The sequence below is a fragment of the Oncorhynchus gorbuscha genome, linkage group LG13 (assembly GCF_021184085.1).
Source record: "Oncorhynchus gorbuscha isolate QuinsamMale2020 ecotype Even-year linkage group LG13, OgorEven_v1.0, whole genome shotgun sequence".
NCBI classification, from domain to species: domain Eukaryota; kingdom Metazoa; phylum Chordata; class Actinopteri; order Salmoniformes; family Salmonidae; genus Oncorhynchus; species Oncorhynchus gorbuscha.
This window is the reverse complement of record NC_060185.1, coordinates 58,114,611-58,178,263: the sequence shown is the minus strand read 5'-3', so window position 1 is coordinate 58,178,263 and position 63,653 is coordinate 58,114,611. Positions and strand designations below refer to the sequence as shown.

Below are 63,653 nucleotides of genomic sequence, written 5' to 3'. Positions count from 1 at the left end.
TGGCCTGGATTCAGACATGGCTAGCACATCAGGGTTGGCAGAGTGTGCTAAAGCAGTGCATATAGCAAACTTAGGGAGGAGGCTTCTGATGTTACCATGCATGAACCCAAGGCTTTACGGTTGCAGAAGCCAACAAATTAAAGCGCCTGGGGGGACTCGGGGTCTGGGTTAACCTCTACATCACCAGAGGAACAGAGAAGGAGTAGGATGAGGGTACGACTAAAGGCTATAAGAACTGGTTGTCTAGTGCGTTGGGAACAGAGAATAAAAGGAGAGGATGTCTGGGCGTGGTAGGATAGATTCAGGGCATATTGTACAGAAAGGGGTAAGATAGGGTAGGGTGCGAGTACAGTGGGGTAAACCTAGGCATTGAGTGACGATGAGAGAGGTTGCATCTCTGGAGGAGCCAGTTAAGCTGGGTGCGGTATCTGCATGTGTGGGGGGTGAGACCTTGATGAAAACCTTCTCCACAGTGCTCAGGACCTCAGATTGAGGCAAAGGTTCACCTTCCGACAGGACAATGGCCCTAAGCACACAGCCAAGACAACGCAGGAGAGGCTTTGGGACAAGTCTCTGAATGTCCTTGACTGGCCCAGCCAGAGTCCGGACTTGAACCAGATCGAACATCTCTGGAGAGACCTGAAAATAGGTGTGCAGTGACGCTCACCATCCAACCTGACAGAACTTGAGAGGATCTGCTTGTAGAGTCATACCCAAGAAAACTCGATGCCGTAGTCGCTGCCAAAGGTGCTTCAACAAAGTACTGAGTAAAGGGTCTGAATACTTATGTAAATGTGATATTTCAGGGTTTAAAATGTGCAGTTTTTGCTTTTGCCGTTGTTAAGATAAAAAAAAAATGGAAACAGAATACGTCACATATCAGTTTGCTAAAAATTGTGATGGATATTTTATACTTGTGCTTTTCTAATAACTCATTTCTGTTTTCTATTGATGTTCTGTTCTAATAAACCATTTCTGTGTTCATGCAAGTGAGTGAATTTGGCAGTACACCCAGACCTTGTTTGAAAACAAAAGATGTCTCAGCTTAGAGAGAAGAAGCCTCATGAGGTATTGGTCGGTCACATGAATGAAGCAAACGTTAATTACTTAGGAATGATGAATAAGCTAAATCATGCAAATATGACTTATCTACAGTATACAAGGGAAATAACGGGACTGCCCCGTTAGAGCTCCTGATTGACATGTGTAATGTTGCATTGAGTTGGTTGGAATCTCTCCAGCACACTGATAAACAATGATTAATTTAAGATTGATTTCGAGTGACCATGTGTAAGAATTTTCACAACAATTTGGCGTTAACAAACAGGATGATTGATTCTACCTGCGGAGCTTTCCAGTGGGGGTCTGCGAGGAAATCCGGTGGCGCATTTTATGAAGCATGAGGGAAATTCCCATCTGACCAAAAGACGACAAGACCTGCACAGAACATACCCTTATAGTGATCTGCCCAGGAGGAGACACATCGTCCACAAACAATTGAGGGACAGCAACTGATTTCAGTAAGTCAATTTAAATGAACCTGTATAAATATATATATATATATTACATATTACATATTACATATTATATATTATTCATATAAAGGTACCCATAGAGATTGCTATTCACTAGTTTATGAGAAGATTAGAGTGAGTTCATAACGGGACCATGGAAAGCCCCGCTGACAGCTGTCTGTAGGCATTTATAAGAAATGTCTATGTAGTGTGCAGCCACTACAAATAACACAATATATTTTTGAATATGTGGTGTTATTAAACATGTGCAGGAGATGCATATGGTGCATAGCAAGTAACAACAAGAGAATCGTTGAAGATGCACATGGGTAATAAGGGAAATTACGGAGTGGGTTTTAGAATTGTACTAAATGAATGTGGATGTGAAAGTTGTGTGATATGACATATTAAACTGATTGAAATTTGGATTTAAAAAATTATTGAAATGATTACTATTAAGATTGGAACTGTAATAATAATAATGAAATTTAAATAACATGACAGATTGAAGTTCAGCTATAACGTACTGAGTGAATGAGAGCTGTCAGGGGACTAGCTCCAGTGTGAATATGGAGTGAATGTGAGCTGATTTTCCAGTTCTGTGTGAGCTGAGTTTTCCAGTTCCGTATGAACTGATCTATTACGTTATCTACATTATCTACAGGTAGAGTATAACATGTCACAGAAATCTCATTCGCGATAACATGTCTCAGAGCATGCCTCGATTTGTAATGAGGATAACATGTTTATATTACATGCCTCGTTAGTAACGAGGATAACATATCTCTGAAAGAAACATGAACAATGTCTTGTGATTACATGAGGATAACATGTCTCATCAGTGAAGTTTGATGTATAATGTTATTATGTATGTGAGATGAAAGGAGAGAGAACTATTTCCGAATATGCTGTTAAATAGAACAACTAGTGTAAATATCTAAACCCCAGTATGAATAGAACACTAGTCTAAAGGAGGAATTTGTGATGTAACACAAATGTATGATGGGTTACTAGAGATAAAGTAACATTATACTGAGTATAATGGGTTACTATGATGATCTGATGAATTAAGAATTGAACAATAATAATCATATACAACTTCCACACCAACACATAGATGTGCGTAAGTTGTGTAAAAAGTATTCTGAGAAATGTTCAGAGTGGTTCCTTCATGGATCATTTGAGGTATGGTACGGTTAAAGAATCGTACAGGACTTGATTTACCCCTAACCAATAAAACTATACACGCTTATGAGATGTTCTCCACCCTGGAAATACATTTTGAAATAAGCCCATACCCTGTTAAATAGAACCAATTTAGGTAGAGACTGATTATGGACAGAGCTTGCCATCTACAGGGGACTGAAAGACAGTGCAACCCAGTCAACTACATATTAATCCCTCCAAAGCATTACATATGAATCTTAAAATATTAGACATGTAATAAATATTGAAACAGAAAGTGTAAATAAATATAGAGTAACTTTTGAATTTGTACTTATTATGGATCCCCATTAGCTGCTGCCATGACAGCATTCACTCTTCCTGGGGTCTAAAATTAAAGCAGTTTATACAATTTGATAAACATTTACAATACATTCAGACTGTGTGCCCTCAGACCCCTACTCCACCACTACCACATATATACAGTACACAATCCATGTGTACGTGTGTGTATAGTGCGTATGCGCCTATGTTTGTGTTGCTTCACAGTCCCCGCTTTTCCATAAGGTATTTTTTAAATCAAATTTTACTGCTTGCATGAGTTCCTCGATTCCATGTAGTCATGGTTCTATTTAGTACTCTGCGCCTTCCATAGTCTGTTCTGGACTTGGGGACTGTGAAGAGACCTCTTGTGAAGGTATACTAAGATGAAAACAATGCCTTCCAGTACGGAGAAAGTTATCATGTTTGTTTTGTTTTAAACCTTGCAATAGGGGTAAAGGCAGAACATTGTTTGATAGTGGTTGAGAATGTTGTTTTTCTGCTGGAAAGAGTAGAAGGGTTTTAATTGAAGGAAACAGATTATGGAGATTATTGAAAGTAACAAACTGAATGGTAAGTGGCTTTCAGATAGCAATCTTTTAATGCAATATTTTAGTCATTTGAATAAGTAAAACAGAGGGATGGAATATTGAGACTTAAGTTAGAGGCTGCTCACTCTTCAAGGCCAGGTCCTCTGCTCACGTGTTTAAGTCATCTGTTAATTGTGATTTAAATAACTTCCTGTGGAAAAATAGATAGCTGCCAGTACACACTGAACTCAAACAGGCTGTAAGAGACACAGTGGAAAGAATTGTGACAGAGGTGAATAATTGAATGTGACACGTTTTTTTCAATTTATTTCTCAATTCTATAGTTTTTTTTTAGACACGTTTATCAATGATTCTGTCAATGATTCTGTGTTTATCATGTTTATCAATAATCAATGATTCTGTCCTGAGGCAGGTGCCTTTCAGCCCTTTGAAAGGCTTCCTGAGGCAGGTGCACTAGGAGAGCAGTTAAAAGTGCCCGGATACAGCTGCTAAGGGAAGTTCCAGATTAAGCAAGGCCTGGCCATTTTGTTTGTGTTTACCCTACATTGTTGTCACACACACACCAGCACCCACACACAATCCACCTGTTATGAATATTTGTTAGTGGTGTTAATACTGATTTATTGTGTGGGGTCTTTTTATTTGGTTTTAGAAAGGATGCTGAAATGTTGCTATTGTCAGAGTTTTGGCTGCACACATGTAAATTCTCTTGAATTTGTTGTCCTTAAGCCATTTTGCCACAACTTTGGAAGTATGCTTTGTGTCATTGTCCATTTGGAAGACCCATTTGCGACCAAGTTTTAACTTCATGACTGATGTCTTGAGATGTTTCTTCAATATATCCAGATAATTTTCCTCCTCATGATGCCATCTATTATGTGAAGTGCACCAGGCCCTCCTGCAGCAACACACCCCCACAACATGATGTTGCCACCACCGTGCGTCATGGTTGGGATGGTGTTCTTTGGCTTGCAAGGCTCTCCCTTTTTCCTCCAAACATAACGATGGTCATTATGGCCAAACAGTTCTATTTTTGTTTCATCAGACCAGAGGACATTTCTCCAGAAAGTACGAACTTGTCCCCATGTGCAGTTGCAAACCATAGTCTGGCTTTTCTTATGGCGGTTTTGAAGCAGTGGCTTCTTCCTTGCTGAGCGGGCTTTCAGGTTATGTCAAATAGGACTAATTTTACTGTGGATAATATAGAGCGCGTCTCCTTCCTGAGCGGTATGACGGCTGCGTGGTCCCATGGTGTTTATATTTGCGTACTATTATTTATACAGATAAACGTGGTACCTTCAGCCGTTTGGAAATTGCTCCCAATGATGAAGCAGACTTGTGGAGGTCTACAATTGTTTTTTTGAGATCTTGGCAAATTTCTTTTGATTTTCCCATGATGTAAAGCATAGAGACACTGAGTTTGAAGGTAGGTGTTACGAATCCCTTTTGGCCCGACAGTCTAGGGGGGATGGTAATGAGACCCGTAACATAAGTCATGCAAATTATTATTGTGACAAAGTAAAAGTGTGAACGAAATAACCACGACAACCGAAATCTACCGTCAAACTCCAGGTTTATTTATAAACACACGGTAATGGGGGGAGCAGGAAAAGGGGCTGAGCTGGACCCAAGGAAAGAAACAATAAGTATTCAAAAACACCCCTAAGCTAGACTAGCCTACTTTAACAACAGCTAACTAACTAACCAAAAATACAGTGGGTGGTCCGCCCAGTTCTAACTAGTGTATTTAACAAAGTTCACCTACGGGTAGTGTATGCCCATGGGCGATTTGTCATGGTTTCCCCCTTTTCCCACCAGCAACAAACAAACACCATAACCAAAAACAATACTCACAGGTGATGACAAAGTGCTATGAGGTGCTTAAACAAAAGAGAGGTTAAGACACAAAGCGAGAGTGAAACACAGAGACCTACAGACATGGCATTTACAGAGAGATTGAGCTCCAGAACAAACAAATGATGGGGTTTTTAAACCATGGGGAAGGAACTGAGATAGGTTAGTAAATAGGAGGAGGTGTGTCTTCTGATTGATGATTGATTGTTGACTGATTGGGGAGTGATGATTTTCACCTGTGAGGGGAGAAGGAGAGAAAAGAAACACACACACAGGATACACACACACACACACAGGATAACTGTATCCGTAACAGTAGGCCTTGAAATACATCCACAGGTACACCTCTAATTGACTCAAATGATGTCAATTAGCCTATCAGAAGCTTATAAAGCCATGACATCATTTTCTGGAATTTTCCGAGCTGTTTTAAGGCACAGTCAATTTAGTGTATGTAAACTCCTGACCCACTGGAATTGTGATACATTGAATTATAAGTGAAATAATCTGTCTGTAAACAATTGTTGGACAAATTTACTTGTGTCATGCACAAAGTAGATGTCCTAACCGACTTGCCAAACTATAGTTTGTTAACAAGAAATTTGGGGAGTAGTTGAAAAACGAGTTTTAATGACTCCAACCTAAGCGTATTTTATCTACCGACTTCAACTGTATATATCGTTCATAACATATATATATATTCCATTGCTATGGCAGCGAACATTCCGCCACCAAATCCCATGGTTCTCACAGGGGACTGGAATACTAATTGGGACAACTTCAGGGATGAATTCGAGGACTATGCGCTGGCGACCGGTCTACATGAGAAACCCAACGAGGTACAAGAGGCAACTCTGAGGAGTTTAATGGGCAGCGAATGCAGGCATATCTACCGGCACAATCTCACCCTCACAACACGTCAACAGTGTGATGCAAAGGCTATATTGGATGCATTGGAGAATTACTTCAAACCCGCCAGAAACGTAATTTATGAGCGGTTCGTTTTCGGAAGCTGTAAACAGGAAGAGGGTGAGTCAGTACACAACTTTGTAACCCGTTTGAGAGAGAAATCCGCCACTTGTGAATACGGGGGATTGAAAGATGAATTGATTCGTGTCAAAATAGTGCTGGGAATTGCAAATGACGATACACGCCGGCGTCTACTGAGAGAGAGAGACTTAACATTAGTAACTGCCATTGAAATGTGCCGCACTGCTGAAGCCACTGACATGAGAATGAGAGCAATGGAAATCGAAACTCCACGCTCCGACGTTGATACCGTTCACGCTGTTGCTAGGCAGACATTCAGACTAAACCAATCGAGGCAGAGCAATTCACCACGAACGGTGAACACAGAGAGCCCCGTAGCATGTAAATACTGTGGGAATACACACACACGTGGCAAAGAGCACTGCCCTGCCTACGGAAAACCATGCAGAGCTTGTGGAACTAATAATCATTTTGCAAAAGTGTGTCTCAAAAGCAAAAGAAGGGTGAGTGAGGGCAAGATTCACTGTGTTGATGATGTCATTCAATGTTCAGAGCTGAAAAGTGAAAGTGACATTTACATGCATGAATCCATTGGGGCTGTACACTCAAGAGTGAAGAAATGGTTTGTGACACTACGATTACACAACAAGCAACAACAATGTCAACTGGATTCTGGTGCTACATGCAACGTAATGAGCTACAAAGACAAAATCAATCTGGCACCTGACACACATCTATTGCCCAGCGATACTAGACTAAAGCTCTACTCAGGAGAGCTAATGAGCTCTATGGGCACCTTTGAGACCGAATGTGTTATTCATGACTACCTTCTGGACCCCCTGGGGTCGGAAACGCTGGCTCAAGCTCCCGTTTGGTGTCTCGGTGGCGCCTGAGATATACCAACGTAAGCAGCACGAGTTACTGGCTGGGCTCAAGGGCATTGAACCCATCGCAGATGATGTCCTGATCGTAGGCTGTGGTGACACAGACGAAGAAGCAGTACGTGACCACGATGTGAAGCTCCTGGCACTGATGGAGTGCTGCCGATCAGTTAAGCTTCGCCTTGGCCTGAAGAAGCTAAAGTTCAAGGTGAAAGACGTCCACTTCCATGGCCACATTCTCTCGGCAAAAGGCCTGAAGCCGGACCCAGACAAGGTCAGAGCGATCCTCGACATGCCAAACCCGTCTGATGCAAAAGGAGTACAGCATCTCATCGGCTTTGCAAACTATCTTGCAAAGTTCATGCCACACCTATCAGCAGTCTGTGAGCCTCTGCGCCGGTTTCTGGACAAAGACACACCATGGCACTGGCTACCCAAGCACGAGGCCGCAGTGCAGGAGATGAAATCTCTGGCTTCATCCATGCCAGTGTTGCGCTACTACGACGTCATGAAGCCTGTCACAATCCAGAGCGACTCCAGCCAAAGGGGACTTGGATGCTGCCTTATGCAGGAAGGCCAGCCCGTTGCGTTTGCCTCGAGAGCGCTCACCCCCACCGAACAAAACTATGCACAAATTGAGAAAGAGTGCCTCAGCATCGTCTTCTCCTGCCAGCGATTCCATCACTACTTATATGGGCGAGACCTGGTCATCGCTGAAACTGACCACAAACCACTCATTGCCATATTCAGTAAGCCTCTACTCAACGCGCCCAAGAGGCTTCAAAGCATGCTCCTGACTCTGCAAAACTACAGCCTGAAGGTCATTTACAAGCCAGGACCAGAGATGTACATCAGCGACACACTGAGCAGGGCAACAACACAATGTACAGGCAGAGGCACTGTCTATCAGCGGCAGGCTATCTGTTCGCTACAGCAGGAACAACAAGATGTTCAACAGATCAATCAGGCAGACTACCTAAACGTCACAGATCACCGCCTAGCTCAGATAAGGCAACACACTGACAAGGACGAATGCCTACAGTCACTGAAGTCCATGGCTCTCGCAGGTTGGCCATACCTGAAAGAGGAAACACCTTTCACAGTGAGAGAATACTGGACCTTTCGAGATGAGATCAGCGTGCAAAATGGCGTCTTGTTCAGAGGTCAGAAGGTCATTATTCCCAAATCACTACGTCCAGAGATGCTTACCCGCATACACTCCAGTCACGTTGGAGGTGATGCATGCTACCGCCAGGCTCGTGAAACATTATACTGGCCAAACATGCAAGCAGAAATTAAAGACTTTGTCAGCAACTGTACCACATGCAACGAGTACGCTCATGAACAGCAAAAGGAAACCATGATGTCACACGAACTGCCCACAAGGGCCTGGCAAATCGTCAGCATGGACTTATTCAGCCACAGACAAAAGGACTATCTTCTCATCGTTGATCACTACTCTGACTTTTGGGAAATTGAACTGCTCCCTGACTTGTCTGCAGAGACGGTCATAAAGCGCTGCAAGGCGCAGTTTGCAAGGCAAGGTCAGCCTGACAAGGTAATCACGGACAATGGCCCACAATTCACTGCACAGTTCAAGCGTTTCGCCTCAGAATGGGAGTTTGACCACGTGACCTCTTCTCCAAGACACCCAAAAGCAAATGGCAAGGCAGAATCAGCTGTCAAGATTGCAAAAAACCTGTTAAGCAGGGCCTTGCGCGACAGCAACGACCCATGGAAAGCGATCTTACAGTGGAGGAACAGACCCACTGAATACATGGACAGCAGCCCAGCACAACGCCTTCTGTCCAGACGTCTGAAGACTACCATCCCCGTAGCTAACAAGCTATTTGAGCCCTGCGTCATGGTTGGCGTCACGGACAAACTGCGTCACAGAAAGCAGCTCGCTAAGTGCTTCTACGACCGGACTGCTCGGGACCTACCAGAGCTGGAGGTGGGTGAAACAATAAGGATGAAACCGCTGCCGGGAGACCACACAGGACTTTGGAGGCTGGGCACATGCCTGCAGAGAGTTGCACCACGTTCTTACCTGGTGGATGTTGGTGGCTCCCTCTATCGTCGCAATCGGGTGGATCTGCACGTAGCAGAGCAGACAAACCAGAACACGCCATACACTCACCTAGATGAGCTGGATCACAGTCCAGGCCTAAGGGTAAGGGGTGCAGAATTGAGACATGGGCCAACTGAAGGTGAGGCTTCTACCCCACCAAGCTCTCCAGCTCGTGCCCCTAATCCTACCCCTGTCAGAGCCAATACTTACTCATGGGTGGGTCGGCTGTGCAAGCCACCGGACAGGCTTACTCTGTAAACAAGGGACTGTTAACTTGCCCTCGGTTAATTAAAATCTATATTTGTTCTTAAATAATTAAATTGAAATTAAAAAAGGAAGATGACAACTGAAGTAAAAAAGAAAATGTAATGCTTTTTCTATTGTTATGACTTGCCCTCTATTGTTAAGAATGTAATGTTATGCCTTTATGTTTGCACTTTCTATTGAAAAGGATGATGTTACGGAGTCTAGTTGATAGGTAATCGACTAGCCAGACTGTTCCCCGGGACTCCAGTTGTTGCTATGCATACAATGCACAAACAAGGCTATTGAACCTGACATTGGTGTCTGTCGTTATTCCTTTATGTAACATATCATACTGAAACAGTTCATAGGGAATCGCCACTACAAAAGTAAGAACTAACTCTTGTTGGAAATTGGAGTAATGGATCATTGCATGCAGATGTAGGATTATTGGAATCATTCCTACTAATGACAACGAACAAGGATTGTGGAAAACATTTCCCAGATAAATTTAGCCACTACATTTAGTCAAAATACTCTGTTGGAAAATACTTTGTTGGAATTGGAAAACTGGATTACCTGGAAAGACGCGTAACCAAGTAACCAAGGAACAAAGGACTCGGCATAGAAAAGACGTGCTTGGGTATGTAAAGTAGCCTAACAAGCGCACAATCTTTTGGATTGATTAATGGGTGCATTTGAGTGTATTGCTATACTTATTTGCACAAAGGGATGAATGCATAGAATCCGATTTCCAATCTCCGCTGCCTAATTCATTGAAGTGTGACGATTAATGATATAGTGACACTGTTAATGAAGCACAGTTTATCGGAGCAATTATTGATCTATGTTCATGGTTGCATATCGAAATATATATTATTGTGATTGCCTATTGAAGGACTATGGCTGAAAATGATTTTACCACTGCAGATAGCTTTGTGAATGGGGGCGATATGGCGCATCTTTTATCAGAAAAGGCCTTGAAGAAGGCCTTCCCAAAAGCGTAAATCCAGAATGGGTAAACTGGGAAACCTGACTTGCAAAATGAACATTATTACTGATCTAATATGACTAAAAATAAGAATATTGAAGTTGTAAAAAACCCACAAAAAAACATGATCCAGTTCAATGAAATGTTGAATGGATTCAAATAATTTATTGATTCCTATCGTCACATGATACCTGAGGATGAAAGAAAAAATGATATGTTAAATTGGTATGAACCCAAATGGCAGCATATTAAGGCTTTTCTTCTTTTGTGTCCAGTGCAGCCCAAGCACCAGAGAAAGATGATGTTAAACCTAATGACAGAGTGTCCCAAACCTCCAGCCGCAGGTCTAACGGGAGTTCACGCTCAGGTGTATCCTCCACATCCTCAGCCTGCATTCATTCGAGCAGAGGCTGAAAGAGCAGCATTAATTACAAAGGCTGCTGCTCTCAAGTTCAAACACCAGGATAAGGAGGAGGAATTAAACCAACAAAAGATAGAACTGAGGAAAAGAATGGAGCTGCAAACTGAAATAGCAGCTGCCTCAGAAAAACTCACGGTTTTGGCATCTACAGGGAAGAAATAAAGGCGAACTCAACAACAATAGATGGCATTACATTTACATTACATTTAAGTCATTTAGCAGACGCTCTTATCCAGAGCGACTTACAAATTGGTGCATTCACCTTATGACATCCAGTGGAACAGCCACTTTACAATAGTGCATCTAAATATTTTAAGGGGGGGGAGGGGGTGAGAAGGATTACTTTATCCTATCCTAGGTATTCCTTAAAGAGGTGGGGTTTCAGGTGTCTCCGGAAGGTGGTGATTGACTCCGCTGTCCTGGCGTCGTGAGGGAGTTTGTTCCACCATTGGGGAGCCAGAGCAGCGAACAGTTTTGACTGGGCTGAGCGGGAACTGTACTTCCTCAGTGGTAGGGAAGCGAGCAGGCCAGAGGTGGATGAACGCAGTGCCCTTACTTGGGTGTAGGGCCTGATCAGAGCCTGGAGGTACTGAGGTGCCGTTCCCCTCACAGCTCCGTAGGCAAGCACCATGGTCTTGTAATGGATGCGAGCTTCAACTGGAAGCCAGTGGAGAGAGCGGAGGAGCGGGGTGACGTGAGAGAACTTGGGAAGGTTGAACACTAGACGGGCTGCGGCGTTCTGGATGAGTTGTAGGGGTTTAATGGCACAGGCAGGGAGCCCAGCCAACAGCGAGTTGCAGTAATCCAGACGGGAGATGACAAGTGCCTGGATTAGGACCTGCGCCGCTTCCTGTGTGAGGCAGGGTCGTACTCTGCGGATGTTGTAGAGCATGAACCTACAGGAACGGGCCACCGCCTTGATGTTAGTTGAGAACGACAGGGTGTTGTCCAGGATCACGCCAAGGTTCTTAGCGCTCTGGGAGGAGGACACAATGGAGTTGTCAACCGTGATGGCGAGATCATGGAACGGGCAGTCCTTCCCCGGGAGGAAGAGCAGCTCCGTCTTGCCGAAGTTCAGCTTGAGGTGGTGATCCGTCATCCACACTGATATGTCTGCCAGACATGCAGAGATGCGATTCGCCACCTGGTCATCAGAAGGGGGAAAGGAGAAGATTAGTTGTGTGTCATCTGCATAGCAATGATAGGAGAGACCATGTGAGGTTATGACAGAGCCAAGTGACTTGGTGTATAGCGAGAATAGGAGAGGGCCTAGAACAGAGCCCTGGGGGACACCAGTGGTGAGAGCGCGTGGTGAGGAGACAGATTCTCGCCACGCCACCTGGTAGGAGCGACCTGTCAGGTAGGACGCAATCCAAGCGTGGGCCGCGCCGGAGATGCCCAACTCGGAGAGGGTGGAGAGGAGGATCTGATGGTTCACAGTATCGAAGGCAGCCGATAGGTCTAGAAGGATGAGAGCAGAGGAGAGAGAGTTAGCTTTAGCGGTGCGGAGCGCCTCCGTGATACAGAGAAGAGCAGTCTCAGTTGAATGACTAGTCTTTAAACCTGACTGATTTGGATCAAGAAGGTCATTCTGAGAGAGATAACGGGAGAGCTGACCAAGGACGGCACGTTCAAGAGTTTTGGAGAGAAAAGAAACAAGGGATACTGGTCTGTAGTTGTTGACATCGGAGGGATCGAGTGTAGGTTTTTTCAGAAGGGGTGCAACTCTCGCTCTCTTGAAGACGGAAGGGACGTAGCCAGTGGTCAGGGATAAGTTGATGAGCGAGGTGAGGTAAGGGAGAAGGTCTCCGGAAATGGTCTGGAGAAGAGAGGAGGGGATAGGGTCGAGCGGGCAGGTTGTTGGGCGGCCGGCCGTCACAAGACGCGAGATTTCATCTGGAGAGAGAGGGGAGAAAGAGGTCAGAGCACAGGGTAGGGCAGTGTGAGCAGAACCAGCGGTGTCGTTTGACTTAGCAAACGAGGATCGGATGTCGTCGACCTTCTTTTCAAAATGGTTGACGAAGTCATCTGCAGAGAGGGAGGGGGGAGGAGGATTCAGGAGGAAGGAGAAGGTGGCAAAGAGCTTCCTAGGGTTAGAGGCAGATGCTTGGAATTTAGAGTGGTAGAAAGTGGCTTTAGCAGCAGAGACAGAGGAGGAAAATGTAGAGAGGAGGGAGTGAAAGGATGCCAGGTCCGCAGGGAGGCGAGTTTTCCTCCATTTCCGCTCGGCTGCCCGGAGCCCTGTTCTGTGAGCTCGCAATGAGTCGTCAAGCCACGGAGCGGGAGGGGAGGACCGAGCCGGCCTGGAAGATAGGGGACATAGAGAGTCAAAGGATGCAGAAAGGGAGGAGAGGAGGGTTGAGGAGGCAGAATCAGGAGATAGGTTGGAGAAGGTTTGAGCAGAGGGAAGAGATGATAGGATGGAAGAGGAGAGAGTAGCGGGGGAGAGAGAGCGAAGGTTGGGACGGTGCGATACCATCCGAGTAGGGGCAGTGTGGGAAGTGTTGGATGAGAGCGAGAGGGAAAAGGATACAAGGTAGTGGTCGGAGACTTGGAGGAGAGTTGCAATGAGGTTAGTGGAAGAACAGCATCTAGTAAAGATGAGGTCGAGCGTATTGCCTGCCTTGTGAGTAGGGGGGGGAAGGTGAGAGGGTGAGGTCAAAAGAGGAGAGGAGTGGAAAGAAGGAGGCAGAGAGGAATGAGTCAAAGGTAGACGTGGGGAGGTTAAAGTCGCCCAGAACTGTGAGAGGTGAGCCGTCCTCAGGAAAGGAGCTTATCAAGGCATCAAGCTCATTGATGAACTCTCCGAGGGGACCTGGAGGGCGATAAATGATAAGGATGTTAAGCTTGAAAGGGCTGGTAACTGTGACAGCATGAAATTCAAAGGAGGCGATAGACAGATGGGTAAGGGGAGAAAGGGAGAATGACCACTTGGGAGAGATGAGGATCCCGATGCCACCACCCCGCTGACCAGAAGCTCTCGGGGTGTGCGAGAACACGTGGGCGGACGAAGAGAGAGCAGTAGGAGTAGCAGTGTTATCTGTGGTGATCCATGTTTCTGTCAGTGCCAAGAAGTCGAGGGACTGGAGGGAGGCATAGGCTGAGATGAACTCTGCCTTGTTGGCTGCAGATCGGCAGTTCCAGAGGCTACCGGAGACCTGGAACTCAACGTGGGTCGTGCGCGCTGGGACCACCAGATTAGGGTGGCAGCGGCCACGCGGTGTGAAGCGTTTGTATGGTCTGTGCAGAGAGGAGAGAACAGGGATAGACAGACACATAGTTGACAGGCTACAGAAGAGGCTACGCTAATGCAAGGAGATTGGAATGACAAGTGGACTACACGTCTCGAATGTTCAAAAAGTTAAGCTTACGTAGCAAGAATCTTATTGACTAAAATGATTAAAATGATACAGTACTGCTGAAGTAGGCTAGCTGGCAGTGGCTGCATTGTTGACTTTGTAGGCTAGCTGGCAGTGGCTGCGTTGTTGACAATACACTAATCAAGTCGTTCCGTTGAGTGTAATAGTTTCTACAGTGCTGCTATTCGGGGGCTAGCTGGCTAGCTAGCAGTGTTGATTACGTTACGTTGCGTTAAAAGAACGACAATAGCTGGCTAGCTAACCTAGAAAATCGCTCTAGACTACACAATTATCTTTAATACACAGACGGCTATGTAGCTAGCTATGTAGCTAGCTACGATCAAACAAATCAAACCGTTGTGCTGTAATGAAATGAAATGAAAAATGTGAAAATGACTATTTTGAGCAAATGGCAGAGAGATACAGGATCTCAGACCTTGAATTCCACACAGGGCAGGGGGAACTTCAGTCAGACATCCGACAAGTGTGCGTCCTAAATAAGTACCCCAATTCATTGAGCATATTGACATTCAATCAGCCCAGGCTCACAGTGTTTCAGCTCAATCACAACAGTCAGGACACAGTGTGATTCAGACAGCAGCTCACGGAGAGCATACTGCCGCACAAGACTCTAACCCAAGTCTGCAGGCCAATACAGGACAAGGCCCATCTGTGTTGACCAACTCACGTAGAGGGCCACGGGGAGAACAGGCAAGACTTCCAAATTCACAGGACGGTGCTCAGGACATTTCACAGGAAAACCCTCTCATCACCATTCTTCAAAGACAGAATTAAGTTACTGCTATGTTAGTTTAACAGAAACATCATTCCTTTCTGCCACCCAGAGACATTACTGTTTTTGATTGTGACATTTTACAGTACAGGTCCTTCCTTCAGTCATTTGAACAAGGTATAGAGAATAGAGCCCAAACTAGCCAAGACAAACTGCACTTCCTCAAACAATACACCAGAGGGCAGGCTTGAGAGCTAGTTAAGAGCTGCCAACATATGGCTCCAGATAGGGGCTATCAGAAAGCCAAGAGCTTATTAAAGGAGAACTACAGTAATGAATACAAGATTACCAATGCATACATGGAGAAGGCCTTTAGCTGTCCTAGCATCAAATCCGAAGACCCCAAGGCATTACAGGCTTATGCGTTATACCTTAGAGGTTGTTGTAATGCAATGGAAGACATGGATGAGATGGATCTGGCCTCCAGTTTAAAGAACATCATCCTGAAACTACCCTAAAAGCTCAGGTAGAGGCAGAGGTCGGTTGCGTTTGAGTTACAGGAGCAGTGCCATGGCAGATGTGCTAGACTCCTGGATCTCAAGTGAGAATAGCCACACATGCGGTGTTCGGTGACATTCAAGAACCTACAGAATCCAGAAGCAAGACTCAAAGGCCACAGTCAAGGCTCCTTCACACGTCTATTTACAAATCCACAGTGGGTAGCTTTGCCATTAGCATGTCATCACCACAGCAAACACCCCAAACCCAATATATCAGATGTCTGTTCTGTAATGGCAAACACAAATTGGAGCTGTGTCCACAACTTAGGAAAATGAGTCACAAGAAGAAGATTGGTTTCCTAAATGAAAAGTGCATTTATTTTGGTTGCTTGTGTCGGCACATGTCAAGAGGTTGCAACAGACCTCTCAAATGCAGTGTATATAACCAAACTCACCCAAGTGTGCTTCATATTGATCAGAAGAACAGCAGAGCAGTCATCAGAAGCGCCAGTGAGCAGTGCATACTGGGTGACCAAGAATGTGTACTTGCTATTGTACCAGTAAAGGACAAGCACAGTAAAGGCAACAGGGTTATCCAGACATATGCCTTCCTAGACCAAGGAAGCACAGCCACATTCTGCACAGAGAGACTGATGACACAGCTTGGCATCACAGGAAGAGGAGCTAACAAGGTGTTGAAGACCATAAATCAAGTGAAAGGAAAGTCGATGCACACTCATGTTATCAGAGGATTGGACATTTCTGAATTGAAGAAAAACTTAATCAAATTACCTGAAGTCGAAACTCAGAACAACATGCAAGTGAGTACGGAAAAACATCCCCACAGCGAAAGACCTGTCCAAGTGGCCTTATCTGAGTAATGTAAAGAGTTTAGAAAATAATGCAGAAGTAGTGACGTTGATAGGAACCAATGCTCCCAAGCTCATGGAACCATGGGAGGTGGTTAACACCATGGGAGGTGGTTAACAGCTGGGAAAATTGACCATGTGCTGTGAGGACCCTCCCGGGGTGGGTTGTCGATGGTCCCCTTAGAAGCCATAATAATGAGGACAAGGGTCACTGTCCTACTGTTACAGCTAACAGAATCTCAGTTTCAAATCGGGAAGAGATGTTGATAAGTCAATACAACACAGATGTCAACGAGAAGTCCTACAAGGAGACACAGGAATTGTCAGTGGAAGACAAAAGGTTTATGAAGATAATGAATGATTCTGTCAAGTTACAGGAGGGCCATTACAGCCTGAGGTTACCTTTCAGGAAGGATGATGTCACCTTACCCGACAACCGCCATGTGGCTGAACAGTGCCTCGCAAACTTGAAATGCAAGTTCAAGAGAAACAAACATTTTCATAACGAATATAAAGGTTTCCTCTCTGATGTCATTGATAAGGGGTATGCTGAGAGTGCCAGAAGAGCAACTAGAGCGTACGGATGGTCAAGTGTGGTATATTCCACACCATGGAGGTAGATCACCCAAAGAAGGGGACAATCAGAGTCGTTTTTGACTGTGCTGCTACATACAAGAGCATATCACTGAACTCAGAGCTTCTTCAAGGCCCAGATCTGACTAACAGTCTTGTAGGTGGGCTCACACGATTCCGCCAGGATCCTGTAGCAATGTCTGACGTACAAGCAATGTTTCACCAGGTAAAGGTATCACACAGTGATGTTGACATCCTGAGGTTCCTGTGGTGGCCTGGAGGTGACACTAACCTCTCACCTGTTGAGTATCGCAGGACTGTACATCTGTCTGGAGCTGCCTCATCACCGAGCTGTGCGAGCTACGCATGAAAGAAGACTGCAAAGGAATGTTGTCATCCGGAGGTGGTTGACACAATGATAAAGCATTTTGATGTTGATGACTGCCTGAAATCACTGTCCACTGAAGAGGAGGCAGTGCAACTTGCCAAGGATATCACGGCTACTTGTCATGAAGGAGGGTCCCATCTCTCCAAGTGGGTGAGCAATAGTCGAACTGTACTAGCCTCCATCTCAGAAGTTGACAGAGCTAAAGAGGTGAAACAGTTGAATTTGGACAGAGACACATTTCCCGTTGAAGTGATTAGAGATCTTTAAAAAAAGAAGCAATTTTAAGATTGAAAGATGTATTAAGCCAACTAACTTGGATCCACTCTCAGATGCCAGTGAGCTGGGTTATGGAACAGTAAGCTATGTGAGACTGATTTATCAAAGGGGTGATGTTCATGTGTCTCTTGTCATGGGGAAGGCCAGAATTGCACCTTTTGAAGCAGATAACCATCACTCGCATGTAGCTGGCTGCTGCAGTACTGAGTGTAAAGGTGGACAAGATGCTGCGTACAGAGCTACAGCTGAAGCTGGATGACTGTGTTCTGGACAGATAGTCCGTCAGTGCTCAGGTACATACCCAATGAGAATCCAAGGTTTCAAACATTTGTGGCCAATAGGATCTCTGTTATCAGAGAGAATACATCCGTATCACAGTGGAGCTATGTGGATACTAGGCAACATCCTGCTGATGATGGCTCAAGAGGACTGAGTGGAAACAAGTTTCTGGAGTGCAAAAGGTGGATCCATGGCCCAATGTTTTTATGGAAACCAGAAGTGCCGTGGCCGCTGGAACACATGAATTCAGTTTCCCTCACATTTGATGACCCTGAGATTAGAAATACTGTTGTTGTGTGCAGTGCTACTGTCATTCAGACTGAAAATTCCACCAACAAGCTGTTATCTTATTTCTCAACTTGGATGAAGTTGAAGACTGCAGTGGCTTGGTTCTTGAAAGTGAAAAAAGTGTTACTTCATTGGTTCTGAGAGAGAACCCAGAGAAGCTCTACTTGCTTTAAACCAAGGCAAGATCAAAGATGCTCTACTTCAGGAAGGAATACAGTGGAGTTTCAATCTCCCTGGGGAGTGCCACCATGGAGGAGTCTGGGAAAGGCTCGTTCGGATGATTCACCAGGTGCTCCATTCTGTCCTGTTTACAACAGACCCTAGATGAGGAGGGATTGCACACCATGCTGTGTGAAGTGGAGGCTATTCTAAACAGCTGCCCAATCACCATGTTAACCTAGATCTAGAAGCTCTAACCCTAAATCACATTTTACTGTTCAAGTCAAAGCCTGTCCTAACCCCTGGAATCTTAAAAAAATAAAACATTTTAAAAACCTGTACATCAGACGGCGTTGGAAGCAAGTCCAGTACATGGCCGACTTATTTAGGAAGAGATGGACACAGGAGTACCTGTCACTCCTACAGAAAAGACAGAAGACATAGAAAGGTTCAGCACTTTTGTGAAGCATCACAGCACAGTCGAAAGATACATGGCAAATAGAAATCCAAAATGAATGGTGTTAAGAGATAGATGGGAGAGGTTGAATGGAGCTGAAGGGTGGGACTAATAACAAGATAACCGATGTAAAACATACGGGGTCTGTAAAATTTATATGGGTTCAGAAATGTTGCGAAATAGCACAGTTACAAATATAAATCCAACTGGATGGACATCGGAAATAGAGGAAGGACTAAAAACAAACAAAATATAACTATTGAAAAATAGATTGTCTATAAGATGTATATACTGAAGGTAGAAGCCTAAGTGTTACTGTTTATTAGTTTACTCCAATTGGGGGAAGAGTGGTAGGGTTTGTGGAAAATAATAAAGGTATACACACAAAAAAGTATGTATATCTATATAGGTATATGTATGGATATGGATATATACATATTTACCAAAAAAAGACATGGGGGATTGGAAATGATGCAGACTATTACATTGATGGAAGCAACAATCTTTCTGCAATATTAAGCTGATCAACCCTTAAATAAAAAAATACATTAAAAAAAGACTTAAGTGGGGTAAAATTAAATGCAGCTTTAGTGAAGGAGACCCCACGGCACCACGTAGTGCAAGGATACTTGGAAATGTTCTTGAGACCAAGCCTGATTCCAATGAGTTAGTACGTGTAGTACGCCTGAAGACAAGAACCAACATGCTAGAAAGACCAATTCCCAAGAAATATACTCCAAGAAGGTGCATTATAAGAAGGGTCCTTCAAGTTAAGCTTTCACACCAAGTCATATTGGGGCCGGCGTGGAGTTGCTAATTGGCAGCGATGCACCACAGGCCATCAACCCTGTTGATGACTACAGTGTTGGAGATGGACCCCACATCGCTGTAACCCAATTGGTAAGGGTCTCTTGACAGTCCCATAGGAGGTGGTGACAACCCAGGACAGATTGACTGCCCTGCTGTTACTACCCACCCCATCTACATAAGAGACACGCAGGAATGACAAACTGGGTGCTACAGGATGCTGCCTTAGACGACCCATCAATCTACAACAGAGATTACCATATTATAGGCTGAGCGCTAGCAACCTCTGGCCCTGAAAATCATCCCTCCATGAAGACACATGCACACATACATTGTTGGCTCCTTTTCTTTTGCATTTGTATAATTGTTTCTTTCCTAAGTCAGAGAATAATTTGGGGTCGGTGTTGTAGGAGCCATTTTGGCCTGTTTATGAGTTGTGTATATGTTGTCTGTCACTGGTTATTTTTACTTGTTTTGTACACTAGAGGGCACGATATGTTGGGGTCATGGGTCACTGGTCTCATGTGCAAAAAGGTAGCACAGGTGAGAGGAGAGGGCATACAGTTCTTACCGTATCACATATATAGCTTATGGAATGCATCTCTCTGCACCTTTTGCATAGGAATGTGTGTTTTGGAGCTATTTATATACGCAATAAAAGGGAACTTCACTCCAAAAGAGTAATGTCTGGAAAGCTGACTTTTGTGGATGGGTAATGGACCGCGCTCTCCTGTGGCAGTGGCAGTTCATAGGGAATCGCCACGACACACGGTGTGCAAAGCTCTTAGGAGACTCACAGCTGTCATTGTTGTCAATGGTGACTCTAACATGTATTCACTTAGGGGTGTGAATACTTTATAATTTTCAATACGTTTGTCAAAATAAAACAAAAACGTGTTTTCACTTTGTCGTTACGGGATATTGTGTGTACACGGGTGAGAAGAAAATCAATTGAATCTGTTTTGAATTCAGGCTGTAACGCAACATGTGGAAAAAGTCGAGGGGTATGAATACTTTCAAAAGGCACTGTATTTACTGTTAACCAGGCAGACAGGCATCGAGGCATTCAGTTACTGTTCTATTGAACGTTATCATGGGGAAAACGAGTGACCTAAGAGACTTTGAGTGTGGTATGATCGTCGGTGCCAGGCGTGCTGGATACAGTTTCTCAAAAACGGCATACCCTCCCTGGGTTTACCAAGAATGGTGTGACAAAGAAAAAACATCCAGTCGGCAGCAGTCATGTGGCCGAAAACAGCTCGTTGATGAGGGGTCGAAGGAAAATGCCAAGAATCATGCAAGCTAACAGGCAGGCCACAGACAGACAAATAACGGTTCAGTACGGCATCTCGGGTCACACAACTCGTCGATTCTTCTCACAGATGGGCTATTGCAGGAGACGACAATTCTGTGTTCCACTCCTTTAAGCTAAAAACAAGAAGTGGCTCCAGCGGGCACACAATCATCAACACTGGCCAATGAGAAGAGGAAAAACATTGCCTGGTCCTACGAATCCCAGTTCCTGTTGTGTCACGCTGATGTCCGATTCAGGATTTGGCATAAGCAGCATGAGATCATGGACCCATCTTGACTGGTATCGATGGTACAAGCAGGTGGTTGTGGTGTGGGGAATCCTTTCCCGAAACATGTTAGGTCCCTTGATACCAATTGAGCCATGAACATTTCCGACACCTTGCATGATCCATTCCGGGAAGAATTCAGGCTGTTCTGGTGGCAAAAGGGTGTCCAAGCCCAGTAGTAGGTGGGTGTACCTAAAAAAAACTAGCCACTGTGGAACTCTACTTTTCAGGCGTAAAGTGAAGTGTCCCTCATTGTGGGGTATTGTTTGTAGATTGATAAGGGAATAAACAATTAAAACCATTTTAGAATAAGGCTGTAACGTAACAATGTGGAAAAAGGTCAAGGGGTCTGAATACTTTCTGAATATACAACCACTATCCCCAACACACCCTACCACCCCTTCCCTCTACTTAGGTCCCAACAGAACTTACTCCAGGCAGTTGGCCTGGAAGGCAGGAACACCTTCTCAAACCCCCCCTGTAGTTGTTCTGCACTAAAATCTGGCCAGCCAAACACTTCTGATGCTAAAAAAAGATCCACAGAATTTAATAACTAGGCCTTTATTACTCTGAGAAAAATACTCCTTGGTAAGGGTTAGACTGCTGCAGAAATCGTTGCATGGGGGTTTCCTGCCATCTCACTGACTAGCCGCAGGGCTGTCCCTGGCCAAAAAGCAACAAGCCGTCGCTGCTAGGTGCCCCCCCCCCCCCACCCCCCCAAAAAAACTCCTAGCTAACTATTAGCAACCTGCAGATAAATTGGTTCAAAAGTTGTTTCAAGTATGCTAACGTTACCATTATTCAGCTGGTTTTCAGAGAACCCCAGATTATCTACAGAGTAAGGTTAGCTAATGTTTAACAGTTGTCCCCACTAGGGCAATGCACATTTAATTAACTGTTCAATTAAAGATTTAATTGTTTGAAAAGTGAGCAAATAAAATAAATATTTGAACCCCATGTTAAAATATTACGTGTACTGTTCACATTCCACAAATGCTTATTTAGATTCACTGGGATGGAACTGAATCCCATGTACTAAAATAAAAGTGAATCGTTCACATGAATCAGATACTAAATATTTGAGGGTAGAAGAGTGAAATCCGTTTAACAGAAAAAATATATTCTAATGCCTAAGTATGCCTATACCTTTTATATTAAATTGATGGCTATGACCATCTTTGATGCACTATTGGCAGTAGGTACAAAGAAGAGTAACAGTTATCTTCATGTTCTTAAAGAGAGCTGAAAGAAAAATAAAATTGAATCCCATTTGTTATTTACTACACATTTAATGTACACATGTTCAAAAGGCAATACAAAAATAAAACAAATACATGAAAGAGATTTAATAAATACAAAGAAAACTCTCCATCCATGCTTATTCATCCTCCAAATCAAAGCTCAAGGCTAGGTTCAAAGTTGATACACTGGACCCTCACTCATACAAGGAATACTGTCAATAACAGTTAAGAAATTAAAACAAATATCATTCAATAATTGGTTGGTTGTACATAGATATATCATGTCAACTGAATTCAATCTTAGGCCATAACTTTGACTAATTTGGCCTAATTCCCAACTGACTTTCACCACAGCACGTGACTGGAGGGTTTCAGCATCTGTCCAATAAGAAACCCGAAGGTATTAGAAGTCAAAAGATATACTCTGGTTGTGCAAGTGCATTCTGATCCATCAGTGGACGGATGATTCAGTTTGAGACGGCCCGTCTTTACTGAACTATCTGGGGCATCTCGCTCCAGGCTTTGGCCTTCTTTTTGGCCAGGGCCATCCATGGCGGCTCATCCTGGGCTAGAGCTGTAGGTGCGGGGTGAGCCGGGGCTCTCTTCCCCTCCTTCTCAACCACGGCAGGCTTAGAAATCTCAAGAGAACACAACACTATGGACAACGAGCAGAGAACAACATCTTTAGTGACACAATCACTCTGCATTGTCCTAAAGACACTGCAGGTGTAATAAAAGTCCTACAACCAACAAAATGTTATCAAAACGGACTGAAATATGTTTTAAGTCTTACGTCATTGAAGATTAGGCATTCTCAGATACAGAACATTTTCAACAGGAACATTTTATTTGCATTTTTCTTCCACATGGGGGCAGCAGTGTATCAATCACACTCAGTCTTTTGTGAGAACAATGAAAACACTTTATAAGAAAGTGATGTGTGTGTGTGTGTGTGTGTGTGTGTGTGTGTGTGTGGTAGCAGAGTGGGATACTGAGGAGTCAAACCTTTTACAGGAGGTCCCGGAGGCTTGGCTTGGTCTTTGTTGACAGGACTCGTCAATGTAGGAATGGAACCTTTTCTGTTAGTCTCCCCCTGGAAATAGATGGAATTAACTGCTTATTCATTCCAACATGTATAACAAAGTAAATGGCACTTACACAACTTCAGTCTCATATAAACTCTAGATATTGCATCAAAAGGTGGACCCTGTCGTGATAGCAGAATAAAAGCTAACAAGAGCTAAGGACTGGATGGATGGGTTGATTGACAAGTCAACGGGTTCTCTGAAACAGTGGGCTTCTCGTTAACAAAAGAACACAAAACAATATGCACCATCCCTACCTTCTCGGCAGGGACCTTCTCAGTAGTTTCCTCCAATGAGTTCTCTTTGAAGACTCTTTGCTTTTGTCTGGCCACTGAGATCCAGCTTGGTGATTCAGATCCCCCGCTAGATCCAACACTAGGCACTCGACCCACAGACAGATCTGAAACAGAAGAACACAGGAGAATGTCTTCAAATGGTGCGAAATATGGTAGGAGTGGCCTGGTAATTTCATTTGGCCTAATCTTTTTGTTTAGAGTGGAAATGTAAGAGAGGTACGAACCAATGAAAGACAAATGCCGAAAACCAATAGCATTCAAATACAGCCAATCCCTAAAACATACATAGACTAAATGTTTTGTCATTTGAAGACTATTGAGCTCAACATTGTGAAATATATATATATATATATAAACAAGAGGTGGCGTTGTGAGTGAAGGATAGGCCATATATATCACACGTCTGTAAACACTGACTGGTGTGATGGTGACTAAGACGGTTTTAGTACCTGGTGTTCTCTTGGGCTTGACGATACCGTCCAGCTCGGAGGGCTTTCTGAGCAGGGCAGATTTGCTTTGTGGCTGTGGTTCAGTGAGCGAGGACTTCTGTGGTTCTATGGGAAGTGAGTGTGCTGGGGATGAGGGGGGAGTTTCACTCTCTGATCCTAAGCGCAACATACCCACAGAGGTCTTCCTCAGCCTAACACCAAACGGATTCTCAGGGGTCCCTTCCTCCTCCTGGGCTGCAGGAACGGCAGGTGGAGTGTCTTTTGAAGAATGTGTGGGTGCTGTGGTGCTCTGTGTTCTGCTGGGACAAGCAGGGACTTCGGCCACCACAGGGCTAAGTGGCTCCACTCTACTTGGGGGATCTGTTTTTGCTGTAACCCCCGCTTCCACAGCCCCAGGCACAGTGACAGAGGGGGAGGTAGCAGGGGAGGGAGATGTAGAAGGGGAGGTTGGCTCGTTGGTGTCCAACCTTTGCCAGGTGGGGGAAATTGTGAACCTTGGTCTACTCTGTTCAGAGCCACAAGATGGCTTCCCATGATCCTCTGTGGCAGTTGGTCCACTACAGGGCTCCTGGGGGCTCTGCTCTGGGCCAGAAGCTGCACTTGGACTGGTTATACTGTACTGGTCAGTCGTTACTCTGGGCTCTTCCTGGTCCTGTGTGGCATGTGTAGGGGACTCAGGCTGGTCTGGGGAATCTGGAGGAGGTGTACTGCTATTTGGCAGCTGGGAGACACAGACTGGTTCCCTAACTGTTTGGTCAGGCAGCTCAGTGGGGCACTCAGGGCTCTCACAAGCTCTCTCAGTGTCTGTGTCATTGTCTGGAACCTGCTGTGCATCATCCTCCACAGAGGTTGGCGTTACATCCTCTGGCTCCAATGAGGCTGTTTGCACTGGCACCTCTGAGATTGGCTCAGTTTCTTCCACCTCCCTCCACACATCTTTCTTTTTTTCCTCTGCCTCGTCTTGGACAACCCCCTCTGCTTCCTCTATTACCGCTTTTCCCTCTAACCCTGCTGCCTCCTCCCAATCTTCTTTTTCCATATAAACTGAAGGAATGTCCTGATCTTTTGTTAAGTATTCAGGGTTGATTTCATCTTGATCCTCCTCTTCCTCCTTTGGTTTGAAATGTTCTACCACATACTCCTCCTCAGACACATAAGGCTCACCCTCCTCCTCTTGGGACACTGCTGGGCAGTCAGGTCCATCACTGGGGAGACAGGCTCCTTCCTGTTGGGTTGGATCTGAAGGAAGGGACAGAGGCTCAGGTTCATCAGCCAGCTCATCCATCCAGCTCTCAGGGTCTAAACCCTTCACATTCACCTCTTCGAGGGGCTCAGCCTCCAGCCCCAGGACAGACGCCAGGGGACACTTGAGGGAGCGCAGCACCTCCTGGAGTAGAGAGCCACCCTCCTCAGCCACCGCACACCCATTATGGGCCAGGAGGAAGTCATCGTAGTCTCTAGTAGGGGGCTCCAGAGAGTCCAGGGAGCCAGGCAGGGGTGCAGTCTGGGTCAGAGCCTTAGCCTGGCCTGAGAGACATTCCTCAGAATCAGACTCATTCTGTATGGAAGGGGATGAGGAAGAGACATCCAGAGACACTTCTGGTTGGTCCCCCTGCTCATCCTCCTCCTTATCTGGGGCTGATCGCTCGGCCTGATGGGATACCACGGCCCCATCGGTCTGCTCCTTCTCGGCAGCAACAGCCTGCTCACATTTCACATCTAGAACACACAACTACATCTGAGCAGAGCCACTATAGCATTATTATGACAACCATGCTTACTCAATACCATGAAACATAATCTTTCCGATATTGCATCAATATTTTGTGCAATGCTACTGTAATAAGTATAATTTATATTACCTTCCTCCTGGTCCTCCTCCACAGATTCTGGAATGACAACACTCAGTCTTTCCTCTTGGTATGACTCTCCCTCAGCCCTGCCATCAACCCTCTGAGCAACAGAAATATGGCAGAGATGAGTCATAATGTAATCTTAATGATACAGTTCATTTAAAGACAAATGATCTGTCAAGCTTCAGTCATATCGGACACATGTTTTACAAAGATCTGGTAGACTCATGAGCCATGCAAGTTGACGGCAGGCTAGCGCTTTGTGGTTGGGCTAGATGGGCTGGACACTTTGCTCATGGGATGGATTTTGATGGGGTTCTGCTCTGGTGATCAAAGGGGACTTGGGCTGGGTATGGAATAGAAGGGGGTGGGTTTGGTGTGTGTTGGCCAGGGGAGTCAGGGAGAGGGGTTGGTTGTGCTAGAAGGGGATGGGTATGTACGGTTGATGTCTGAAGTTTACATACACTTAGGTTGGAGTCATTAAAACTCATTTTTCAACCACTCCACAAAACTTGTTAACAAACTATAGTTTTGGCAAGTAGGTTAGGGAATCTACTTTGTGCATGCCAAGGCCGCAGGAAAAAAAAAAGTAGACCTCCACAAGTCTGGTTCATCCTTGGGAGCAATTTCCAAAACGCCTGAAGGTACCACGTTCATCTGTACAAACAATAGTACGCAAGTATAAACACCATGGGACCATGCAGCAGTCTTACCGCTCAGGAAGGAGACACATTGTGTAAAAGTATCTATGTCCACAGTAAAACAAGTCCTATATCGACATAACCTGAATGGCCACTCAGCATGGAAGAAGCCACGGCTTCAAATCCGCCATAATAAAAAGCCACGGTTTGCAAATGCACATGGGGACAAAGATCGTAGTTTTTGGAGAAATGTCTTCTGGTCTGATGAAACAAAAATAGAACCATTTGGCCATAATGACCATCGTTATGTTCGGAGGAAAAATGGGGAAGGTTGCAAGCCGAAGAACACCATCCCAACCATGAAACACGGGGGTGGCAGCATCATGTTGTTGGGGTGCTTTGCTGCAGGAGGGCCTTGTGCACTTCACAAAAATAGATGGCATCATGAGGTGCAACATCTTAAGACAGTCAGGAAGTTAAAGCTTAGTCGCAAATGGGTCTTCCAAATGGACAATGACCACAAGCATACTTCATAAGTTGTGGCAAAATGGCTTAAGGACAAAATCAAGGTATTGGAGTGGCCATCACAAAGCCCTGACCTCAATCTTACAGAAAATTTGTGTGCAGAACTGAAAAAAATGTGTGAGCAAGGAGTACTACAAATCTGACTCCATTACACCAGCTCTGCCAGGAGGAAAGGGACAAAATTCACCCAACTTATTGTGGGAAGCTTGTGGAAGGCTACCTGAAACATTTGACCCAAGTTTAAATTGTTTAAAGGCAATGTCACCAAATACTAATTGAATGCATGTAAACTTCTGAACCACTGGGAATGTGAAGAAATAAAAAGCTAAAATAAATAATTCTAGTATAATTCTGACGTTTCACATTCTTTAAATAGTGGTAATCCTAACTGACCTAAAACAGAGAACTTTTACTAGGATTAAATGTCAGGAATTGTGAAAAACTGAGTTTAAATGTATTTGGCTAAGGTGCATGTAAACTTCTGCCTTCAACTGTACATCTTACAGTGGTGGGTTTCCTCATCTTGGAGCAGGCCTTGTGTCGGACGGCCAGGCGGTGGCGAGCGGCGGTGTTGTCCAGGCAGCCCATGGGACTAGCAGGCTGGCTGAAGTCTACAGGCAGGGGGATCAGGGGACTGACTGATCTTGAGCCTGCCTCACAGGACATCTACACATGAGGGGGGAGAGAGAGGCCATTTTAACACAGTAAATAATATAATGATTACAATCTCAATGGTCTTCAGACATCTGTCCACATGTCACATTACTCTCTGCTGATGCCAGGTACCAGCTAAACAGATTCAAGAATGCTGAATTATGGATCAATATAGTTTCTCTCCTGACACAGATTCACCCCCATATCTTAGGATATGGTTAGTTTCCTACTCAAGACAAAAGGAAAAGCTATAAGAAAATGGAGAAGAGAGGACTGACTGTCTGTTCAGCTGGATAAACAATGTCAGGGACGCCATTATAAAGACCTCCTAGCAGCGTTGAGCGTCAGTAAAAATGTCCCAGGCAGACCAATGTCCTGGCATTTTTCTGCCTGGCTCCAACTGACATTAGCTGAACAAATACAGGCCTCCACTCTCAGTGCTCTGGAATGTAGGTGGGTTTCCTCTACCGTTTCTGACAGCAATTCCACCTCAAATGATCCACCTCGGACTTAACAGCTTGCTTTCATACTAGAAATGGATTCTTATGATAAATAGCTATTTGTCATATACAATACATATTTTACACAAACATTTTAGCAAATAGGATTGCTGCTATTATGGGTATCAAAATGTATTTGCCCTGTGTAACCAGAGACAGGTTGTCATAAGTGAAACTACCTCTGTATTGTATCCAGCAGAGTGGATTTGATATATATATACACACAAATTTACTGAATATATACAGTAAATTAATGTATTGCGTTTGTTCTAATGCCAGAGCTAGTCTTGGCAGGGCCTCCTGACTGAGTGGTGTAATATCCCCATTTGCAGAAGACAGCCTGACTGCCAGAGAAAACCAATGGAATGCATTCAGACCACACGGGAGGACCCCCACCCACCTTCCTCTCTGAGTCAAACAATACATCCTGCAGAATGAAATGCAACTTTATTACTGTCAGGTCATCTTCAGCTGAAGATTTGTGGTGGGATTCTCAGTGGTGCTTGCAGCTGGGAGACAAAGCAAGTGTACTGCCACCCCTTCCCATTTCAAAAGAGGTCAAACCAAAAGCACGCTGCCATTTATGGCTCGAAAAACAATCTCTAGCTTGTTACAGCTCCGGGCCCAGCTGAAGGCATGACAAGCGAGGCAAAACACAAGCGCGTGACAACTATTTGGAATTTTGAGAATAAACAAGTGCATCTGTGTGTGTGCCTGCGTTATGTTTGTCATTCAGGACGAACAGTCAGAAACTACTGAAAAATCACACATGGTAAGATGGTACACCAGTTCTTATGGGAACCCCCCCCCCCCCCCCCATATCTTCCTGTCATCCCACGAGGCAGCAGTTGGAATGCTGAGTGGAGTGATTTACTCTCTGCAGGTTTTCCATTTTATTCTGACCCTTTTTTAAACTCCTGGCTAAGTGGAAAAGATAGCTCAAGAGAAAGAAAAAAAACGGTATACTATCATATTTACAAAAACAATAGAAGCTACTATTGAACGTGCTATCAGAGGGCTGTGTAAGCCTTTTTAAGTCAATCAAATGCCAATTGTGGTTTTCCTTTTTTTAGGACATTCCTTTCACAACTTCAGACGATTATTTGGAGTCCCTTGGCAGATTCCTTTCAATCAAATTCAATTGAGAAAAGCTTAAAAGATTCAATCAGCATTCATAGAAACTAGCCAAGTCTCTATTCATTCCACTGGTCCCATTATGTCGAGTGTGAGCGTGCCAGCTGCGATAATAACACCAACATACGTGCCGAGGCAGATACACTTCACACAGCATTATTCCACTGACTGTCTTGTTTACGTCAACGCATGAATAACTTGCAGTAATTACATTTGATCATGAGACTTTTGCCAAATCATTCACAGACAGAGGCAGAAAAGAGAAATATCTAAGTATCCTAAATTCTGATGTGTATAACAAACCACTGCGTACATGTATGGTGTAAATATGGCCAACAACGCATGTAGCTGCTCTGAGCCTCAGTCGCATATGGTATACATTTCATTGACGTATGAAGATCAACAATGCTTCCATCCTGACTCACTCCTATTGCTTAACACTGCATCTGACACAGAAGCTTTCATTTCTTGAAGAGTACAAGCGTCATCGGAAGACACACAGCTTTATACATCCTCAAGGCAGATGTACTCCAAGACGTCAACACGTGTAATACATCTGGGGAACATTTATCCTTAAAATCAAATGACAATATAACCCAGTCATCTTGACCCATTTCTTCCACATCATACAATAGAGCCTCCTCCCCGCCTCTTTGGGCTAATGGTGCATTCGGATTGGTCACGATGGTCAAATGACAAGGAGGATCATTCAATGTGTCCACTGAATAGGAAGCACGTGACTAGATTAACAAAATAGCATGGAAAGCGGGATATTACCTGGTCTTCGTCGCTGTCTGTTCCCTCCAGACTCAGGGAGCTGTTCCTCTGTACCAGTTTGGGAGGAGAGAGACAGGATGAGTGACGGCGCAGTTATAAAAGGGTGATAGACAGCAATAGATCTGTAGACATAAGCACGAGTCATCCTCACGGTAGCTTTCATGAAACATGTGTGGTATGTACAGGTATTGGATGTGACTGCAGTCACATATTATAATGGTGTGGCATGTACTAGGTACTGAAGACCAGAACTAGCTATGTAGCTAATCTGGTCCAATGATTGCAAACATGAAGTTGACCCCATGAACACTATGCCAGTCCTCACTGCATAATGATGCATACCCTGTGGGACACCCCAGCCAGGACAGCGTGCAGGGTGGAGTACTCTGGTGGGCTGCAGGGAAGGCCGTCATCCTCAGACAGAGTCCCTGCGTCATCCCCCTTCACACACAGAGACGGAGGAGAGCCTAGCCGGATGGCCTGTTTCAGCTGGAGCTGCAGGACAACACACTTATCAACCTTGATTTTGCAATGTATTAATGTAAAACTTCTACAAATATGACTTGTGTGCAGCAATCAAGTACTAAAGATTGGTTTTTACCTTTCAGATCACATGTTCTGAGAGCATGCTACCCTACCTAGTGGTTGAGAACTCGTCAAAGTAGAATGATAAGTGAAAGTGAGTTAAGCAACAAATTGGTCCATTCTAGCTGAAAAACAGACTTTGCGTGGTGAAAGAAAGCAGTATCACAGATAGTGTCCATTCAGTGTGTGTATCTGAATGAGCTCAGCTGCTCTCAAGTACAGCCTCAAGTCTGTCTCCTTCCAACAAAAGGTATTAGAAACCCTATCCTTCTCCAAATGGACTTATTATAGACTGAACACCACCAGCCAAACATCTGTTATCTCCTCCATTTTAGCATGTTGTTGTGCCTAGTCAACACTGTTGTGCATCAGACCGCTGTATGTATTAGCCTGCGCGTACACGCCGGCCCGTTGTGGCAGTCTGCCCAGAACACTCCAGGTAGTAAGACCTAAGGATGAGCCGTAGCTAGCTAGCGCCCAGTCTACCCGGCTTATGACCAGACTGGCTAATTTTATAACCAGGTTCTACAGACAGAGTGCCAAAGCTAATACCGATTTAAGAGAGCTGAATATCAGATACTAACACGAGCCACAGAGACAAATTGTTTTCACTTGTTGTGGGTGTATGATATTGGACTATAGGTACAAAATCCAGAATTACAGCCAGTCCAAGTATGGAACACAGGCTTAACTACCCACCTGTAGAGACTTGACTTTTCCATGGATGTTGTCCTGAAAGGCTCCAAGATCCTCGTTTACCTCTGACAGGGGCAAATCGGAGACAAAGACACTGTCATGTGACAGAGCCTTATTTCCCATGTAGATTTTTGACCTTGCAAAAAAAAAAAAAAATATATATATATATATATATATAACAATTGAGTGTGAGATTTCATGTTAAAATGACAAAATCAGATCATTTGGGGCCTCATTCACAAACACTACCACAAAACGTGCAGCACCTGTTCACGCACAAGTTGGCATATATAAAAGAAATGTACTTTATGTGAGAACATGCTTAACTTCCTACACACCTTAGACCATATATGCACACAATTTCTGACGGTTGAAGCACTGCCTTGACAGCAGGCAAGAAGTATTTTGTGCAAATGGGGGAAATTACATGCTTATTCATAAAATCCAAAAGACATGATGCAGTTATTTGCCGTTGGTGAGAAGAGCAAAACAATCTATTTGATCTTTGCAATAATTTTTTTTTTTCCTGATTATCTTTTTCCATGATCAATGCAGAATAAGTTCCTCACATTTCTGACTGAAATGGTTTCATACTCCCGAAGTAGCTAATACAACAAATGAAGATCCAATTTAAAATGAGTTGGGATGAATTGTAACTACTTCACAGTAGTAAATAGATAACCAAAATAGCTTATGTTGGCTACAATAGAACGTAAAATAAAATAAAAATAAAAGTTGCCTACGTTAAGAACAGACAGTTCACCATACAATTTAAAATGCCTCGAGTAGGCCTAGATAATGTTGCAGAATTCGCGGGCAGTGCCGCATAGTTAGGTTGGGGGAAACAGTCAATGCAAAAGATTGTTAAATAAAATATTAAGCAAACAAATTTGCCATTTTTTCCCCCTTCAGAAATAGTCACAGACCTTTGCTGAATACTACAGTGATAGTATTCTGGCAACGCACCTTAAATGCAATGACCTATTTCCAAAAGTTCCAACTCACAAATAAGGCCGTTATTGTCATCATAAAAAAAGATCACATGAGCGTTTTCCAGGTGGCACTATAATGCTTGTTCACAATGCACAATGTTTACGACAGGTCTGATTTATAACAGGAAACACACGGATGTATGGCGTGATCAATATTTTTTGACGGATGCAGTCTTTTCAGAAATGGCACACAGACATTTAGTGTGAAACTTAGAGGTTATAAATGAGGCCCCAGAGCTCTCCCCTAAGTAGCAGTCAGGCAGTGGCTGGGTCATCCATCCAATCATGTAGGAATAAATCTAATAACATTTGTAGAAAAACCTAAAGGAGCAGTAATGACAAGTCACTAGCTCTGGTAATGTCCCAAATGGAACCCTACTACCAATATGGTGCACTACTTTTGAAACGGAACACCATGGATCCTGATAAAAAAAGTAGTGCACTGAATGGGGAGCCATTTAGGACTCGATCCATGTCTCTGGGGAGGTTGTCTGCAGCAGGTAGCCTATGAGGCTGCATGTTTAATGAAGTAAAATTCGCTAAACTCTAAAATTAGCGGACAAGACTTGATTTATTATTCAGGTGACTAAGTGGTAGGCAGAACGTTAATTCCCAGCGGTCCACTCCATTACGACAAATATGTGCCTTTAATGTTGTAAACATACAGAGGAGAAATTCAGTGACACATTTGTTCTTTGTTAAGGATGAAATTGCTTGTATTTTCTCATTTAACTGTAAGATGTAAATATTGTGTTTATTGTTCCTGAAGGCTGTTGCCATAGTGATGACCAAAAGATACCCGTGAGAAAAATATAAATCTTACCCAGAGCCCTCGTCTTTCTCAGACCGGATGAGGAATGCTGGTTCAGGGGCATTGACATTGTCACTGGACTGGCTAGACTTCAACCCATTGTCCCCGGCAGGAGTTGCAGCCTCTTTTCTCTTCTTCTTAGCAAAAAAGTTCTTGAAGGTCTGGAACTTGGACTTCTTCTTGCCTACAATGAAGATAGATATCATGGTTAAACATCTCCAGTTTACAATGGGAGCTATTCCCTAACCATGTCTTTTCACTAGCAAACAAATAAGACTACCTAATGAAAGCTTTTAAACGAACATCTACTCCCTCATGTGAGCTCAAGTAAAGTGAGAGTAAGTTACCATGTGTTGGTCAAAAACCCACATACCTTTGCATTACCAAGTGAGAGGGGTAGTAAAAACACTTCAACAGTTCCATTGAACATTTAGCACCTGTTTAAAATCTCAACACCTCTTTAACTAAAAACTGTCCCTAACCCCAAATCTTGAGAATAATACAAGGCAGAGATCTTAACTGATTGTTGAGGTGCAAAATCATAATACAGCAGACACAATATGACATTACGCCAAAATAGCAGAAGGTGAAACGGTGCAGCAGAAAGGCCAATTATCAAAAGAGAAGGTCAAGTTAGTTGGATCCATACAAATGTTGCCAATATTTGAGAGGGGATGACTACAACATGAACAATCCTAGGATGGAGACCTTTAGCAGCTAGGAATACAATTGTCTGATTAAAGAGCAAGCACTGCCTTGGAGAAGTGAAGGTTGGTAGTAGTGACTATATTTATATATAAAGCCACACAATCCTGTTGCTCACATGCTCTGGAAAACACTTGAGATCCAATTACAGACAAGGCCTTGAGCTGGCATCACACACACACACTTTGAATTGGGCCATTCAGTATGGCTGAAGTCAACAAATCAAGGGAAAACTCAAGTCCAGTAGGAGAGGGATTTATTACTACAGATTTATGAATGTATATACTGTAGTAGCTGAACATGTAAGCGGAGACCAATATATTTTGTACAGAGTTCTTTTTTTGACCAACAGGCCAAATTTGGGCTAAGATGGGACACAAACAGTCAGACACAAGAAACTCTCCCACTAAATATTCTCATTGATCTAGCGAGCACTGCCGTACCTAACAACAAATTACTCTCCTTGAGTTGATGTTATTTCTATTACAAACTGTAACCCTTTGGAAGAGGCATGGCCAAGACCCCTCTAATTCCACGGACATATTACACACGGGGCTTCTATCTTGACTGCAGCTTAACCCCCTCCCCCTGACTCTCAGGGTACGCCACATTATCCCCTGGCACGCCGCCTGGCCGGCACACCTCCAGCCATTGACAAATTATTTACTTTAATGGACTTCGCCCTCCGCTTTAGAAGTTCAATCCAATAGAGGAGATTGTCAGTGTGACCTATTGCTGAAGGGAAGGGCTAATCCACATCCCAGCTAGCCCTCCAGAGATGGGGCCGAGCCTGACCTTGCAGTCCCTGACTTCCTCGTTCCCAGAGCACACACATCACAGTAGGGTTGAAGGGTTGGCGAATGGACATTTCTACAATGTTCTTTAGGGGTGGTGAGATGCATTATATTTTACTTAATTTCCTGCCAATAAAACTGTAATAATATCGCTTTCTTAAGCTTGGCCTGATCCTCCCTAAAGGCCAATGCTTTCTGAGAGAGCTAACAGCACACAGGTCTAGAAGAAACACGAAAACCTTTGCATGGATCATGTGGAGGGATTCTCACAATGATAATTGTATCACTTACAATGAACCCCAAGGCTTCTCAGACATGGATCTATGCCTCTGAGGATATATGTAAACTGTGTGGACAAGGAGTCATTTTGCCATTCCCTCCCTACAGACTAGATACTGTAAGTCTCATCAGATAGGAAACTGTCTGTGGTAGTGCGATTTACCAATGACAAGATAATAGTAAAGATCCCCTTTAAAAGGACTATCAAAGCCAGTTAGTGTGGGTTTACCTGTGCACTCTGTGGGGTCTGCAGGATCCTGGTCGGTCATCACATCTGATGGTCCAGAGGCCATGATGCTGCAGTCACTGCTGTGAGGGAGAAACAGGCATTTACTATGGAGACAGAGGGAAAGACTTAACTATATTACAGAGGGAAGCCTTCCAGGGATTTGGGATACTAATAAATAAGACCATTGTCTATATGGACTGACTACAATAACAGATTCAAAATCAGGCACTGCATTTTATTCATCCCCATTTACTGTAACTCAGCTGTGTGAATCTCCTGCGATGGTAACAACCATTTTCATAACCCTGCTCTCCATTTGAGAAGAGATCAGGGAGGGGCTACCAGTCTCTCTCTACCACAACGCCCTACACGTCACCGCCCTGCCGTGGCACAGGAAGAGGCTGAGATAAGCAGCCTGTGCCTGACTGGGGCAGATTACTGGAGGGGCCTGTCTGGAGGCTGGAGATCGCTCTGGTCTGGAGCACCCAGCAGGATAGCCTCAGACACACCACAAGGAAGTCAGAGGGTCAGTGACAGCCAGTCCCAGCCCCTGGCCCCACAGAATGACTAAACAGGATGTTGAGGCAATTTGGAATTCGACCACACGTGCAAACCTACTTACTCCATTAATAAAGATGATTCAAATGCAATTACCTCCTCGGAATGTATGATTTCCTGCCAATTTTATTAAGGGCATGATGAGGGGTTAGAGCTTATGAGAATGGCTATGCTTTGTGCAAGTCAATATCCCTGGTTCGGGGGCAGTCTTAATAAAGGTCTTCAAATGCAATGAACTTATGTCTGAATGCGATTATTATAAAAACAAGGAATATCAACAGAGTGAACGAAAGTGAGAGAAGTTACAATACTAACACTTTCACACTCAGCCGCATAGTACAAATACCCGAGGAGGTCTGAGAATAAATGGGTGGTTGACGTGCCACTGCTTTTTTTTCACTTCAATGTGCCAAAAACATGAATAACTTACTTTAATTTGTGAAAATCAATTTTATGGTTATGAAGACACTGCGTTGTTTGGATCATCTAGACCATTAATAACATTTTTACAATGTTCTTTAACTAAATGTGACACGTTTGTGTGTGATAAAATTCAAATAAAGAAAAATAAGCGAAACCCTTCTCTCCAATATGTAGCATGTTAACACAGATGTCTATTCATGAGAATATTTCCCAAGTCCATCCATACTCAATTTTCTCTGAACAAACGTAGTTTATTATAAAAACCTTTATTTCCACTGGTGTGACGCAATATTGTGATATTAAAAAGAGCCATTATCTGGAAGCCATTGCGGTTGAAGGATCCTTGCCCAAACAGGAAGTGCAGAAGACATGACTGGAGCACATGGCATGATCTGAGGGTGAGTTATTGATTATGAATGTATCAATATATAAGCCTTTTTCATCCTCCCACATTAGTGTCCGTATTATTTTCATTTGGTGCAACACCTTTTACATGAAAATGCTTGAAATTATTTATCTGTATGACATAATGTGAACATATTTTAGTGGGTACAGTAGTGGAATGCTAGCTAAACTCCAAGGCCCCAGATTGCCCAAACTGCATGAAACATCCTTTGGTGTGATGTTATGTCCGCTGGTGTGACACAAAAATGACACGGTCAAAAAAATATGAACCCAGTATGGAACAATTTCAAAGATTTTACTGAGTTACAGTTCATAAAAGCATCTGCTAAATGGCATATATTATTATTAATTATTATAAGGAAATCAGACAATTGAAATAAATTAATTAGGCCCTAATCTATGGATTTCACATGACTGGGAATACAGATATGCATCTGTTGGTCACAAGATACCTTAAGAAAAAAAAGGTAGGGAAATGGATCAGAAAACCAGTCAGTATCTGGCATGACCACCATTTGCCTCACACAGTGCAAAAAAATAACTAAAATACTCACTAAAACTCAACATAATCTTGTAATAAATAATGTGGAAATTGAGCAAATTGAGCAAATTGAGATTACTAAACTCCTTGGAGTAACCCTAGATTGTAAACTGTCATGGTCAAAACATGTTGATACAACAGTATTATTATTTTTAAACATAATTAAAAAAAGGTTAACTAGTCAAGTCGGTTTAGAACAAATTCGTATTTACAATGATGGCCTACCCCGGCCAAACCCAGACACTGGGCCAATTGTGTGCCACCCAATCACGGCCGGATGTGATACAGCCTGGATTCAAACCAGGGACTGTAGTGACACCTCTTGCACTGAGATGCAGTGCCTTAGACCGCTGTGCCACTCGGGAGCCCAGTAGCTAAGATGGGGAGCAGTACGTCCATAATAAAGCACTACTTTGCCTTAATTACCATCAACACCTTGACTACTGTCGCACCTTAACTACTGTTCAGGTGTGTGGTCAGGTGCCACAAAAAAGGACTTGGGAAAATTGCAATTGGCTCAGAACAGGGCAGCACAGCCAGCCCTTTGATGTAAACAGAGAGCTAGTATTAATAATAGGCATGTCAATCCATCCTGGCTCAAAGTGGAGGAGAGATTAACTTCATCACTACTATCAGAGGTATTGACATGAATGCACCAAGCTGTCCGTTTGAATTACTGGCACACAGATTGAACACCCATGCATACCCTACAAGACATGTCACAAGAGGTCTCTTCACAGTCCAAGTCCAGAACAGACTATGGGAGGCACACAGTACTACATAGAGCCATAACTACATGGAACTCTATTTCTCATCAAGTAACTGATGCAAGCAGTGAACTTAGATTTTAAAAACAGTCCCTACTGTTTATTTTTCTGTTAAGCAACAAACATAGGCACATGCACACACAGATTTAGTACTGTAGATGTGTGGTAGTGGTAGAGTAGGGGCCTAAAGGGCACACAGTGTGTTGTGACATCTGAATTTATTGTAAATGTAAAAAAATTAAAAAGTTGTATAAACTGCCTTAATTTTGCTGGACCCGAGGAAGAGTAATGGGGATCCATAATAAATACATCTCCTTCGCATAGAGTTGAGCAGGCTGCTAATTGTGGCCTGTGGAATGTTGTCCCACTTCTCTTCAATGGCGGTGCGAAGTTGCTGGATATTGGCGGGAACTGTAACACGCTGCTGTACCCGTAGAGCCAGAGCATCCCAAACATGCTCAATGGGTGACATGTCTGCTGAGTATGGAAGAACTAGAACATTTTCAGTTTCCAAGAATTGTGTACAGATCCTTGCGTGAATTATCATGCTGAAACATGAGGTGATGGTGGGAGATTAAATGGGCCTCAGGATCACGGTATCTCTGTGCATTCAAATTGCCATCGTTAGGTTCCCCAGTTTCTATGTTGTGGTTTCGTATGTATGAGTTTCAGGAAATGGCTTCCTGGATTCCAAAGCAGCTGATTGGTCAGCCCATCACTAATTGGAGCTCTGACCCCACCCTTTTGTCAGGGGATACAGCTGTCCTCAATTACCAACTCCTTCTGCAGCTTGAAAAGCCAGTGTTTATTAGGGGCACCAGGTGGTGCTAAGTAAAGTAACCAGTGGGTAAGCAGGTAAGGTAGGAGAGGGGGAACTTTCTTTGCTTCTGTCCAGCGCCTTTTCCTTCACAAGGTGGAAGAATAAATTCCCTGTAAATGGTACATATTCTCTGCCTCGGTCATCCTTACCCGCACACCTTTTTTCACTCCACAGAGAGTTGTAGCAGGGTGTTGCGTTCCCTCCAAGAGGCATACGTAACAGCCATCAATAAAATGCACGTGTTGTCAGTAGCCTATGCCTACCCATACCATAACCCCGCCACCATGGGGCACTTCGTTCACAACATTGACAAACCGCTCACCCACACGATGCCATACACGTGGTCTGTGAGGACGGTGGGAGGTACTGTCCAATTCTCTAAAACGACGCTGAAGGTCACTTATGGAAGATAAATTACCATTCCTTTCTCTGGCAACAGCTCTGGTGGACATTCCTGCAGTCAGCTTGCCAATTGCACACTCAACTTGAGACATCTGTGGCACAAAACAATAGCATATTTTAGGGTGGCCTTTTGCCCCCAGCACAAGGTGCACCTGTGTAATTACCATGCTGTTTAAATCAGCTTTTTAATATGCCACACCTGTCAGGTGGGCAGATTATTTTGGCAAAGGAGAAACGCTCACTAACAGGGATGCAAACAAATTTATGCATAAAATTGGAGAGAAGCTTTGTACATATGGAAAGTTTCTGGGATCTTTCATTTCAGTTCATGCAACATGGGCCCAACATTTTACATGTTGCGTTAATATTTTTGTTCAGTACAAATCAAGATCCTGGGTACATTGTTAGATAACAGGCAAAAAGAAAACAAGTGTCTGCTTAAGAGATGTGGAGTGCAGAAAAACGCTGAGAATATGGGATGTCCAGAGACGCAGAAAGTAAACAGAAAATATGAAAAAGCTTATAATTAACAGTCCTAATCAGCAGTGAAAGTAAGTCGGGAACGGTCCAGTAGGAACGCTATCATTCCCGCATGTCAGTCAGATGAAAAATGACTGAACAAACTCATGTGGTGTGGTTCAATGATAAAACAAATTGCCATTGCAGAGATGAGTGGCTGAGACCGAAACGCGCACGGACAGCTGTATATGCATCAATTCAGGTTACAAGACTTGGGTAGGTCTAATGAATGATGACAAATCAACAAATGTCATTCATAACACTTTTTGGTGTTTTGTAAGTAATGTCTTTTTGCATTCATCAAATGGCACTGTATGGATGCCGTAATCATTTTATAATGGAGTAGCCTAATAGTTGGAATAGTAACTGAAGTCTGGACACTGAATGTAGGCCTTACATCTAGGCTATTATGCTATTATCCGCTGCAGAATTAAGTGTTCCTCACAGTACAATTATAGACCAAATGTTAGTCTCATAAACAGATGTGGAGAAATATCATTTCTTTCAGCATCTTGAGAGAATGCGAATGTGCGCATAAGGACCTTTTGTGTAGAATAAACATGTAATTTCATTCAGCGACATAAAAGCTGACTTTCATTTAACCACAAAAATATATATATATATATATATATATATATATATATATACACACACACAGAAATACTATCAGAAACATGTTGGATCTATTTCCACAGCTTTTAATTTCCTTAAAACCAGTCAAACTCGTTTGGAAATCTCCCTGGTCACCAAATGTCCTTGCTCTGTGAAAGAAGCAGAAATACAGACAACTTTACCGATGTCCACTAGATTGAGCAATCTATCGATTTCTGACATTCTGGTGAGCAAGGCTTTATTTAGTATTCTAGACAAGCATCAAGTAATGACAGAAGAGAACATATAATTATAGTTGATTAGCCTACTATATGTCAATAATGATCGGAAAAATATCTTGTGCATTCAGAAAGTAGTCAGACACCTTCACTTTTTCCACATTGTAGATTTGGGGGGGGGGGGAAATAGTTTAATCCATTTTAGAATATGACGGGGGGACAAAAATGGTTTAATCCATTTTAGAATATGGCTGTAACAAACAATACCCTATATAACGACAATGGGCTAATTAGGGTTATTACATTTACATAAGTGTTCAGATCCTTTACTCAGTACTTTGTTGAAGTACTTGGCAGAGACTACAGCCTCGATTCTTCTTGGGTATTACACTACAAGCTTGGCACACCTGTATTTGGAGAGTTTCTCCCATTCTTCTCAGCAGATCCTCTCAAACCGTCAGGTGGAATGTGGAGCATCGCTGCACAGCCATTTTCAGGTCTCTCCAGAGATATTCGAGCAGGTTCAAGTCCAGGCTCTGGCTAGGCCACGCAAGAACATTCAGACTCGTTCCGAAGCCCCCCCTGCAAAGTCTTGACTGTGTGCGTAAGGTTATTGTCCTGTTGAAAGGTGAACCTTCAACCCAGTCTGAGGTCCTAACCTGCTCCAGAGCGCTTTGCGTCAATGATCTCCCTGTACTCTGCTCCATTCATCTCTTGATCCTGACTAGTCTCACAGTCCCTGACACTGAAAAACATTCCCACAGCATGACGCTACCCCCACCATAGGGATGGTATTGTCCAGGTGATGAGCGGTGCCTGGTTTCCTCCAGACGTGACGCTTGGCTTTCAGGCCAAATAGTTCAATCTTGGTTTCATCAGACCAGAGAATCTTGTTTCTGATGGTCTAAGAGTACTTTAGGTACCTTTTGGCAATCACAATCCTGTCTCGGAGCTCTATGGACAATTCCTTCAACCTCATGACTTGGTTTTTGATCCGACATGCACTGTCAACTGTGGGTGCGCACACGCGTCTTTCCAAATCATGTCCAATCAATTGAATTTACCACAGGTTAACGCCAATGACGTTGTAGAAACATCAAGGATAATCAATGGAAACCGGATGCACTGGAGCGCAATTTCGTGTTCTCATAACTAAGGGTCTGAATACTTATTTACATAAAGGTTTTTAAAAAACAAATCTAAACCAGTTATCCCTTCGTTATGGGATAGTGTATGTAGATTGAGGGATTTGTTTCTTGAAATCCATTTTAGAATAAGGCTGTAACGTAATAAAATGTAATACTTTCCGAATGCACTGTAAATTGGGCTTAAACCATTTTATTTCTGCAACGGCCGACTTGGCGCCGTTCCTGAGTAATGTGCACAGGTAGCCTACAGTACAGCCTTTTGAAAGTAATTTTTTGACGATCAGGTAACATGACTGGTTGTGTTAATGCAACTTTATGCCAGTACATTTTAAAAGTTAAGACAAGTCTTACTAATTAGGCCCATAGACAGCCTATTACATCATTTGTGTAATTCTATGATTATGCCCATAAAATAAATTGTGTGCACACATAGGAGGTCCCCATAATGGGAAGAAATGAAATCTTTCACCGCTGATCCTAATTGAGTATTAGGCCTACTTTTGAGAATGTAATTTTATCTTCTAGATATATAAAGCAGAAATCCAGGGGGGAAATTGAAAGATTTAGAATGATGTCTCTGCGACCATCACAAAGATAAAAGCTTTGGGAGAAATGGAGAAAGAGGTATAGAGAAGAGAAGTTTAGAACTATTTAACTCACTTCAGTAAAATGTTATTTTAAGATTAATAAATGTAAAAAATACAATTTTAAAAAGCATTAACAATGCTTAAAGTGAACATGTAAATCATGCTAACAGGTGATTGTTTGAACACCAGAAATTGTTTCACTTCATACCTATTTTTATTAAACTAGGCAAGTCAGTTAAGAACACATTCTTAGTTACAATAACGGCCTACCCCGGCTGACGCTGGCTGGATGTGATGCAGCATGGATTCGAACCAGGCACTGCAGTGACGCCTCTTGGCACAGATGCAGTGCCTTAGACCGCTGGCCACTCGGGAGCCCAGGTGAGTGTTAACATTTTACAGCACAAAGTTGCTTAATATTGTTTTTTTGTGTGCGTTTTATTTGAAGTATTTCATGTTCTACAAAAGTTTGTATTTCACAAAATATACTTTTTAACAAAAATCTGACTGGTTCTTTTCTTTCATCCTGTGTTAAGACATGTCCTTTGGTGTGACATTAGAAATTGTATAATTATATATTTTCCCTGCATGGAAAAACATAAATCATAATGGAACATGTGTCAAGTGATCTCAGCATGCCCCATGAGCAGATTTGTAAAGTCTGTCCAAATTAAAATTTAACCCCCCCTAATTCTAAATTTGATACATCTTATGAGCACCACCAACACAGTGAATGGGAAATTGATTCAAAGGGAACTCCCTTTGCTGACTGTGTAATCCTAAAGTAAAGCTGTGTTTGGTTAATTACCTATGTCAAGTTCTATGTATGAAATGGGTCATATCATTAAGTACCAGAGGCCACTCTGGAAGTTGCGCAAATTCAAAAAAAGTTTAGTTGAGATATACTTTTAATAATGATTTCATAGGATCCCCATTAGCGACAGCTAGTCTTACTGGGGTTCGACACATAACGAAAGACCTTAGACAAAAGGCTTTACAATTTAAAACATGTAGCGTGCGTGTGCACTGTATGTATCTGATAAGAGGCAGTTGGAAAGTACTCAGACCTTCACTTTTTCCACACTCTTACGTTAGCCTTATTCTAAAATTTAGGAACATTCTTAATTTTATATATTTTCCTCAATCTCTACACAATGCCCCATAAAGACGAAGCTTCAACAGATTTCCAAATTTCTTAAAAATAAAATAAAGCGATACCTTACTTAGCAAAGAGTGACTACTTAATACCTACGAGACTCGAAATGGAGCTTGGGTGCATCTGGTTTCCATTGATAATCCTTGAGCCGTTTCTACAACTTGGTTGGAGTCCACCTGTGGCACATTCAAGTGATTGGACATGATTTGGAAAGGCAATGCATGTCAGAGCAAAAAACAAGTCATGAGGTTGAAGGAATAGTGTCACCCCGCTCCTCCGCTCTCTCCACTGGCTTCCAGTTGAAGCTCGCATATGCTACAAGACCATGGTGCTTGCCTACGGAGCTGTGAGGGGAACGGCACCTCAGTACCTCCAGGCTCTGATCAGGCCCTACACCCAAATAAGGGCACTGCGTTCATCCACCTCTGGCCTGCTCGTCTCCCTACCACTGAGGAAGTACAGTTCCCGCTCAGCCCAGTCAAAACTGTTCGCTGCTCTGGCTCCCCAATGGTGGAACAAACTCCCTCACGACGCCAGGACAGCGGAGTCAATCACCACCTTCCGGAGACACCTGAAACCCCACCTCTTTAAGGAATACTTAGGATAGGATAAAGTAATCCTTCTCACCCCCCCCCTTAAAATATTTAGATGCACTATTGTAAAGTGGCTGTTCCACTGGATGTCATAAGGTGAATGCACCAATTTGTAAGTCGCTCTGGATAAGAGCGTCTGCTAAATGACTTAAATGTAATGTAAATGAATAGTGGTCTCCATCATTCTTAAATGGAAGAAGTTTGGAACCACCAAGACTCTTCCTAGAGCTGGCCAAACTGAGCAAATCGAGGGAGAAGGGCCTTGGGTTAGGGAGGTGACCAAGAACCTGATGGTCACTCTGACAAAGCACCAGAGTTTCTGTGAAGATGGGAGAACCTTCCAGAAGGACATCAATCTCTGCAGCACTCCACGGTAGAGCGGCCAGACGGAAGCCACTCCTCAGTAAGGCACATGACAGCCCGCATGGAGTTTGCCAAAAGGCACCTAAAGACTCAGAGCATGAGAAAGATTCTCTGGTCTGATGAAACCAAGATTGAACTGGCCTGAATGCAAAGTGTCACATCTGGAGGAAACCTGGCACCATCACTTCGGTGAAGCATGGTGGTGGCAGCATCATGCTGTGGGGATGTTTTTCAGTGGCAGGTACTGGGAGACTAGTCAGGATCAAGGCAAAGATGAACGGAGCAAAGTACAAAGAGATCCGATGGAAACCTGCCCCAGAGCACTCAGGACCTCAGACGAGGGGCGAAGGTTCGTTCTTCCAACAGGACAACAACCAAGCACAAAGCCAATACAATGCAGGAGTGGCTTCCAGACAAGTTTCTGAATGTCTGAGTGGCCCAGCCAGAATATCTCTGGAGAGACCTAAAAATAGCTGTGCAGCAACGTCCCCATCCAACCTGACAAAGCTTGAGAGGATCTGCAGAGAATAATGGGAGAAACTCCCCAAATACAGGTGTGCCAAGCCTGTAGTGTTATCCAAGACTTGAGGCTGTAATCGCTGTCAAAGGTGCTTCAAAGTACTAAGGGTTTCAATACCTATGTAAATGTGATATTTTTAATAGTTGCTATAATGTCTAAACCTGTTTTTGCTTCTTCATTGGGGTATTGTGTACAGTAGATTGATGAGGGAAAAAACTATTTAATCAATTTTAGAATAAAGCTGTAACATAACAAAAAACGTGGAAAAAGTCAAGTGGTCTGAATACTTTCCAAATGCACTGTACATATCAGTACATACACACAAAAAGTAGGTCACATTGATGCGCTACGTGAGATGAGAGTTCCAGTCAATCATGGCTCTGTATAATACTGTACGTTTCTTTGGATTCGTTCTGAACCCGGGACTGCGAAAAGACCCTCTGGTGTGTAAATTGACTACGCAAACAATTTGGAATTTCCAACACATTTCTTATAATAAACAAGTGATGCTAAGAGTTGTGGAACGACTGACATGTATATTATTGATATTAGCCCTCTGATTACAATAAAGAATAAAACGTGCCGTTCGGTTCTAGGCCAGCTGCAGCTTAACTAGGTTCATCTTTGCAGCACTTGACCATATGACTGGATAAAAATTCAGATAAAAACTAGAGCCTGCGGGACTTGCTTTGTGGAGTCAAAAAAGCACAACATCTCTATCACGGACAGACCTCACCCCATCTTTACAACCATTGAATCAATACGTTTTGACCATGACAGTTTACAATCTAAGGTAACGTTAAGTAATTTAGTCCCCTCAACGGTTACACCTTTTATTACCAGATTCAGCTGGGGTCTGGAACTTAGGGAATGATTTGTACCAAATACAATGCTCTTAGTTTTAGTGATGTTCAGTTTATAACTGGCCACCCATTCTAAAACTGACTGCAACGTTTTGTTTAGGGTTGCAGTGAATTCACTAGCTGTGGTTGATGACTCGTATAGTGTTGCATAATCAGCTGTTAGAACCAGTAAAGGCCACTTTACCATTCTTGGGAAGTGGAAGGACTTTGGCTTCCCTCCAGGCCGGAGGACAAACACTATAGGAGTGGCTATAACGTCAGCTACCATCCTTTGTAGCTTTCCATCCAAGTTGTCAATGCCAGGACGTTTCTCATTATTGATCGATAACAATAATTTGTCCACCTATCCCATACAAAATTCTACCTTTAAAATGGCATTTCTTTCATTATTTGTTTTATGCACAAATAAGTACTCCAAGGTTTCCCCCATCATTCTTCCTGTCATTGATCTTGGCTTCATACAGTTTCTTCTTCGTCGAGTTTACTCACAATTTCTCAATTTGACCAACAAATATTTTTAGCAGTCACAACAAAATCTTTTGTACGATCTCTTATACGCTATTTTAGGCCCAGCTTTTGGAAACCTGGCTTTCCTGGATATTAATTTTGGATTTAAACAATTATCAGCAGCTACACATACTGCATATTTGAGAAAACACTATAAGGAGTATATTGACTCAAAGATGTCTGTATCATGTACGGTTCACAGATCATAGGGCCTTACGGTATATGTATATGTCTAAAAAGTGCCTAAAATGGCTTCATTCGTCATGACTGGTGATAGAAATGTAAAAAGCATGTCAAACATCCTTCCTCCCAAAGACGTTTATATGTAAGAATTGCCTGAACAATCAGAGATACCAAAAATATTTTCAGCTTGGTGTGGGTGTGGAATCGGCCAGTTGAAAAATTCCACAGCGTTCGTCAGGCGACAAAAGCAGCACAGTAGTTGACTTTAACACATGAGAGCGGCAGAGAGAAATCTGATCTAATGAGCCTGACTTCTGGACAACAGCCATCTTTACCATTACTCTCCCATCTGATACTGCCTATTCATTTCCTCTGTCATACTCTGAGGAAATGTTCCAATCGCTGCTTCACAGATGAATAAAGCTTCAAAAGATAGAGGCATTATTACCTAGGTGGACAACGTGACTGACAAAAACCACCAACACAAAGAGACGTACATTTACAACACAACCACCACCCACAGTTGATTTAGACTACATGATACATTAGATTGGTCTAGTCTATACAGGTCCACACAGTCCAAGGGGAATCATAATAGTTGTACTTATGAACAACTGCATTCTGGGCGGAATATGCCACCTGGGGTTGTCACAGTTAGCCTATGGACCATAACCACCCAAGGTTTGACCACATGAACAACCCGTCACAAACTACTCAATGGGGCAGCATGGTTCAGAGGCAGCAGGATTTCACCTGGGCTAACAGACTGACCTTGGACTGCCTCCAAAACTGGCCAGCAGCGATGACGTCCGCTGTTTCATGGTTTAACTTTTCAGGGGGAGTTGAAAAGGAGGAGAGAGAGAGTTGGTGGAAAGGAGCAGCATTAAATGATAGAAACAAGACTGTTAGATAAACAAGCCAGATGAAAAAGCATTTGAACACAGGCAGTTATGGGGAATTTAAACAGAGGAGTCTGCCAATTCCATATAGGGACACAGCCAGGTTTGAGTATTGTTTTTGTACTGGAGCTTGCCTATTTCAAAGTCAGATGTGAAGAGTCACCTATGTTACGCAATCAAGGATTAGAGGATAGCAACTAGCAAGGTTTATGAGACAGACAACACATCGATTACAACTTTCACACACTCTTCAGCAGAGTCAGTAGAGAGCCATCTGGTTTTCGCATCCAGACTCTAAATCCACATTTGCTGTGCTGAACATATTGTGCGATTGAAGCCTTAGTGTCCTTTGAAACTGTTTTCTAGTCAACATCCAGGATACTTCTAATATTTGTGGAATAGGAAGTAAAGTCCAATGCAGCAGTTCTCTATCAAATCATTCCTGGGTAACAATTAAGTATCTTACTGTGATTATTTATTGAAAACAAATTTAAAAATTTTTTTAAAGGTAAAAGAGCTTAGCAAAGCGCAATTTCTCAAGCAAGAGTTTTGCTACGACTGTCTGGGAGTGGTCTGAGTGGAGAAGGCACAACTGAAAATTAGCTGTTATTGGTTTAGGACTTATTGGTCTATTAACTAATTTACCGGTGATGTCGCCAGGCTGGCCAAAACAGGCAGACATTTCAGGCAGTCTATTCAAACAGAAACACACACACATTAGGAGGGGCTTTCCCACTGTGCACACACTGGTTGAATGAACATTGTTTCCACGTAATTTCAATGAAATTATGCCGAGCCAAAGTGGAATAGACATTGTGCACAGGCTTATCATAATTTCACAGTACTTCGAAACCTCAGTGTGGAAATATTATATATAAAACACAGGCAATTCATGTTTGACTACACTGGAACTGCAACAAACCTAACGCAATGGCAAATCTTAGCGCACCGCAACTAAAAGAAAATACTAGGCTCCCGTAAATTGTATTGCATTGGTCACTCTCAATAAGCAAGATATAGCCTAGGCCTACTGTTGACGTGGTGTTACATGACTGAATCATTTGAATATGTTAGGCGGAGCGGTCTTTGGTAACCGGACAAGAGAAGCTCTTTGGAAATGGGGTTGGATACAAGATGAATGGAGTACTCACTGCAGGTAGGCCTTTTGTGAATTGTAAATAATGCAGAAGCATGACGGCAAAACATCACGAGTACACCTTTTATAGATTACTTTTCAGTCACTGTGGAATTGCCCCGGCGTCTCAGATTTCTCACTTAAAATGTATGTACACTGAATATTTGACAAAAAAAAACATTTACTGGAAGAACTGTGCCGATGTAAAGTTGTGACAGAATTTCAGTAAAATCTCACTCAGTTTATATGCTCCAAATTAAGATTCAAAGAAGTCAGCTTTGACATGCCACAGTGAGTTTGAAAAAAAATCTATTTGGGTTATTGAACTACAGGAAGTGGATTTACACATGGTATCGTACTACACAAATGTATAATTACGGATATGAATGTCATTCTCTTCATGGTGATGCATTCCAAAATGAGGTACACCAAGGTAGAAATATGCAATATTCTTTGCATATTCAGGTATTATTCCACAAATTGGCTATTATTTTATTGCATGCCTTCAAACTTGGATGATCTAGACCAAATCTACACAATGATTGTTCCCATTTGTCAAAACTTGAACAGATTTCTGAAAAACAGATTTTTTGCAAAAATCCTGGTGATTTTAGTCTTTGACCAAAAACAATACAATATAATTAATATGCAAAAAACTTTGGGTGGGGCAAAACAATCACTCGGGGCTGGTTTGGACCTGTAATATAGAGTCATCCGTCTGTGGAACCAGTGCCAACCATCAACTGGGTTAAAGAATTGATTACATTATCTTTATTAGGGATGGGCTACACCACATTTCCACAGTTATTTTGAACACAAAAATCCCCTGAAACTGCAAGGCTTTCATGCCTATTTTTTTTTTAAAGGTAAAAATTAAAATACTCCATGTGAATATAGTTACTGAACGGTAGTGCCAAGCAATGACACTGGGCGTTTTGTTTGGTAGTTTATACTTTCAACTGGTGAGAAAGTTCTCTGGCAGGCTAAATTATACACAGCCTGTGGAGTACTGAGGACAGATATAGATTGTGTGCAAGTAAAGTTAGTGGTGTGTGTACTAGGCCAGTAGCTCAACATAAAATGTTCATACTGAATGCAATGCGGGCAAACGGATCCCAATCATTTTCCTAGCGTCCATTTTCAGCCCTGGGCAGGAAACCATCTATTCCACAGAACTGAACTGGGTTTGTAGTATCATGTCAAGAGGGCCACAACAACCAAACAGGATATCCAATAAATCATAGTAAGAGAAGTACAGTAACCAGGACATTCAAAACAAGGCTACTGCAGGGCAAAGCTGCCTGGAAGGAAGAACTACTATAGTATTTCCAATGGGTGGAATTTTAGGATATCATGAAAGGAAGTAGTAGTCTATTTTATTGAGGTTGAACCCAACTTTATTTGCTATGTTGAGTGAACAGTTTTCAAAAATGGGTGGAGCCCCCATACAAGGCTGTATTTCTAAAGTGGTTGGTCAGCTCGTCACAGCACAGTTCTTCTTTACCAAAGTAATTTCAGCTGTTGAGTAAAACCTCACATACCTTAATGTTTGTCTAGAACCAGAGCACAAAACCATGGAATTCTCTTTACTTCCGGTACTAAACTAAAAAGGAGTGACCAAGTCGGACTACGAAATGGGTATCATGAATTTACAAGTTTCATCAAGGGTGCATTCACACAATTAGACGCCTGCCAACAAAAGGTTTAGCCTACACATCTGCCCCAAATACAAGCAAGAAAGGCATTGTGTGTGCACAAGCAATAATTTAGTTTGTTAATCCAACAGGGAGAGAAAAAAACATTAGGTGATAGCACAGTTCAAAACAGCCCTTCTTACTGACTTGGGACTATTAGCATTAAACCAGATCCATCTGGAAATGGTAAGAAGGCGTCAACTGTCCAGAGAAGACTGCGTAAAAGAGCACCATGTGAAAGAGTGCAGGTGTCCCACACATCTTAGCAGAGTTGTTTACTTTAGGATGGTATGTTGTGTACTCTACTGTGCTTGGTATCCATACTGTATATGGTCTCCATTTCTAAGTCAGTTTGTGTACAAGATGTCACGTGAAAGCCAGTACTTAGCCAGACTGCTGCTAAGGGGAACTTAGTTGGGACAGCTGACACCATGAAATGGGTGTTTGGGATGTGGGGTTGGAAGGATGTGAATAAACCGCAGCAGTCAGTTACTCACTCTGGGGGAGAATAACTGATCCCTTTCAGGCAGAGTTACTGTTAAGTGAGTCAGTTCACAAGGTTAACAAAAGGGCTGCCTGGCTCTCACATTTTTTTCAATGAACTAATAAGCAAGTGGTCAATAAAGCTTTTGTCTTAAAATGTCATGAGACCGAAGGATAAAGGGTTTCCACTAGATTCTACAGCCACAAAGTCAAAACTGGCTATATCATGAAAACAAAAATTAGCTTTTTGGTCTGAATTTAAAGTTTGGCATATGGTTAGCAGTTTGGCTAAGTTTAGGGTTAAAAATACAATTTTAAGACACATTTTACAAATAGGCAGGGTTTAAGACTTTGTGGATGTAGAAGCCATTGACAACTAGGATAAAGGGAGAGATCGTTCTCTGACACTGCAAACAAACAGCCCATATACAGATTATTCACAATCCAGTCCACGCTAGTTTCAAATGAACCATTTATTTCATATGCTAGGACTTGCAAAACCAATGCAGGCCTACTGTGTCCTAATATTAGGATTAGTAAAATAATTATAGCCCTTATCTAAGACACATGCACAACCAATGATTATGTTCCATTCAGACAAATGCTCTGGCGATCGATATGTTTGATATCCTGCCAGGGTCTGATATATCTAACCAGAAAAGCAGAGCACACTTACTTCTTCCCCCGCAAACAGCCATAAAATCCAGCCATGGTTTCTAGATGGGAATGCTCAAACAAAATAAATGGCAGATTCACTCTTTAGTACATCCTTTACCAGCTTGACTGAGTGCTGGCACATGGAAGTCCCTGTGCATGCTCCAACTGCAATGTTGAAGGCCACCAGTCCACTACACAAACACCCGCCTTCTTAATGCACATGAATTAAGACAGAACAGCAGAAAGGGCAGCTGGTGGCAAGACAAAGATAAAGACACAGTGCTATCTTTGAGTGGAGGCTGCCTGCCCTCCCAGTGACTAGCCTACAGTGGGAGGACACGAGTGTGAACTAACAGCCCGCCCCACGCTGCTCTTCCCACCCCCATCCACCTCCCACTCCCTCCCAGTTACATAGTTTAATCCCGAGCGGCAGCCTGCAGCTATTGTCTCAATCAGGCAGCTTACTTCCAGACGATCAGACCCGTGTCTCTGATAATTAGCTAGGGGCGTCGTAGGGATTGTCCTGACTGGGAACTCACTCATCCCCCATCAGAAAAACAAAAATACCCCAACAAACAGTGCCACCTTCCCATTGAGCAGGAGTCAACGGGTGTCTAAATCTCAACCTCTAGGTTCAACCTTTGCCAGTCATGTTGGGATGTCAAGTCATATGACTAAGGATGACTAAGTAGAAAATCAATATGGGATATTAATGAACAGGTTTGATAATAGGCCTAATTCTCAGATAAGTATGTTATTACAGAATGCCAACATGCAAAACAATACAAATGTGAATTGAACAACTACACAAAGTCAGGGGAGCCTGAAAGTTAACTAAATAAACAACCCTGTGAGAGCCGGGAAAGGATTTGGTAAAGCTCGATCAGCATTCAACCATACAAAATGGCCAGATCTGCTCGGAACAAACCAAGTGGCCCATTTTCCTGGGAATAAAGAATGTGTTCATGTAAACAATCAACTCAAACTTTTAAGTCAAGGACCTTGGAGGCTCCTTTTCAAAATGAAACATTTCCCTCGACCTAAGTGTAAACACATTAGAAGACTGTGGCCACAGACAGTGATCACAGCACTTCTACCCAAATAACTTTTACTCCACTTTCCGGCATTTCAAGGGAATAGAAGGGGGAGGGGGGTATGATTATCAGTCTGTTAAGACACTTTCAGGAGATTTGAAAACTACCTCGTTTTTTAAACCTCCCTTTTTGGACTCGACGTGTTAATCAAAAGCTCATACATGCATAAACGATCTAGTCCTCTCCCAGTGGACAAAATGCACCGACTCCTTACATTCTATCCTGCCATCATTTAGTGTATGAGACCTACACGCTCGTTCCTGACGTGTTCTGAATTATGAACACGCTCTCTGGAGCAAGTGGGATGAGTGGCTGCATGCGCTTACCATTACAAGAGCAAACAAATATTGAATGCGTCGATCAAATCCATGCATCAGATGTTACAAAACATCTGAAATGAGAAGTTAGATATTAAAACCTCGGTAGTAGCTGCATTTCTCTTTCAATGCATTTCTCTACAGACTAGAAGACGTTGTACATCATAGCCACACAAATACACTAGAAGATACAGGTCTGATCATAAACACTGTGCCGACAACCCTTAGCTCCTAAATGGTGCCACTGGTGAATTTTGGAATATACAGTACTTCACAATAGGCTAAGATTTTTTTTTAACCAGGCGTGGGTCCATCTATTTATCCCGATCGCCATTCACAACAACACACATATTAAAGCAAACTTTTACCCACTTTTTAGACAAGAACACATCGGCTTACCTTTCTGTTGTGTCAACCATCCAAATAAAATAATTTAAAATGTCCACCTTTTGTACTTATACACGTTCACGCAGATATTCCATGATGTGGGGTAATAATCAAACAATGCAGTTGATTGTCTGCGATCATCATTCATCACGTAAGCAAATGCTATATATAACCAATGAATGACTTTCAAGGAGTAGGACATTTGACGCTAATATATATAGGTAACTGCCAAAATAAAGGAAACACTTGTGTAAATGAGAGCAGGTGCTTCCACACGGGTGTTGTTCCTGAGTTAATTAAGCAATTAACATCCCATCGTGCTTAGGGTCATGTATAAAATTCCCAGTTTCCCATTATGTTGGCTACCATGGCGAGAAGAGACCACTGTCATTTTGAAAGAGTGGTCTGAAAGAAGCTAACGTGTGGGTTTTTAATTTGTTTTTTTCTTGTGAGGATCGGAACATTTGACCAACTGTGGCAATTTGTAGTCCCCACAATGTCAAACGCTATTTGTAGGTGGTTTGGAACTGTTCTGGAGGCCCAACAGCCTATTATGACGCTTTATGTTGGTGTTTCCTTTATTTTGGCAGTTACCTGTAAGTAGGCCTATAACTTTTCCATTGTATAAAATTACATAATCACAATTGCTTGCTTGCCGTACTAGCCACAACCGAACATTAGGAAAATGTTGATTGTCAAGTGGAATGATGTACAATGAGGTTGAAAAGTTAAAGTGGGAGGCGGGATCAGATCGTCACAGCATTGTCAAATGGGGTTGCGGGGTGAGCAAAGAGACAGTGCGCTGCAGGGGGCTCGAGAGCAGTTTCGCCACGACGTTGTATACAATATATAGGGTCTCTTTTTCTTTCTTGGGCGCTACTTTCGGGAGTACTGGCTAAAAAGTATACAAAACTTCCAGAAAACCTCTTTGAAAAAGAAAAGGGTCCAATGATCTCAATATCAAACTATTTCTGGTTCACAATTAAGTACATTACTGTGATTGTTTTAAATTAAAATTGTCAAAAATAAAACAAAAACAGCTTCTTAGCAAACAGCGAATTTTGCTAGGACTGTCAGGGAGTGGTCTGAAGAGTCGTGTTTTTGAGTGCACTGGGCATTTTAAGATGTCTACTGTACACCAATTGCAATCACAAGCAGCTTTCATCTTGGTATTCAAACATCCAGACAGACTACATCAGAGTAGAATCTCACGCATGATACATCTACATTCATACAAACTATGTGGACTCATTTGAAAAACACATCATATATCCCTCTGGTTTTTAAAAATAGGAGGAATGTCGGTCAGTTTTCCTCCTTGAATATTTTTGGGGGTATTTCCTGAAACATTTTTTTTTCACTGGCCCTACAGAATCTCTTGCTTGCTTGGCTCATAACGGAGAAAGTATAGAAAGTATGTATAGAGAGTATGTACATTGGAGTTAATTTATGAGAACTTGCTAAACAAATGTAAGGAGTGCTCAGTGCTTGAAAACACACCAATTGTCATGAACTTTGTGGTTCACCAAAATACTGTAGGGTAAAAGAACATGCTGTTTTTAACTCTAGATAGTTACTTATATAAACCTGAATTCTGACGAGTTAAATCTGTGCCCATGATTGAGCAAGAGGCCCCTTTTCCCCTGTTCTCTCGAATCCCTCAACAGTTTGCTCTGACTCAAGTTTCTTTAGTCAACTCCTGCAGAGCTCTGTTTCTTTTCTTTACAAAGCGCTTGGAATTCCTGCTCACATCTGGAACACATCTTCTGCGAGCAGTGAGCTCTCTGGCCCAAACTCTAATTAAGGCCATGTATGCAGAACTGTAAATAACCCAAAAATTATACCCCAGAGCTGAGCTAGGGAGCACCCCTAGCTGGGTGCGAGGGTGAGGCTGAATGTGTCACAGACAGGGATGTGTATACAGCAAAAACAACACAGTCCTCCTCTCTGCCTGCCTTTGGTTATCTTCTCATGGTGCTGGAAACCTTTCAGGGCTGACCCTTGAAATGACCCACTCTGTTCTCACACTCTCCACATGAAAAGGGATCCTGCTGGGTTTTACTGCTTGATAAAACTGCTAAAGGGCCCTCTAGTCTGCCATTTACCTACAGTTGGGACCATTTTCATAAGGCATTTCTTACACTACAAATCATTTGCTGCAGAGTACGTGTGGGTGGTGAGGGCATGCGAGAATACATTTATCTGAATGATTTAATTGCGTGGTGATAATCAAATAATTGTGACTTTAATTTTTGAAGTGTTTTGCTCTTCGCCGTATCCTCATTTCCCAGTTGGCCCATTTAAAACATGTAATTAGTGCTATGACTCAATCTGGTTCATCCTACTGGTCAGCTGTGTGTGGTTTACAAGGCTAAGGACAACTGTGACCACTATACTAACCACTGTTAGACTTTGTGACATTATGCTTGGATATAATGCTATGCAATATTGTAAAAAAAGAAACACTCATGGTAAAGAACAATTCAGATTAAACTTGTTGTACAATAACCTGCTATAATAACTATATACATTTGAGCACGTTTATCGTTTGATGTCACTATATAATTCCATCATAAAGAGATACAATGGTATATTTCTTCAAGATTTGCAGATATTTGTAATAACAAAACTGGACTGGACACACCATGCATCATCAGATGACTTTTTTAATAGCGCTAGAATGGAATTTCAATGTGTTTGCCATAAGAGTGCCACCCAGTTCTGCTGACATGCGTATAGGTACAGTATTTAGGTATTCTATAGGTATAGATATTTTCTTTATAAAGAAAAACTCTAGGTTGGAGCTCGTGCATTTGGTGCCTGGCACATCTGCAGACAGATTTGACAATTTCCTTTGTTTTTAATCCACACATTGGCTCAAATCAACCCCTTTCTACGTTGCACCAAACCAGGGATATTAAGTATATCGATTTATGTGCATCAAATAAGGAATTATGTAAAGTTATTGATGCATATAGCATACCAGATAGCTGCTGGGAATAAGCAACTGATGTGGACAAAATATTGACTACCTTAACCACAGCCTATTAAAAAAAGTGTAAACACACTTTTATCACTATTATCCTTCTGTGTTGTCAAAGAGGAGAAGACAATTATAGCCTGCAGGCCATTGAAAATCGGACTAAATGTTAAAGAAAGCAATAGCTAATTGTCTTTAAACACTAAATATAAGTAAAATATATTTGTAATTAAAATCAATTCAAGAGGATGTGTCACATTATGCTAAAGATAACACATCGGATTATGTGGAAGTTCCTTCAAGTGAGAGGTATAATTCAACAACGTCGTATCCGTAATAAAGAAGAGCAGTTTAAGGTAACATCTTCCAAGAAAAGTTGGAGGCCACCACCATCTGAATTCAACATTTTTTTTGCTAACCCTAAAAGCAACATAGAAAAAGCTACTGGTGCGAACCATTTGGAATCTTATCAAACAATATGTCTACGTAAGTTCGTCATGAAAGAAAGTGATACTTACAAACTGAGATAGGCGCTATATTTTAAAGTATGCAGACATCCATCAATGAAGTCAAAAATACGTCGGTGATTAGATCTCGCCCATTGAAGTTTCGTGTCTTTCTTCAACTAGCCTTCAGAAGCACTAGGAGTACCGCGCATGCTTTCTCTGCGAGGAAGTAACACAATTGTGTTCACCAGTTGACTCACTGAGACGTTGCTCTCAAAGATCTATAGATAAAGATCAACTTTAAATCCAAGCTAACATTGAGGGTGTATTTTTAGCAACTCCATTTAGGTATGCTTTGCTTTATATGCTCAGTGTATGGTGTAGGATACTTTGATCCCTCTGAAAAATGAACCACCTGATTGGATACAATATTGATGTCCTTGACCAAAACCCCTAAAATAATGAAACCAATTTTACAACTACAGTAGTCGGATCAATGATACACCATTGGCTTTGTGTTATAGCTCAATTCCATTGTAATTTCTGTAACAACATGTATCTTTCAAAACGATTTTCTGGTCAAATACCTTCATTTTATGTCCATAGATTAAAGTCAAATCTTTTGGGTGAGAATTTTGAGAATTGAGGGGGAAATCTGTGGGCAGCAATGCTCTCTAGTGGTAGCTTTTTTTGTTACGTATTAGAACAGGTATTCACAAACTGGCGTACTCAATGCCGTCTTGGGTACGCCAGATGAAAATGTGAAAAATAGAAAAATATTTTTTCTTCACATTTTCAAACAGGCCATTTATATTTTCTAACGTTGCTATACATTTGGGATAGGTTTTGTTCTCGCCTGAGTAGCCATGTTTCACTGCCAAAAATAAAATAAAACCATCTAGTGTTCATCGTAATAATAACATAGTATAAAATACTGGTAATTAGCCTAGTCAAATAATGAACATCCAATCACATTAACCGTTACTCTCTCATGGGAATTACACTAATGGTCAGTATGTAGCCAAACGTAGCTGCTGCTTATTCCGTTTGCTCGAAAATGGATTAAAAAAAAAAAAAATTTAAGTAAGACCCGCGTCCATAGATACACATACCAGCTCTACTGCTACTACCAGCAGAACTACACTTGCACCTGTCGACGACACAAGTTGTTCTGCTTCCACAAGTACATCAGATGCTAGTATCAGTAATTCTACATTTGTTGTTAGCCCATCTAGTATGGACACTGACAGATGTGAATCTGATGCAGGCGAAGAGCTACTGGCCCCGTACCCGGGAAAGCACTGAACCGCAAACAGGGACGCTGGACCATCGAAGAGGCACACATAAGATGAGAACTACATTGGGAGTAGTGCCTTTCCTCAGCCACAGTGTGTTATGTGTGCAAAAGTACTATCTCACAACTCGATTAAACCTTCACAATTGCGCAGACATTTAGAAACAAAACATGCCAATTTGAAAAATAGGCCACAAGAGTTTTTAAAGCGAGTAGTAAGACATGTATAAAAGCAACATATACAATTAATTAGAAGGCTCTAGAAGCGTCTTATATGGTGAGCTACCAAGTGACTAGGACAGGCAAGCCCCATACTATTGTGGAGGACTTAATTCTTCCTGCTATCGCGGATATGGCTGGGACAATGCTGGGGGAAAAGGCCAAAAAACGAGACAATGCCTTCATCAAACAACACTTTCAGGAAGCATTGGTGACATGGTTTTGTAACAATTACTGCTTCACATACAAGCAAATTAATTATATGCATTACAGCTGGATGAGTCAACAGGTGTGATGGGCCTGGCACAGCTCCTTGGCTGGCTCCTGGTATATGTCGGTTACGTTTATGGGGGGGGTCAATTAAGGAAGACATCCTCTTCTGGAAACCAGGACAACAGGATAGGATATTTTTAAAGTACTGGACAGCTTTGTGACATCAAATGGACTTTGGTGGTCAAGATGTGTTGGTATCTGTACTGATGGTGCAAATGCCATGACAGGAAGAAATAGTGGAGTGGTGCAAGCAGTTGCTCCCGACGCCACTTGGGTACACTGCATCATGCACTGAGAGGCTCTTGCTGCCAAGGGAATGCCTAACAGCTTGAAAGACATTTTGGACATTATGTAACGCTTTTACAACATACAGAAGTGTGCTGGTTATCAAGGGGCAAAGTATTGACACGTTTTTTGTTTAAATTGAGAGATGAGCTTACTTGTCTGACCGCTTGCATGATGACGAGTTTCTCACACGACTGGCCTATCTGGGTGATGTTTTTTCTCGCCTGAGTGGTCTGAATCTAGGATTACAGGGTCTCTCTGCAGTTATATTCAATGTGCGGGAAAAAAATTGAGGTCTGCATTAACAAGGACAAAACACAGGTCTTTCCATCATTGTATGATTTATTTTGTGTGCAAAGGAACTCAAGCTTACGGAATGTGTCAAATGTGATATAGCGTAGCACCTGAGTGAGTTGGGTGCGCAATTAAGCCGGTACTTTCCGAAACGGTTGACACAAACAACTGGATTTGTTATCTCTTTCATTCCCTGCCGCCAGTCCACTTACCGATATCTGAACAAGAGAGCCTCATCGAAATTGCAACAAGCGGTTCTGTGAAAATGGAATTTAATCAAAAGCCACTGCCAGACTATCAGAGTATCCTGCCTTGGCAAATCGCGCTGTTTATACACTGATGACCTTTGCAACCACGTACCTATGTGAGAGTGGATTCTCGGCCCTCACTAGCATGAAAACTAAATACAGGCAGACTGTGGGTGGAAAATGATTTAAGACTGAGACTCTCTCCAATACAACCCAACATTGCAGAGTTATATGCATCCTTTCAAGCAGACCCTTCTCATTAACCTGTGGTTAGTTATTTACCATTTTCGATTAATAATTAAGGGTTTATATGTAAGATGGTTAAATAAAGTGCAAAATTATTGATTATTATAATTATTTGTGGCCTGGTCCTATAAGAGCTCTTTGTCACTTCCCACGATCCGGGTTGTGCCAAAAACTCACACTCTCATTCTTATTTTTAATAAATGTATCATATAAGTGTGTGTGTGTGTGTGTGTGTGTGTGTGTGTGGCAGGCTTACAATGATGGCAAAACAACAACATTTGAGAGTGCGCTGACCCTGGTGCTAGAGGGGGTACACAGCTGGAGGTTGAATGTTTGAAGGGGTACTGGACTATAAAATGTTTGGGAACCACTGCATTAGAGGATGTTTGCTTAAAATATAAACAATAATGTTGACCAGTGACCACACAATGACATTCATTTCATGTATTTAGAAAATAGAATGTATTTCACTGCTTTGATTTATTCAGAAAATAGAAGACATTTCACTGCTTTGATTTATTCAGAAAATAGAAGACATTTTACTGCTTTGATTTATTCAGATCAGTAATTTTATTGCTTTGATTTATTCCAAAACACGTACTGAATATTTTCACCATAGGTAGAATCAAAGACTGGAGTAATATAATGAAGAGAGTCTTCAATAACCCTGTCTTTTGAACCATTGAGATCTGGCAACAACATCATTGGAATAGTCACCCCCAGTGGTGCCCACGTCCATTCGCTCATAGGTGCGGACATTTTTGTCCCCAGCATTGTAGGCTGAAATTCCCCCTGAAAAGATGTACAATATGTTTTTGCCATGGTATCCATGCATTTGCATACACAACAAACATGTAACTCCTCCCCTTCTATCAAACTACAGAGTAAAAAGGTGGGTGAGCAATACGGCACCTTTCAGCTGGTGCTCCTTGGGCCACGCAGGGAATTTAGCCTGGATCCTTCGGATAAACTCATTGAGAATCTCACTGCCTTGACTGATATGCTCCTCACTGTCCCATGTCCCCACTATCTTGTGGTAGCGCTTGTCAACCTATGAAAATAAAATATTTAGAAATAAATCACACCACTTCTATTGCATTATAAAAATAGCCTATAGTACAATCTAAAAGAGGAAGGGGAAGATGCTATTAAACTTCTCAGATTTCAACAGAAATCACCTTGGTAAGTTCTGCTTCCTCTTTCTCACACACAATCAACGATACATGTACACAAATCTTGTGCCAACTAACTGCCAACCAACCTGCATGAGCCCAAAGCCATTTCCATGATCTCCCCAGCCATGGTCCAGCACTGCCCCAGCCCGGGACTCTCTGGAGATGATGCCAGCGATGATAGCTGGGTCCAGGCCATGCTTCTGCCCCACCTTGGTGATGAGGTTCTTGTACTTGTTCATCCTCACCAGGTCATGCTCAGCCAGTTTATGAGAGGCATCCACCCCTTTAGAGGATTAGGATTGATAGTAAAATAAATATAAAATCTTAACTTTGCATGTCATTTCTTTCCTATAAAATTATATAGAGTCGATGGATGTATTACTATTGATTATTGGAAGATTCTGAATACCGGTCACTCACATACCTTGGACAGTTAGCTTGTCTTGTCTAGCGGTTATCTCTGAGGCCCCACTGGTGTCAACCTTTGTAATGTCTCCAAAACAAGAGGCTAACGTCAAGAATGTAATGAATCCACCAATTCCAACTCCAAGTCCTATCCGAATTAGACAAATGCAGATACCATAGGTTACTTTAGCTGGTGCCCTTCTAAAATAATCTATGTGAAATAAATATAGTTTTATGATTACAAATGATCATACAGTTGAACAGAGCTCACCCATGTTGATGTCTTTCGCTTGGTGATTTCCTGTAAATGAAAGTTCCTCAGACGGATCTATTGCACGTGACAGTTGTGGTTGAGCAATGTGGGGACTGACGCGGAAAGTGCAGAAAAAATATCAGCTCCCTGAGAAAAAGAAGCACGAGATTGAATTTCTCAACTTTCTAGAGTTTCCCCTGTTTCCCTTTACTGTGGCAATTGTGATCGAATCAATGCATTATTATCCACCTTCAATGCAACATTCCTGAAACAAAACGAACTATGCAAGAGATGTTGTTGTAGGCAGAAGACATCGGAATACAGTATGATTATATTGCGCACGACTCAGCCCATACTCTACACAGACCAGTGCAACCTAACTATAACCAATCAGAACTGCAGTAGACTTATATGGATCTGTGTCATTTACTTTTAACTGGACTGTGTTTAGAGATGAGGTTGTGAGTAGATGCGCTTGTTTTGAGATCATAGCAAGAGCTGCATGTAGCCATGTGTGCACATTTTGTTCATACCCTTTGCTGGTTAGTGAGTTATTAGCCCAGTTATAGATCATTTGTAGTCAGCAAAAGAGGAGTGATTGCTTCATACAAGAGTACAAAATGTCTACATTTGTAGACATCTTAGAAAAGCAAGTCGGGTAAAGAGCTTTTTTTTAAAGGTGCAGTGTTGTGTTTTGACACAGGCTTGAATAAGCTAAGTAGCCAATAGGCAGAGGATACCATCATTTCTCTGATTCTCCTAATAATGGCATGGGAATAATAATGCATTTTATTTTGTAAAGTGTTTTCTTGCATCAAACAACACAATAACTTTTCAGTCGCCTCCTTGTCTGAAGGACAAGTGGATAAACAGGTTCATGTCAAGGCCTGCAAGTTTTTTTCAAACATGTCATGTAATGTAGGCCTATATTGAACACCACACATTGACTGCTGTAGGCTGAATGATAGAGCAGCTATTTCCATGTTACAATGTTATGGAATGCATTTTCTACATTATTTTTTTACATTTACATTAACATTTAAGTCATTTAGCAGACGCTCTTATCCAGAGCGACTTACAAATTGGTGCATTCACCTTATGACATCCAGTGGAACAGTCACTTTACAATAGTGCATCTAAATCTTAAAGGGGGGGGTGAGAGGGTATACTTATCCTATCCTAGGTATTCCTTAAAGAGGTGGGGTTTCAGGTGTCTCCGGAAGGTGGTGATTGACTCCGCTGTCCTGGCGTCTTGAGGGAGTTTGTTCCACCATTGGGGGGCCAGAGCAGCGAACAGTTTTGACTGGGCTGAGCGGGAGCTGTACTTCCTCAGTGGTAGGGAGGCGAGCAGGCCAGAGGTGGATGAACGCAGTGCCCTTGTTTGGGTGTAGGGCCTGGTCAGAGCCTGGAGGTACTGAGGTGCCGTTCCCCTCACAGCTCCGTAGGCAAGCACCATGGTCTTGTAGCGGATGCGAGCTTCAACTGGAAGCCAGTGGAGAGAACGGAGGAGCGGGGTGACGTGAGAGAACTTGGGAAGGTTGAACACCAGACGGGCTGCGGCGTTCTGGATGAGTTGAAGGGGTTTAATGGCACAGGCAGGGAGCCCAGCCAACAGCGAGTTGCAGTAATCCAGACGGGAGATGACAAGTGCCTGGATTAGGACCTGCGCCGCTTCCTGTGTGAGGCAGGGTCGTACTCTGCGGATGTTGTAGAGCATGAACCTACAGGAACGGGCCACTGCCTTGATGTTGGTTGAGAACGACAGGGTGTTGTCCAGGATCACACCAAGGTTCTTAGCGCTCTGGGAGGAGGACACAATGGAGTTGTCAACCGTGATGGCGAGATCATGGAACGGGCAGTCCTTCCCGGGAGGAAGAGCAGCTCCGTCTTGCCGAGATTCAGCTTGAGGTGGTGATCCGTCATCCACACTGATATGTCTGCCAGACATGCAGAGATGCGATTCGCCACCTGGTCATCAGAAGGGGGAAAGGAGAAGATGAATTGTGTGTCGTCTGCATAGCAATGATAGGAGAGACCATGTGAGGTTATGACAGAGCCAAGTGACTTGGTGTATAGCGAGAATAGGAGAGGGCCTAGAACAGAGCCCTGGGGGACACCAGTGGTGAGAGCGCGTGGTGAGGAGACAGATTCTCGCCACGCCACCTGGTA

At 42.8% G+C, this 63,653-nt stretch overlaps 2 protein-coding genes across 7 annotated transcripts; both read right to left on the bottom strand.

The window, feature by feature from the left end:
- Window positions 1-22,538: 22,538 nt before the first annotated feature.
- Window positions 22,539-57,014, bottom strand: LOC123993194 (CRACD-like protein). Of its 4 annotated transcripts, XM_046295076.1 has the most exons (13): window positions 53,379-53,535; window positions 52,989-53,053; window positions 35,516-35,595; window positions 33,521-33,692; window positions 31,709-31,841; window positions 30,767-30,919; window positions 30,425-30,472; window positions 27,864-28,025; window positions 26,203-26,293; window positions 24,341-26,059; window positions 23,853-23,995; window positions 23,516-23,603; window positions 22,539-23,165 (listed from the first exon to the last, which is right to left on the bottom strand). In XM_046295076.1, exons 3-13 carry the CDS (start codon window positions 35,577-35,579, stop codon window positions 22,999-23,001), a joined length of 2,940 nt encoding a protein of 979 aa, XP_046151032.1. In that variant the 5' UTR covers window positions 35,580-35,595; window positions 52,989-53,053; window positions 53,379-53,535; the 3' UTR covers window positions 22,539-22,998. The 4 variants fall into 4 exon arrangements, with proteins under 4 accessions (XP_046151032.1, XP_046151034.1, XP_046151031.1 ...); XM_046295078.1 differs by lacking the exons at window positions 52,989-53,053; window positions 53,379-53,535 and adding an exon at window positions 56,865-57,014; XM_046295075.1 differs by lacking the exons at window positions 52,989-53,053; window positions 53,379-53,535 and adding an exon at window positions 51,588-51,868.
- A 3,066-nt stretch (window positions 57,015-60,080) lies between these two features.
- LOC123994027 (lysozyme g-like) lies at window positions 60,081-61,755 on the bottom strand. Of its 3 annotated transcripts, none has more exons than XM_046296507.1 (5): window positions 61,503-61,755; window positions 61,251-61,334; window positions 60,913-61,109; window positions 60,564-60,702; window positions 60,081-60,443 (listed from the first exon to the last, which is right to left on the bottom strand). In XM_046296507.1, the coding sequence occupies exons 1-5, from the start codon at window positions 61,504-61,506 to the stop codon at window positions 60,310-60,312; spliced, it is 558 nt and encodes a 185-aa protein (XP_046152463.1). In that variant the 5' UTR covers window positions 61,507-61,755; the 3' UTR covers window positions 60,081-60,309. The 3 variants fall into 3 exon arrangements, with proteins under 3 accessions (XP_046152463.1, XP_046152464.1, XP_046152462.1); XM_046296508.1 differs by having other exon boundaries at window positions 61,251-61,319; XM_046296506.1 differs by having other exon boundaries at window positions 61,251-61,379; window positions 61,503-61,754.
- Between the last annotated feature and the right edge of the window lie 1,898 nt (window positions 61,756-63,653).

Bases quoted from the DNA above. Each gene is read 5' to 3' on its own strand.
- LOC123994027 (XM_046296506.1), bottom strand. The intron at 61,110-61,250 runs GTATGTGAGTGA...AATCCTCTAAAG, and splicing joins AGACAAGCTAACTGTCCAAG to GGGTGGATGCCTCTCATAAA. The intron at 60,444-60,563 runs GTGCCGTATTGC...ACATCTTTTCAG, and splicing joins CAAGGAGCACCAGCTGAAAG to GGGGAATTTCAGCCTACAAT.
- LOC123993194 (XM_046295074.1), bottom strand. From the start codon at position 47,521: ATGAAACAGCGGACGTCATCGCTGCTGGCCAGTTTTGGAGGCAGTCCA. The intron at 26,294-27,863 runs GTAAGATGTACA...TCTGTTGCTCAG, and splicing joins AGATGAGGAAACCCACCACT to AGGGTTGATGGCAGGGCTGA. The intron at 23,996-24,340 runs GTACTAAAACCG...CTTCTGTTTCAG, and splicing joins CAAGCCCAAGAGAACACCAG to ATCTGTCTGTGGGTCGAGTG.